Genomic DNA, 72,089 nt, shown 5'->3' on the forward strand with positions numbered 1-72,089 from the left:
ATTATGAATCTTCAAGCATATTGGAATCATCACTAGTTGTTTCCTTTGAATGTAACCTTCCATTTTGCTAGATTCCCAAAATTTGAATTTTCTACTTGGTTAGTATACTTGTTTGGAATCCTTCAATTTCTTATTGGATATGCTATCTCTTGTTTAATCTAGTATGATATCTCGTGTTCTCTTCAAAAGGATTTATTCATTGTATACATTCTTGGACTATTGATGCCTTAAGACCACATCTTATTTGGGTCATTATATACCTCAATCCACACATGCTTTTTCTCATTCATCACTTTGCATCTCTTGTGTTTGCTTGGTGATTTCCATCACCATAATCCTTCATATCCATGTATTTTCATTTAGCCAGTTTAGGTATCCGAGTTTAATGATTTGTAAAATATCAGCTTAGATCACATTTCCTAAAAATTTTCTGCCATATGTTGTTATAGTATTCATCTCTTTGATTTCATTTTTACTATCTGTCTCGACTTGATACTCCTTATACTTTGACTTCTTATTTTACTTCTTGTACTTATCTCTCTTTTTTAAAATTTCAGGATGCCACCAAGAAGAGGCAAGGAATCCGTTGAGCCATCAAGGAAGAGAAAGACTTCCAAGGCTAGGAAGAGAGAGGTGGGGTCTAGTTCATAAGCCCTATCACCATCTAGGGAATGGGAGGACTCATCTGATTATGATGAGATGGTCTTCTACAATGAGAGAGCTGCATCATTATGGAGTACCTTCCGTTCACTACCTGTGATATTGGAGAAACAGGTGAATGTGGGGCACTTTTTTCACATTCACCTCTTGGAGAGGTTTTCTGCCCTGGGTTGGGAGTCCATTCTCAACATTGACCGGCCATACTACAAGGATTTGGTGAGGAGGTTCTACTACAACCTGGAGGCCACAGAAGAGGAGGGGGAGTTCGCCATAGTCAGTATGGTAAAGGGTGTAGAGATCATCCTTACCATGGATAGACTTGTAGAAATTATGGGCATCTCCTCAGAGGGCATACACTACTATAGTCCTCCCAGGACTAAAGGCATAGGCCCACTGATGAGCCAGGACATGCAGGAGCACATCTATGAGGTGATTAGTGGTTCACCAGCGAGGCCTACATCCGAGTTGGACTTTTCTCCTGAGGGTAGGGTATTTGCTAGGTTAGTGCAGTTCAACCTAGCTCCTAGGAGTGGTCACGGGAATCAAGTAGGCTTCATGCCCACCTACCTAGCTGCTTGTCTGCTATCTGCCCTTGAGGGCAATGTACCTAGACTATGCCTCCCCTATTTCATGCTGAGGTCCATGCATCACCATACATTACATCCTGAGGATGCCAGCCTAACATATGGCAGAGCCCTTACTCTAGTCTTCAAGCACTTCACAGTCGACCTTTCTAAGGAGGAGGTATCGGTCCCCAAGGGACAAGTTCTCTACCAAGAATTTAAGGCAGATGAACCTGCGTGCCTTGATGGTAGAGCCTTAGGCAGCTGAGGAGTGGGAGGAGGAGGATGTGGAGCAAGAGGAGGGTGTGCCCATGGAGGAGGATGAGCGTATCAAAGACGACGGGAGTCACTTCCCATACTAGGAGGAGATCAAAGAGGAGGAGGTTTTGGAGGAGGTGCCCTTGGACGCTAGGTAGGAAGATCCTACTTTCCATAGAGCTGGCGGTTCCAGATCAGCTAGAGCTAGTGGCCCAGATATGGCTAGTGCTTCTGGTACATAGACTTTAGTTCCACCACCTCCTGGAGAGGCACCTATCCTACAGGATATCCTATCAAAGTTGAGGTCCCTGAGAGAGAGTTAGGTTGAGCTTAGATGTTAGCTTGGAGAGAGTGCAACCAAGGAGCAGGAGCTTCTCAGAAGGGTGGAGGAGAACACTAGTAGAGAGCTCCAGATGTGGAGGCAGTTTGGAGAGATGAAGTCCAGGTTTCGGTAACTTTCTTGGGATATGTACCACTGTTCTAGGGTAATCTCCACAGATGTCTGTTGTGTACAGAGGAGAGTTGTGTGCCTCCATGATCGATTCACTCATTGGGACAGGTATCTCGGCATCGACTCTCGGGTCCACTTAGGAGAGCCTTTCGATGTCTCTAGCTCTGACTCTGACTTTGACTAGTGCTCTAGACTGATGTCCTATTATCTTCTCTTGACCTTTTACTTGTCATTCCTATTTGACTTTTTAGCTTTATTTGATAGTCTTACCTATTCTGGGTTTCATAGCTGACTTTTCTACTTTACTTACGTGATCGAATTGGAATAACTTTAAGAGATGATAGCATCTGTCACTCATTTTGTAATTTATTTCTTCTTGTGTACTTAAAGTTTGAATTGTGATCTTGATAGAAATTGTGAAATCATGAATAGTTTACTTATATTAACTGCGTGGTTTAATGGTCGCTGACACGGCCTCCATATGTTGTTATTTTATATTCTTGTTGTCTATCAGGTTTTTATGTTTGAAAATTTTTGGTTTTCTCATTTTACATCATTATACTGCCGAAATTTTGTTAAAATTTCACCACCAAGTGAATTCCATTATGATAATTCCAAAACTAGCTAACCAAGATTCATATTAACAATACATGCATGCCATGAATGCAATGGTTACAAATCTTTACATTTAAATTTAAGACTTTTTCACTTTTCATAAGGTTTTTTATCTTCGCCACCCCAGACCTATTATAGTCTCTATGGGGTCTAAGTAGTATGTTGTAGGCAGGCAAAGCATCTTAGCTCTGATATCACCATTGTCACACCCCACTCGCGCAAAGCCGAGCAGGTGACCGAGTTAACACCGGTTAACTCATAAACCTGCCAAGATCAACAATGCAGTGATTGCAATACAACATACATCTACTAAACTAAGATAAGACCTGTATTTTCAGCGGAAGACCTGTTCATAATAATACCTATAATTGTTTCCCAAATATTTGATACCCAAATTGAATTATAAATGTTACGTACATTTGGGCCCGAAGGCATGATATATATACAAAAATATAATAATTTAAGCATCAAGTAACAAAAAGGAGTACATAAAAAAAAGAATCAAAAGAATCAATCAGGAGTCACAGCTGTCATACAACATAATCCTCACACGTTCAATCGGCACCGTGCTCGAACTCATCAGAGACCCACCAGTCCTCAGATGGAAACTCCACAGTGGGGCTCGGCTCTTGATTACCAGGCGGGTAACCTGTAAAATCACCTAAAAAGAGTTGTGCAAGTGAGATGAGCTCACTAGCCTAGTAAGTGGAAAGAAAGACCACACAAGGAAAGCCACATAAACAGTCACTACACAAATGCACCTATATGCAATTTATTTTAAACCTGTTAGCCTAACAACATTACTAGGTCATAGGTTTTTGTACTACTTACGACCACAGTGTGCTTATGCCCCGGTACGAGCCGCGAACCCCATCTTGTGATACGCCCATAGGGTTATCGAGAAGAGCCACCGTTGGTACCAGAATTTAAAATGCAAGCCGACTCCTAAAAAATTTAAATAACAGAAAGTAAATGGGTGACTTCACTTAAAATAAAAGCAGTACGATCGGCCCTCTGAATATATCATCGGGGTTACCGACTGTCCTAGCGATCAGCCGTGCGTACTTCTAATTGCTACAGGAGTTCGACAATCGTAACCCGATGCTTCTCCCCAATGATCCCCAACACGTAAACCCCTGTTGGGAAGAGTCATAGCACAAGGGTAAATCACATCCTAGCCACATGCCCCTACATGAGCATAGTACGATTACACAATGACGCCGCATCCCATACCACATGTCACCATGCACTCGTTTCCAAGCTATCTACGGCATATAGAATCTAGCATGCATATCATGTCCAAATGAAATTCCTTCATCACATACATCAAGTCAAAATGAATATTCCATCACAATACAATGCATAGTATATCATGTAAATGCACATTCAAATGCATGATATGGCATATGTGATGTCTAGTATACACACAAGTGACATGATGACATGGCTAGAATAACATATGTTAAATGATGCTTAACATTCTGAAATTAAATCAGAGTCCACTCCCCACTTACCTGTATATGTAGAAGGTGTTTATACCTAGTACAAAAAAGATCCGATGTGTGGATACGCGTATATTGAGTGTAACCTATCATAAACATAATGGTTTATCATTTCACTAATTTGGGGTCAAAATCATCAGGTTTGAATGTTAGAATCGGGTTTAGAATTATAAATTGGGGTTACCCATCAAATTTGGGCCAATTTTGAGAATTTTGGAAAGACCAGTGGGCTAGAGCCAAAGACCGGTGGGCTATGTAGCCCGTCGGTTTCAGCCCGACAGTTACTCCAAAACTTGAAAACTAAGTTCTGAAAACTCAGGTGGGCTAAAATCAGAAGACCATGGGTTATGTAACCTATCGGTTTCAGCCCGCCGATTACTCTAGAGTCTAAAAACTGAGTTCTGGGAATGCAGGTGGGCTAAACCCAGAAGACATGTGGGGTAAAAATACCCCCCAGTCTTTGAACGAAAATTTTTCAACATCATTCTCGACTTTCCTCTGGCTTAGGGAACCTGTTTGAGGATGATCCGGTGACTCAAATCACTTGTTTAAGGTCCAATCACGTACCCTCAACCTAGATCTAAGATCAAATCAAAAGAAAAGAAAGATTCTTACCTCTTTTTCAAGAACACCAATAAAACCCTAAATTTCACTTCTTTTGCTCAAGAACCTCGAAATACTTTAGATCTTTACCAACACTCCTTCCAGATCCTTCAAAATCATTATTCACACCTTCCATTAGACCTAAGTGAGTTCTTTCCCAAAAATCAAAAAGAGGGTTTAAGGATGAGGTTTTCCTAGGAATCCTTAGAATGTGTGCAATACCTACCTCAAATCGAAGACCTCAGTGAGTTGATCATAAATCCAGGCTCGAAATACCAAGACCTAGTTCCGGTGAAGCTCTATGGTCAACTTCCCCCTCTTCTTCTTTCTTCTTCTTCTTCCTCTTTTCCTTTCTTCTTCTTTCTCTCTCTTCTTTACTCTCCCACAGACCAACTAACATTAATGAGGGAAAAGACAATTAATGTCTCTCCCCCTTTTTATACCTGGGCCCCCAAAATTCTTCTAAATCTCAGGTGGGTTAAATCTCAGGTGGGCTAACTCAGGTGGGATAAATCTCAGGTGGGCTAAATCTCAGTGGGCTATCTCAGGTGGGCTATATCTCAGGTGGGTATATTAAGGTGGGCTAAATCTCAAGTGGACTTCAATGGGAATAAATTCTCACATAATATTAGATTACGTTGACACCCACAAATACAAGTATGTACCTTTACTTTTTTTATATGGCCTCGTGGTACGTGCAAGTGTAAGGCTTGGGTGAACGAATTACACTTGGTACCCGCTCGATCTTGTCAGGCCAACCCGTGTTCAAGGTCACCCTTGCTACCATATTCCATATGGTACCTGTGTTGGTTCTCTCTGGTTCAGCTCCTATATGATCAAACCAAGTCAATGCGGTTAATTAGACCGGGTTTAGAAAGTAGGATATCATATAGGTAGTATTAAAGGGAGTGGGGCTGGGTCAGGCTAGAACCAATTCGTAGCGGGGCATATAAACGTGTCGGTTTGGTCAGGTGCCTGATGGCTAACTACCTACACTGTGATTGCTCGTTTAATAAACATGTCAGACTCAAGCCAGTCCAAATTGGACCATAAACGTGTTGGGCTTGGTCGAGCCTACCGGTGCAGGCTCATAATTGACACCCTAGTTCTCACTCTTCCCTCTTTGACCATATGAACCCCTTGTATATGCACCATAAGATACCCTTTCTTTGCGCGTATCAGCTTGATGAGAGATGCCTTTACATATGAGTGGCGTGTGGATTCCCCTGCCATTAATTAATATAACAAATATTTTTCTCTTTTTTTTCCCCCAGTTGAAGAAGTCCTCTGCCTAATAGTAGCAAATGCTGAAGAAGACTTGCCTTCGAACAAATCCATGGCTTGAGTCCTAGGCCTATTGGGCCGGCCCATAGAGACGTTGGTTCCCTGGCTACCCCTCATCACTTCTTCACTTCATGACATTTCTTTATGTTTGCCCTCCATCATCGCTACACTCCAAGAGGATCGTATAACATTAGGAGAATGTTGTCTCACATTTTAATATTAATCCTATAAATAATGGCCATAGAGGAATGAATGGAATGGTAAACAGTTTTTAGGGGGGGAATATAAAAGGCAACGTGGCTCCTATGCTCAGACATAAAATGTGGTAAAATGACCACCACAACTCTCATGAAAGATAGAAATCTCATCATTATTGATGCTTCCACATGTGCTTCCATTAGCCCCAATGCTAGTACAAGGGCTAAGCTGCCTTTTAAGGAACCCTCTCTCAATCTCTCTAATTTTTATTTTCGTTGTTTTGTGTGCATCATTATGCACATTGCACATTGCACATAGATTTTATTTTCAAGATGGTTATATATATATACACTAGTAAAAAAAAAAAAGATATATATGTATATACACTAGTAAAAATATACATGCAAATGCACGTGGTGGTAGTCTCCTAGCTAAATATTTTCTTAAGACAAGACTATTGGGTCAATCCATTTGAAGCAAGTTCTGCAAAACTTAGTCACCAGATTTTTCAAAGTTTGTGTTTTCTAAAAACAAAATTAATCATAATTATTCTGAATACAATAGAGAAAATCCATAGATTAAGCAATACAATTCCCATAATAGAAAGGAGATGGGAACATGAAACATAAGAAACATATACCATGTCTTCCTCTACGAAGGTCCTGAGAATGACGTCCATCTCACAAATAAAATCACAAAACCAAAATCAAAACCAACATTTACACAAAACCAAAGACTGATTGATGAACAATCAGATTTTGCATAAGTACAAAATTTAATTTTTATGCTTGGTGAAAATAAATGGTCTGCACTATCAATTCTATTGGACTTTCAACAACCAATGTTCACTTAAAACAAAAATAAAGTTAAGTTTGGCAAACGTATCTTGTGGATGTGGAGTATCTGAAATTGATAAATACAGTGCTAGTGATCCAAGAGCAAAGGAAGCTGAAGTTGAGAAATTTTATGATATTGTAGTTGAAAAGAAATCTAAAATTGAGATATTCTGAGCTATTGTAGTAGAAGAGAAATCTGAAATTAAGAAATTCTGGGATATTGTAATTGTTTTTTGTCTTCTCTGTGGTATATATAAGGAAGGATAGTGTATTATAGAGATAATTTAAGAGAAATATGGTGTTATTAGTGAAGGATTCTATACAGTAAAAACTTTTAAAATCGATAAAAGATGATTGAGGGAAACCTTTTTCATGTAGTAAATCTCTCCATAGTTATTCACTCTCTCTCTCTCTCTCTCTCTCTCTCCTCCCCCCATATTTGTCTTTGTAAATCTCTCTATTTTTTATCCCCCACGATTAGTGAAAGGAAAACCAAGCCTATTGTGGGTTATTATGTGCCTTTTTTTTTAATCTCTTTTAATACTTAATAATTATAATTAATGATCCCACCGTTCTCCTCCACGTTTAAAGAGAGAGAGAAAGAGAGAGAGAGAGAGAGAGAGAGAATTTTTAGAGAGTTTATTATTATTATTATTTGCATCTTCCATTTTGAGGGGTGAGAGGATGAGTGAGAATTTTTTTTTTTTTAAATAATTATAGAGATTTAAATATGGAGAGAGAGAGAGAGATAATTATTTTTTTTTTCATCTTCCATTTTGAGGGGTTTTTTAGTCATTTGAAACTAAAGAGATAGAGATTTAAGGAAGAGTAATAGAAAGAATTACTTCCCCTTTCTCCTTCACGTGTAGAGAGAGAGAGAGAGAGAGAGAGAGAGAGTATGACGACCCAAGAATAGAGCAAGTACTGGACCTGTAATACCCTGCTTCTTAAACCCGGTCTGATTTCGCGGTTGAACCGATTTAACCATGCAGGAACCGAACCAGAGGGAGTTAGAGCGGGTTCCTTATGGGCTATGATGGCACGGGTGACCTTAAACACCGGCTGGCCCGACAAGTCCGAGCCAGTGCCAGAAGAGACGGGAGTGCCCAAGCCGTGTACATGCACCTACCATGAGGCCATGTATGGATAAAGCAGGTATTATAGCCGTATTTTAAGATATATACGTATGCTACACCGTATGCCAGGGGTGGGGTTCGTGCCGAGGCCCGAACTCAGTCAAAATCCCAAGTTTTGGCTCTCAGGTGGGTGGACAGGTGGTGCACCCACCCACCTGAGTGACCCATCCATGTGCACTATTCACTTAATTAGGAATTATATATATATCTTTATGTTTTTCTTTCTTTCCATTTATGTCACTCGTACGTTGGTGAGAATAGTAAAGAGGAGAGAGAAAAGAAAGGGAAGAAGAAGGGAAGAGAAGGAAGAGGAAGAAGGGAAGGATTTCAGCGGCGCCGAAGCTTGATCTTCCCATTCCGGCACCGGGAGAGTGATCTTCAACTCTAGATCTACAGTTAGAGGTAAGCAAAGTTGGATTTTGTGAACATTCCCATATCCAAGCTTTAAACCCTTGATTCGAGTATGGATTCTTGAGATCTTGTAGATCCCCTTTGAAAAGATGAATCTAAGGTTTAATAGATGATTTATGTGTTGATCTTGAAGGATTTGAAGAGATATTGACAAGGTGGAAGAAGCATTGTGGGTTTGAAGTGATTTGTAGGGTTTGAGGTGGTTCTTGAGCAAAGAAGGTAAGATGGGTTCCCATCACTTGAATCTAACCTAGATCTAGGTTAGAACTATCCTATAAGACCTTGAAGGTGTGAAGAATGGATGGGAAAAACCCCCATTTGATTCCCGAAAGAATGGAGAAAATGAGAAAGAAACAGGGTGTTTCCCGCCAAGACCGGTGGGTGCAACCGGTGGGCCCCTACCCACCTGTGGGCACCCACCTAAGAAGGCAGGGGGGCCATCGGGCACAACCGGCGGGCCCAACCGGCGGGCCAACTGGCGGGTGGAACCGGTGGGCCATACCGGTGGGCCCCTACCCGCCGGTCACAATCGGTGGGTAGGACCGGTGGGCCAGACTGCCCACCTGTCTGACCCACCCGCGTGGCCCCGAGGGTGATCCTTATGTCCGATTGAACCCAAATCGGATGTGTGACCTTCTTTTTACGTTCTAAACATGATTTTATCATCGGATTTCATTAATTTTGATCCTAAAATGGTGAAGTACTAACCCCTCTTAATTATGTTAGGTTCACCAAATCCTACCCGATTCACACTGGATCTCACCCGTACCGAACGGGAATCCTTGTACGCTACAGGTAAGTGGGGAGAGGACGTTTGGCCTTGTTCCAAGGCATTGTTTGGCATTCATTTAAATATATCTAGTCTAGTCATGCCATCATGAATATGCTATGTAGTCTAGTCATCCCACACATTGATGTGCATATGTGCTATGTTTACTTTCTAAATTCCAATTGAATGAGATGTTTATATGTTGAATGTGGGCATCATTGTGCATGTTGCATTGATAGACTAGATGCCGTAGTCGGCTTGAAGACGAGTGCATTGGTGGCCCGTGGAATGGGACACGGAGGCACTATGCAAGCGTACTATTGTCATATAGGAGTATGCAGTATTAGGATTTTCACCATCCCGTGCTACGACCCTTCCCAACAAGGGTTAAGGTGTTGGGTTATCATTTGGGGGGAAGCAGTGGTCGCGGTCGTCGGGTCACTGTGGCGGTTAGATATAACGCCCGATGGGTCATATAGGACAGTCGACAACCCCGGTGGTACATTCAAGAGGGCCAATCGTACTGCTTTTAAATTGCTGGAGTTAGCACCTTTATTTTCAGTAATTTACATTTCTGTTGAGAGCCGGTGGATGGCATTGTCTTTACTTTTCTGAGTACTCATGGTGGGCCTTCTCCGACAGCCCTATGGGCGTATCGCAGGAGGGATTTCGCGGCTCGTACCTAGAGTATACGCGCACTGTGGTTGTAGTAGCACTAAAACCGAGGACTTAGTAATGTTGCTTAGGTGGATGTGATTTAAAATGTATAGCATGGCATGTAGTGCTTATGATGTGTTGTGATGTGTGGACTGCTGTGTGGTCCATCTTTCTACTTACTGAGCTAGTGAGCTCATCCCACGTATACGCCCCTTTTTAGATGATTTTGCAATTCATACATCTGAGGAGCATAGGGTGGGTCCCACAGTCGAGTTTCCTGAAGAAGACTGGTGGACCCCTGAGGAGTTAGAGCACGGTACTGACTGCTCATGGGAGAGTTGTGCTGCGGGACAGCAGTTCTGAGGCCAAGTTGAGCTCCACCTTTGAGGCCGTGTTGAGCTCCATTTCTGAGGCCGAGCTGAGCTCTTCTATGTGATGCCGGGCTGGGCTCAACCCTTGATGCCGAGCTGAGCTCTAGCCTTGATATTGAGCCGAGCTGTGTACACTGATTGTTTTGGTGGATTTCCTTATGTACTTGATATTTGAATTTTATTCTTTTTGTGTAAATATCATGCCTTCGGGCCCAAATGTATATAATTATTATATCACTATCCGGGTGTCAAGTATTATGGGATTATTCACAGGTAAAACTTAGTCTTCTGCTGATCTGAGGATTTTATATTAGTTGTGCGTATGTTGTGGCGGAATACAGTATCTGATGATCCTGACAGGTTTGGGTTAACCGGTGTTAACTCGGTCACTGGCCCGATTCAGTGTGAACGGGGTGTGACAAACGGTGGTATCAGAGCGTGATGCTCTGCTCCACTCAAGCATACCATTAGAATCCCGTAGACTCTATAATAGGGAAATGGGGTTGTTTAAAGAGTAAAAGCCAAAGAATGGAGTATTAAAAAGGGTTGCATTATATGTTGCATTCATGGCATGCGTGAGTTAGATAAAAGGTAATTAGGTTGGTGATATAACCTATAAGTACTATTTGACGAAATTTGCAGCATAACGGCGTAAAATGGGATTTCCAAAAATTTACACAAAACCTATAAACAACAGATAATATGAAATAACAATGATCAAGTAGCAAATACACAATAAACTACAAGTTTCACATTTGATTCACCACAAAATCTTCCATAAATGAAACCAGTTACAGCGTAAATACAAGGAATGATAAGAAATGAAATATACAACAAGGTCTATGAAAAGGGAAAACAGGTAAACAGCTGGTGTGGCGAGCCAAGCCCTCTGTCTAAGTCCTGACCCAGCCAGAGGAAGGAATCCTCCAAGGTGGCCTGCCTCTCCAGGATGCGTTCCTCCCTGGAGGCACTCTCGTCCAGCCGTCTCAGTAGCTGAACCTGGCCATCCTGCAAGGCCCGTATGGAGGACACCATGCCCTCGAAGTCGTAGGCACCACTCCCAGGTGGTGAGGCTGCAGCTCTGGAAGAACTAGGGCCAGGACCTCTCGACTCCTGAGGCGCCTCCTCAGGGATGCCGCCACCCATCAGATCCTCCTCCTCGTCCTGAGGAACGTAGTCCTCATCCTCCTCACTGGACTCCTCCTCCATGTGGACATCCTCCATAGGGGCAGCCCTCCTAGCCCTACCTCTCTGAGCTCCTGATCTCGGAGGTGAATCCATGAGGGTCTGGAGACCCATCCTCAGGAGGTTACTCCGGTCAAACCTATCAGCCGGAGCCTTCCCCTCCTCGCCCCTCAAGTCCACCCCGAAGAACTCGAAGATCCTACCATAGGGGAATCCTCCATCCTCAGGGTGGAAAGTGTGGTGCTCCATCGTCCTGAGAATGATGTAGGGGAGGCACAAGTGCTGCCGCCTCCCTCTGCGGCCGTGAAGATGCAGAAAGCGATGAAAGCCGCCATGAAACCCACCTGGTTCCGATGACCTCCTCTGGGGAGCAGGTTGAACTGGACCAATCGGGCAAATAAGCGAACCTCAGGGTAGAAAGACGTCTCGGACTCCGGACGGGTGCTGCTACCGCAGATAGTCTCGTAGATGAAGTCCGGCGTCGCCAGACTCATGAACGGTCCCAGAGGCTTACTCCTCGGAGGACTGTAGTATCGGTGTCCAGCCACTGATATACCCAGGATGCTGGCCAAGGTGCCCACCGTCAACTGGATGTCCACCCCCTTCACCAAGCTGCTAATGGTGAACTCCCCGTACGGATACGACACCTCCAGGTTGCAATAGAACCGACGGACGAGCTGCTCGTAGCAGGGTCGGTCTACGTGAAGAATAGAGTCCCAGCCCAATGCTAAGAACCTCTCCTGAAGCCAGCCTTGTGGAAGTCCTCGACTACCACGGTCTTCTCCATCATCACTGACCCTTCAGGAAGTTAGGCCAGTTGGTGATGCCTCTGCACTAAGGAAGTGCTCCTCATCATAGTCTGAGGGTCAGACGGGCAGGTCGGTCTCCCTGTGCGAGGGGCTGAAGAGCTGGTCTCCGCACTCTTCCCTTAGAAGCGGTGGTCTTGCGTCGTACCAAGGATGATGGTCCTTTACCGGTGCGAGATGACATCCTGGCAAGAAGAAAAGAAAATAGGGTGAGTACAGCAAGGAAAATGACAGCAGCATTAAAAAAGGGGAAATCCAAAACCAAATTCATGCAAAATGGAAACGGCGACAAGCTAGGAATTATAGGGAACCTATGGACATGATGCACGGTAGGTGACAATGCAGAGAAACATGCCAAAACAGTAAAATGACAGCAAAAGCAAAGAGCATAAATAAAACGAGGGAATTCAAGTCCAATGCGCAAATTCGAAATGACATAGTAGTGGGGTCACGAAAGTGCAAGAACATACCCAAATAGACTATGGAGTTCCATGAATACAAGTATGGGATGAAAATCAAGGAAACCAATACCAAAAAGAGGGATTTTCATGGAAATACATGGGGATTCCAAGCATAATGGATGATTCATGAAATCTAAAGCATATCTAGGACAAATCAAATGGAATGCATCACAAAGGAGTTATCAATTGGAGAAAAGGAGAAAAAAATTTAAGAAACCCCAAATTTGGAAACCTAGGGCACGAATTGGGGTTTTCTCCAAATGAAGAGATAAAATTCCTATAAACTACAAATGACCACAGTAGAAGCATCATAGTCACATGGAAATACTATTCTATGGTGAAAAATATGAAAAGGAAACCTAAAAAGTAAACCTTATGCATGCATTCTACCCCAAATGGAAATTCTGAGAAAAGAAGAAGGAGGAACTTACTTGAAGGAGGGTGAGTTGACTCTTCTCTAAAGCGCCGAGTGGATGAGTAGACTCGCGAGTAGAAGCACCGAGGAGACCCCCAAGATCGCCCAAGTAAGAAAGGAAGAAAGAGAAAGGAGATGGGGAAAGAGACAAACAGAACAGGGTCTATAGGGCCATGTTCGTGTTTTTACACGGGCAAGACCGGCGGGTATAACCGGCGGGCCCCTACCCGCCAGTGCCACCCGTCGGTGTGAGGCACTAGGACCGGCGGGCCCCTACCCGCCGGTGTAGCCCACCGATTGTGAAAATTTAGAAATTTTGAAAAAAAAAATTTCCTTCTCTCCTCCTAGCATGATTACATTGATCCTCATTATTGATTATTATTCCTATGATTAATGTGCTATGGTCAAGTGGGACCATTGACATATCTGTTGGGGCCTTTGCCCTGTATCTTGGAATTAAGCTGCGGTTATTTACAGGCTATCATACAGTACCACACCTTATGTGATGGCATATGATTGTGTGCCGGAATCAATTCTACGGTGTTTAACCAATATGGTGTGTGATATGTTCCAGGTACAGGGATACGATGGTACGTACTAGATCCGGTAGTAATGCCCGAGGTACCTCGCGGGGTCCTCATCCGGTCGGTCGACCACAAAATCCCAGGAGGTCCCGCTCTCTGGGGCATACCTCATCTCCACTATCTCCCGAGACCCTTGGTCAGGTTGGGGCACATGGGGACCCACCTATGACTACACTCCCGGACCCTCCACCGGTCATTACACCGGGAGATGTTGCTACAATAATTCAGCAGTCCCAACAAGCTTTTCAGCAACAAATGCTTCAGCAACAGCAAGCATTTATGACTGCCATCCAGCAACAGTTGGACTTTTCTCAACCGGGTCAACCTCCCCGGGTACTCACTCCACAGGACCCACCTGTAGGGTTGGGAACGGGACCACAAGTGGGAGTTACACCCCCAATCCCACCATTCGGTGTTCCTCAATATGGGATGCCTCCTCCATACTCCTACTATCCTGCCTATGCTCCTAACTTCCCGACGACGAGTAATACGTCAAGGGTAGTGGAGTCATTCAAGAGGAACTTACCCCTGCTCAAGAAAGAGGAAAATTCTTGGTGGCAAGCCTCCAAGCCTATATTGTTGGCTGCTCATCCAGAACCCACTTGGGAGTAGTTCAAGGAGTTGTTCTTGGACAACCATTATCCGCGCAGTTTCAGGGACCGAAAGGAGACGTAGTTCATGGCCTTAACTCAAGGAGGTAAGACTGTCCTTGAGTACCAACAACAATTCGAGATTTTGTTCCATTTTACCCTAAGGCATATGAGGACAGCTGAAAAGAAGGCAGCAAGGTTCCTAAAAGGCCTAAAAGCCTCTATTGGGTCAGTACTTGAGGTCTTAGATTTGACCGAATATGGCCAGGTTGTGCAGAAGGCCAAGACCATGGAAGATAAGCAAAAGGGTGAACAGTCCCTCACCCCTGGACTGTGGAAGAGAACAAATCCATTCCCGGATATGGGAAATTCCTCCAAGGCATACCGCGGATCATACAGTTCTGGGCCTATGTATAGGCAGCCCTATAGGCCATCTAGCTACCCTCCTAGGCCAGCTGGTGGTTCGGGTTCCACCTCTTTTCGCCCGAACACTAGTGTTGCTGTCACACCCCGTTCCCACTGAACCGGAGCGGTGACCGGGTTAACACCGGTTAACCCATACCTGCCAGGATCATCAGATACTGTATTCCACCACAGCATACACACACTAACATCAACTCATCAAATCAGTGGAAGACTAAGTTTTACCTGTAATAATTCCCATATACCTGATACCCAAATGGCGATACCATAATTATATACATTTGGGCCCGAAGGCATGATATATACACAAAAAGAATAAAGTTCGAATATCAAATATATACAGGAAATCATCAAAATCATCAGAGTACATAGCTCGGCTCGGTATCAAGGCTGGAGCTCAGCTCGGCCTCAGAACCGCTGTCCCGCAGCACAGCTCTCACACGGGCAGTCTACGCCGTGCTCAAACTCCTCAGGGGTCTACCAGTCCTCCTTAGGAAACTCGACTGTGGGACCCACCCCATGCTCCTCAGATGCATGACCTGCAAAATCATCTAAAAAGGGGTGTACACGTGGAATGAGCTCACTAGCTCAGTAAGTAGAGAGGTGGACCACACACAACAGTCCACACATCACAACACATCATATGCACTACATGCCATGCAAATCATTTTAATCACATACACCTAATCAACATTACTAAGTCTTTGGTTTTAGTGCTACTACAACATGATGACATGACTAAATTAGATATAGTTATATGAATGCCAAACAAATGCCTTGAAATAGGCCAAACGTCCTCTCTCTCCACTTACCTGTAGCGTACAAGGATTCCCGTTCGGTACGGGCGAGATCCGGAGCGATTCGGGTAGGATTTGGTGAACCTAACATCGGTTTGGCCAGAACCCCTCTGGTCCTCTCAGGTGGGTGACACAGGTGGGTGGTCTACCCACCGGTCCTACCCGCCGGTTTTGGCAGAAAAACTCCAGTTTCTTCTCAACTTCCCCCATTCCTTGGGGACCCAAATAGGGCTTTTCTCAACCCAATCCTCGCACCTTTAAAGTCCCATAGGAGGGTTCTAGCTTAGATCCAAGTTAGATTCGAGTGAGGGGAACCATCTTACCTGCTTTGCTCAAGATGCTTCAAACCCTCCAAATCACTTCCAACTCACAATGCTCCTTCTACCTTGTCAATATCTCTTCAAATCCTTCAAGATCAACACATAAATCATCTATTAACCTTAGATCCATTTCAAAGGTGTTTACAAGATCTTAGAAACATACCGAATCAAGGGTTTAAGCTGGGTATGGAATGTCATAAAACCCAACCTCCAACTGTAGATCTCGAGTTGAAGATTACTCTCCGGCACCGGAATCAGGTGGGTGGGGTACCCACCTGTCATACCCACCCGATGACCGGGCTCGGACCTCGGCTCAAACCCCACCCCAGGCATACATTGTAGCCAACGTATATATCTTAAAATATAGATATAATACCTGTTTTATCCGTACATAGCCTTATGGTAGGTGCACGTACACGGTTTGGGCACTCCCGTCTCTTCTGGCACTGGCTCGGACTTGTCAGGCCAGCCGGTGTTTAAGGTCACCCGTGCCATCATAACCCATAAGGAACCCGCTCTAACATCCTCTGGCTCGGTTCCTGCATGGTTAAACCGGTTCAACCGCGAAATCAGACCGGGTTTAAGAAGCGGGATATTACATCAACCCTTACCCACCCTGACCCTGAATCAAGGTCAGAAATTTTAGGGCCGGGTTAGCCCTTAGGGCCAAAATTTTTGGGTCAGTACTTGTTTGGGATCAGGGTGGGCCAAGGACGGGCCTGGGCCGTCAGGGCAAAACTTGCACTCCTAGGTGTTAGGCACCCAATCTGCCCAGTTCAACCGATCTTCTTACTAGATGCTTGAGAACGAACATTTTCCACAATTATTACTATTCCACATGTATGGCTAAGTTATCACATATATATATATACATTAATTGACAAGTTGGTTGAGAAATTATACCTGAATTTAACCCCTATTTCAAGTCAAGAGGGGTGGGCCCCTGATTAGTATCAGCTCGGACTGTCTTTCGGATTCTCCTGGCTTAGGGGAAGATGGTCTTGACCTCCAACTTCCTTTCTTGAGAGATGTTGATTGTGATGGTATGTGGACAGGGTTTCGACTAGGAATGGTTACTTTCGTATTGGGATTGGGACAGAACTTCAGCTAGGGAAGGCTATTTTCAGATTTGGATTCGGATAGAGCTTCGCCTAGGGAAGACTATTTTCGGGCTTACGATGAAATGGCACTCCGGCAGAGCTTCGGCTAGGGAAGGCTATTTCTGGATTTAGGATGAGGTGGCACTCCAGTAGAGCTTTCGTTGGGGATAGGCTAAGTGAGGGCAAGGCTGAGGTGGCACTTCGGTAGAGCTTTCCCTAGGAATGGCTGTTTCTGGAAAGATTCCAAGGACACTCGGATAGGGGTTCAGCTAGGAATGACTATTTCTGAAAAGAAATGGGCTGACCTAAAAAAATATTGAAGAACTCCAAAGTCCCGAAGAACACTTTGAAGATCCGAACAGAGTTTCAAATCTTAACAAAGATCTCTTCGTAGACCCGAAGAACCTCAAAAGGGTGGGTTTCTATTTCAAGAACTCTCAAGAATGCTCAAGAACACTCAAGAACACTCAAGAATACTCAAGGGAGGTGGCTCAAGAACATGCTATTTTTGACTAAAAATTGGATCTAACTAATAATTTGGATTGAAGATTTTCAAGATCCTGGAGAACACTTTGAAGATCCAAATGAGTTTTCGGATCATGACGAAGATCGCTCCGAAGATCAAAAGAAAGTCAAGCGGGGGAAAGGAGGAAAATTTCACTACGAAATAGTAAAGGGGGATTCTGATGTGTTGGTCTGCTTTTTTTAAGGGAGGGGGTACTTATAGTTTTTTCCGGCCAAATAGGAGAGAGGGAATCCCTTTATCCAGTGGATGAAAGGGGAGCTCTTGCCTAAATTGAGGGAATAAGATTTTTGTCCAATGGGTAAAAGGGGGGAGTTGAAGGCAAAAATGGGTGGGGAGGACTTTTGTTCAGTGGGTAAAAGGGGGTTTTCAAAAAAAATGGAGGGGAGAGAAATTTTAGCATAAAAAGGTGGTTTTTGAAAAAGTAGGAGGAGAGAGAGATTTTAGCCAAAAAAAGGCGATTTTCAAAAAAGCAGGGGAAGAGAGAAATTTTAGCCGAAAAAAGGTAATTTTTAGAAAAGCAGGAGGAGAGAGAAATTTTAGCCAAAAAAGGTGATTTTTAAAAAAGCAAGAGGAGAGAGAAATACCAATCCCAGCCACTGACGGTGGTGCATGGGACCAGGCCAAAGTGCCCGAGGTATAGTTAGTTTAGGCAGGTAGTACGGGTGATGTCATGGGTGTGCGGGCAACATGTGCATGGTGCAGGCAAGGTGTGCGTGGCCATCTAGCAAGGGAACATATAGCATGCTATGGGGGCGAGCAGGCTGTGTGGTGGGGGTGCGTAGGCTATGCGGTGGGGGCACGCAACATGCTGTAAGGGCATACAGGCCAGGCTAGGCTGGCTTACTGGTTGGCTTGGTTGGGTTGGCTGGCTGGCTTAGCTTGCTGGCTGGCTAGTTGGTCGGTGTGCACGACATACATGTGGAAAAAAATAGATTTTCTAGGGAAGATTATGGGCAATTCGACTGTCTAATTTTGGCATACCATATATCATCAGAATCGTATTTTCGAGCACTATCCATCTGTATGGTCATCTTGACCGGATTCTTTTGTATATAAAAAGCAAAAATTGGACCCCCTTCTCTCCCACGTGAGGATTTCTAGGGTTTTAGGCCCGGGAGTATTTCCATCAGCATCTCTGTTGGTCGGAAGCTAGAAGTCGCATCCAAGATCTATATTTCGTCATAGCTCGGGAAGGGTGACAAAATTGGGTGTCTACAAAATGCCCCTCTTTGGCCGAGGCCTATGCCAACGGCCGAAAGGGAAAAGAAATGAACGACCACATTTTGTCACCCGGAGCATGTACTGCCGTCATCTTGCTCGGTTATGACTGAATTGAAAAATGCAACAGATAATATCTCCTAACTGCTTTGAAGTTAAGGACTTACCTGGGGCTGCCAATTGTGGAAAGGAATTCTCTACTCTTCCAATCCTACAAAAAAGGTTAGTACTTTGATCTTTGATTTTCCTTAGCTGGGCTTCACATGTGCCAGTTCATGGAATTTTGGTCTCCAGGCTGGGTCCTTTGACCCAATCTGGACTATCTGGGACTGAAGGTTATAAGAGAGGAATTCGCTACTTTTCCAATCCTGTAATAGGTAAAACACTTGATTCTTTGATTTTCCTTAGCTGGGCTTCACATGTGCTAGTTCAGGGAATTTTTGTCTCTAGGCTGGTTCTTTTGAACCAATCTGGACCATATGGTCTTCCAGGTGGGTTTTCTCGAACCGGGTTGGGCTATCTGGTTTTCCAGGTGGGTTCTTTTGAACCGGGCTGGGCTATCTGGCCTTGTCAATTACATGAAAGAAACTCACTGCTCTTTCCACCCTGTAAAAGATAATAACAATTGATTTGGATTTCTGATTTGAATTTTGAATTTTGATGCTTAATTTGGAATCTTTTAATTCCTGCTTTTGATTTGGAATTTTGTTCATTGATTTGGTTTGAATTTTGATGCTTGATTTGGAATCTTTTAATTCTTTGGTTCTTCTTTGAATTGAATTTGGACTTCTGAATTGGAATCCCAAAATAATTTTTTTTAATAAAATGGGCCCTCTCCCCTGTTCATTCTTTATTTTAGCTTTTCTGAGTGAAGTGAGTTCCTAGAACTCTCTGGTTTTTCTTGGAATTTTCCTTCCTGTTTTTTGAGTTTTTCACCTTGTTCTTGAAGTTCTTGAAGATCTTCATCTTGTTCTTGAAGGAGGATTTAATTTGATATTCTTGTGGGCTTTTATGCAAATTGAGAAACTTTCTAGGGCTTCTTGTAATTTAGGAAAGTTTTTGGGGCTTTTGCAATTTTGAAAAATTTTTGGGGCTTTTATAGTTTCTAAAAATATAACTGAAAGGAGGAAGAGGAAGACTCTGGGAGAGGTCTAGCCTGAGAGTTGAAGCAGTCCTTCTCACAAGGATGAGGGCTTGGCCGACTGGTATTCCGGGCAGACTCTTCACAACAGCCGGAATCACATCTGCAACTCCATATGGGGTTCCTGGGTAAGTTTTTACATTTCGTTGATTATTTTGATCATCTTTTATTCCTGTTTTGTTGTTCTCTCTTTTTTTTTTTTATTTATTTATCGTATTGTTTTTGCTTTTTGCTGCTTTTTTTTTATTTCCATTAGCATAAGGGGAAGGAACCACCTACCTTGGCCTCCTATGGCCATCCGAATATGGTTTAGCCCTGGCATAGGATGCTCCCTCGTAGGGTGAAGGAGATGGTTGATGATACCTATCTGTGCAGGCTGGCCCTTATAGAGACCCAAAAGTTTAATCCGGCATTGGTGGGGGCCCTGATGGAATGGTGGGGGCCTTGATGGAGCGATAGTGGCCGAGTACTCACACTTTCCATCTTCCTGTTGGAAAGATCACCATTACGTCTATGTGCTTCTATGCCTTGACAGACATTCCATTTGGGGGTCGATCCATGACCCTGCCATGGAGTTTACAGATTTGACCAGTATCCCCACTCAAGCTGGCCAGACATGCATCCGCCTTGGGGAGATAGTGCCTGATGGTGGAAAGTCTGCCTGGGGGAGAATCTAGGCAACATGTCTCAGATAGCACGTTCCTTTCTGCTATTTTCCTTGGGTCAGTGCCTCTTCAGTGACCTTAGAGGGGGAGTAGATATCCGCCAGGTGTACTTCCTCAAAAATCTTCGCACAGTAGATTCCTGGGACTGGGGCGGAGCTGCCTATGCATATCTCATATGGTCCCTGGTCCTACTGTCCTACAGAGATAGGGGCCTTAAGGGGGCAGGCTACATTATCCAGGTAACTTTCCTTCTCATATCTATTTTCTTTCAGTCATTTGGTCTGCACTTTCTTACTTTGATTTCTTAAAACAACCTTGGTGTTTTGAGCACCTGGGAACTACAACCCCTAAACTGAGGGATCCTGAGACATTCTTCTTCCCCCTGGCCACAAAGTGGGGAGATAACCAGGTGGTCCGGGTCGGATGCCATCCTCCGGGGACCACTACTCATTCGCTTTTGAACGATCTCACTGAGGTATGCTATGTTTGACGCTAAAATTCTATTTTCCTGATGCTGTACTTACCCTTCCTTGGTTGTGCAGGTTACTTGGAGACCATTCCATGACCTTGTGTTTTCGGATTCCGAGAGAGTCACCTTGGCTCATCAATTGTCTGAGAATCGAGTTCTTTTCCAGGGCATATGGGGCCATGCCTAGTACTTAGGAGAGAGAATAGTACCCCAGTGGTTAGACATCGATCCACGCCCTTCTCCCGGTCTTCCTCCACCCACTATTCGTTGTCCAGAGATTGTCCCTGTAGACGAGATGAAGTGCTTGGCTAACGGAGTATGGGAGGACTCCTTTCTTGATCCGGATAGGGACTATGGAGCCTTCTTGGAGGAGGAGATAGTGTGCACCTGATGAGCACATTTATGTGTGAAATCTAGGGTAGTAGAACATGCATTTTACATATTTAGAATGGAGCTACCTTGGGTTTTACTCTCTTTTTGCAGGTTTTATATTTTCAAGGCCTTAAGGACTATCGGGCGCTATATCTTCAATTTTACACGTAAAGAGGTCCTATTTCTTTTCATGGTTACGAAGAGGATGAAATTCTGAGCAAGATGGACGTGTTCAATTAAAAGTACACATTCATTTGGTCACCCGTACAAATGATTATTCTTTTCGGGTCAGAAAAAGAATAATGGATCAGAACTGAACCGAGATGCAGAACCAGCCCGTTTGCAATTGTCCCAGAGGTACAAGGAATACTCCAAATACCAACAAGGATTGATGGACCACATCCTTAAGTGATTAAAGATTTGTTTTTGGTAACAACAACTACCTAGCGTAGTTGGTGAGCTATGGTGTACAAAATTCCCTTGCTCACCAAGAGGTCTCAAGTTCGAATCTCATGGTTGTTTTTTTTAGAGAATTTTGTTGAAGATTTTCTGCTTTTCACTCACTTAAAGCACTAAGGGCATGGAGGGGATTTCCACATCAAATTAGAAGCAAGCAAAATCGTGGAAGGGTTCCTGCGCAAGAAGAGAAGAGAAAAAAAGGAAAGAAAAAAAAAGAGGGAAGAAAATTGTCCCTTGGAGGGAGAAAAAGAAGAAAAATAAATTAAAAAAAAAAGGAAAGAAAATAAGCAAACAAATTATAGGAAAATTCTCAAAGTTTATTTTTCTCTTCTCTCTCCTCCACCTTAGCACTTTTGGTCTCAAAAGATCTTACAATCAATTGTGGGTTTCTCTCTTTTAGGAAAGAGAAAATTGTTACCCTACCTCTCCATTCCCTATAAATACAACTCATGTAAGAGGAGGGGAGACAATTCATTCTTCTTCTAGTTTTTTTTAGTTGCTCTCTCTTTCTCTTACTCTTTCTTTAGTTTTAGTTCTTCTTTATCTTTTCTTTAATCACTTTTGTAATAGTTTTTTTTTTTATTTCAATTAATTCAAGGACTCTTTTATTTTTATTCAGCCCTTTTTGTTTATGATTTATGCAATTGAGTTGTAATTTTTTTAAGTTATAGTTCTAGGCATAGATCTAGGTGACAAGATCACGAGTCGTGGAGCAATTGTTTTTCAAGTTCAAGCATTGATTCAAGCAAGTAGGCTCCTTCAGTAGTCTTCTCTCCCCCCTCTCATTCCCTCTTCTGACTACCTTTTCTTTCTTAATTTAGGATTTTTATTTTCAGTCGTTACATTATTGCTATCCCTTTTCCCCAAGGTTCATGGCTAGTGTATGTGTTGGCTTTGCCCCTCCTAGCCATAGAACCATCAATTTATTGTTTTTATTTTAATTGTCTCCCTTTCCCTAAAGCCAAGTAGAGTAACCCTTGTAAGAGTGTCTCTCTGGTCAAGTAGGGAAGCTCATATTATGATGCATCCCTCGGGCTAAGTAGAGAAACCTACGTGTGAGTCTCTCTCTAGCTTTATCCCCTTTCTTTTACTTTATTTTTATTTTAGTATTTTTTCCTTTATTTATTTATTTATTTATTTTTAATTGAGTGGGTTGTTTATTTTCAATTATTTATTTATTTAATTTTAATTGCGTGGCTTGCATCTTTAAATACTTAGATGACGAATGGTTAGGACGTTATTTTAGATACATATGTTTAGGACGGTAATTAGAATTAGATCACAACCATTAATTAGTTCACTTTCGCATTATTAAAAGAAATAAAAAATAAAGTGGCTGCTCTCCCTGTGTTCGACCCGTAGCTATATTGATCCGTACGCTTGCGGTTACATTTTAAATCTCAAACAAGTTTTTGGCGCCGTTGCCGGGGAGACAGTTTCATGTTATTTTCCACTTTCTTTTGGTAAATCGGAGTGCTTTGTTTTATATTTTTCCTTTTCTTTTATTGAATTCCTGAGAAGAACAACTTGCAATAATAGTTGTATCAGTGGAGGTCGCCATGCCTCACAGTATGATAAAGACAGGTTTCGCCCTGTAGCAGTACCTCAGGAATTGACCTGAGCAACCCCGGATCCCTACCGGTAAGCTCCCAAAAAGCCAAAAAAAAAATTCAAAAAAATCAAAAAAATCATTAAAAAATTTTTGCTATCCATTCTTTTGTGCTTGTCTTACTTTAGTTGTGGGTAGTTTTCTATTGCATGAGTGTTAGGTGGGTACATAATATTAAGAATCGGTTAGAAAGAAGAGATCCAACAAGTAGTGACCCTATACGTTTGCTCTCTTTAAAACCCTTCAATATGGGAGACCAACAGCAAAACCCTTCACCTAAATCTCTGAAAGATAGGTTCTACCCTACTAGAACAGCCCAACCTTCCTGTATAGTTCTACCACAAGCCCAGGGCAATAATTTTGAACTCAAATCTCAATACATCACTATGTTGCCCCACTTCCATGGGTTGACCTCTGAGGATGCATACCTATTTCTAAGGGAATTTGAAGAGGTATGTGTTCTAATTAAGATCCAACAAATTTCTGATGATGCTGTTAAGCTTAGGTTTATCATTTTTGCATTGAAAGACCAAGCTAAGAAGTGGTTGTATGGGTTACCCACAAATTCCATAACCTCATGGGAATAGTTCACAGTTGTCTTCCTTAAGAAGTTTTTCCCAACTCACAAGACCAATAAGCTTAGAAGTGATATCCTTCAGTTTAGGCAAAAGCCTAGTGAGTCATTTTCCAAACTTATAGAGAGATTCAAGGATCTACTCCAAGAATGCCCTCACCATGGCCTAGACCTATGGCATTTATGTTAAATAATTTATGAGGGTATTGATTACCCAACTAAACAAATGATAGAGTCTATGTGCCTTGAGGGATTCACATCCTTTACAGATGAAGGAAAGGCATGGGAATTCTTACTTGACTTAGCTGCAAAACCCGTGAGTGGGAATCAACCCAAGAGAGTGAAAGAACCATAGGAGGAAAAGATATTTTGTGGATGGGATAGTAGCAAGGAAGCCCATTTGGATAGCCTAATCAAGAGGATTGAGGCTATTGTTCCTAGAGAGCCATCATCAGTCAATTTGGTTAAGATTTGTGCTTGGTGCCAGTCCCCTGGACATGTCATAGAAGAATGCCCCAACACCTCTGGGGGCACTTCTAATGATAGTGTTAATGCCTTATACCAGAATAATCCATATAGTAACACCTACAATCCAGGATGGAGAAATCACCCAAATTTCTCTTGGAATCAGGGCAACCAAGCAGGACCTTCCAATTTCTATAATCAAGGTCAACCTGGACCCCAAAGGCCTCCCTTTGCACAACAATCTTTTAACCAAAATACTTTTCCTAAGTCAAATGTAAGACCTCAGGCGAGCTTTCCTAGGGCCCCTCTCCTATCATCTTATCAGCAACCCCCTGGGTTTACCAACACTGGAGAGGCAAGTAGAATAAGTGACTTGGAAAAAAATATGGCCCTCCTCATCACAAGCCATCAAAATCTTACGAGAGAACTTACCCAAGTTGTCACAATTATGCGTGAGAGGGAGAAAGGAACTTTACCCAGTCAACCAGAGCCTAACCCTAAGCATCATCAGCCTGTTAGTTCACAAGGACCAACTAATGCACCACTGAATATAGTACAAGGTCAGACCCAACAAGGGCCCTCTAACCAATGTAATGTTGTTTATGCCCTTAGGAGTGGTAGAGAGTACCAACAGAGTGTTTCTAAATCTTCCCCATCTATTACTCCTATTAACTCTTCTTCAGTGTAGGACACAAATGTGCCTCTTGTTCCAGGTTCGTCTGATGAACCTAAATATTTTTCTGAAACTAAAGATGATTTGGTTGAGGAAACAAAAAATGATTCTTCTGAACAGGGGCAAATCCCTAATAGTCCTTATGTTCATCCTGTCCCATTTCCTAATCGCTCGGTAAACAAAAAGAAGACTGCTTCCATGGACAAAATTTTAGAAGTCTTCAAAAAGGTAGAAGTGAACATCCCTCTTTTGGGTGCCATATCCCAGATCCTCGCCTATGCAAAGGTACTGAAAGATTTGTGTACTCACAAACGTATCACTAGTGTGCCCAAAAAGGCGTTCTTGGCAGGTAACATTAGTTCCATAATTACTCAGCCTATAGCAGCCAAGTATAAGGATCCAGGGAGCCCTACCATATCTTGTGTCATAGGCAACACCTATATTGAGCATGCCTTACTTGACCTTGGCGCAAGTGTGAATCTTTTACCTTACCATGTGTACAAGCAACTAGGATTAGGAGAATTGAAAGCCACTAGAACTACGCTTCAGTTGGCTGATAGGTCTGTTAAGATTCCTAAAGGGATGGTTGAAGATGTCTTACTAAAGGTGGGGGAATTTATTTTCCCTGTTGATTTCATTGTGTTAGATACTAGACCCTTCTCAACCAAGGATGAGATCCCAATAATTCTAGGAAGACCATTCTTGGCTACAAGTAACGCATTAATCAATTGTCAGAATGGTTTCCTAAGATTATCTTTTGGTAACCAAACTGTTGAGTTTAATATGTTTAGGATTGGCAAGCAACCACATATGGAAGAAGAGATCAATATGCTTGAGGATTTTTTGGATTTTTCTGATGATTTAGTTACCAACTTTGATATTGATTTTGATTCAGAATTCCAAGAGTGTATGGATGAGTAGGATGATGATAGTAAAAATTTCTTTTCTGAAGTCTTGAGTCTTCACACACTCATGGAGCCCTTAGGACCCCTTTCCAATTCCATTCCCAAACCTTCCATAGTTGAGCCCCCTAAGCTAGATCTTAAGCAGTTGCCATCTAATTTGAGGTATGCTTTCCTAGGTCCTGACCAGACTCTTCCTGTAATAATTTCTTCAAATTTGACTTCTAGCCAGGAAGAGGAGTTACTTAAAGTGTTAAAAGATAATAAGGAAGCCCTAGGTTGGACCATAGCTGATATCAAGGGTATAAGCCCTTCTATTGTGCAACATCATATGCATCTTATGGAGGATTCCAAACCATCCACGGAACCCCAAAGAAGAGCTAACCCAGTGATGATGGAAGCCATTAAGAAAGAGATCCTAAAGTGCTTGGATCATGGAATAATTTATCCTATTTCTGACAGCCAATGGGTAAGCCCAGTTCACGTAGTGCCTAAGAAGTCTGGTGTGACTGTAGTTCCTAATGCCAACAATGAGTTGATCCCTACCCGTGTCCAAATAGGATGGCGAGTGTGCATAGACTATAAGGAAGTTAAATGCGGCAACTTGGAAGGACCACTTCCCATTGCCATTCATTGATCAGATGTTAGAGAGGTTAGCTGGACATGAATACTATTGTTTTCTTGATGGATATTATGGCTATAACCAAATCCCAATTGCTTTAAAGGACCAGCATAAGACTACTTTTACTTGTCCATATGGAACATTTGCTTACAGGCGTATGCCCTTTGGGCTTTGCAATGCCCCTGCTACGTTCCAAAGATGCATGATGAGCATTTTTTCTGATATAGTCGAAAAATTCTTAGAAGTATTTATGGATGACTTTTCAATTTATGGGAATTCCTATTCTGAATGTCTTCATCATCTTTCCCTTGTTTTGAAAAGGTGCATATCTAAGAATTTGGTTTTGAATTGGGAGAAATGCCATTTTATGGTTAAATCTGGTATTGTTTTAGGCCATGTAATATCCAAGGAGGGAATTAAGGTAGATAGAGCCAAAGTGGATTTAATTGATAATTTACCACCTCCTCAATCTGTTAAGGATGTCCGGTCTTTTCTAGGGCATGCAGGCTTTTAAAGAAGGTTTATTAAGAACTTTAGTCAGTTAGCCCGACCTCTCACTTTATTACTTGTCAAAGATCAGACTTTTGAGTTTTCCAAAGAGTGCCTAGAATCATTCAAGCAACTTAGGAAGGAGTTGACCAATGCACCCATTGTTCAGCCACCTGTTTGGACTGAACCTTTTGAACTGATGTGTGATGCTTCAGATTTTGCCATAGGAGCAGTTTTGGGTCAAAGGATTAATAAGTTGCCTATTGTCATTTACTATGCTAGTAGGACCTTAAATGATGCACAACTCAATTATACAACCACTGAAAAAGAATTTTTAGCGGTTGTGTTTGCATTAGAAAAGTTTCGGTCTTACTTAGTTGGTTCACATGTGGTGGTGTATAATGATCATTCTGCCCTCAAATACCTAGTTCAGAAGAAGGATGCCAAAGCCCGTCTCATTAGGTGGGTTTTACTTTTGCAAGAGTTTGATTTAGAAATTAGGGATAAGAAAGGAGTTGAAAACCTAGTTGCAGACCATTTATCCCGGCTTTCCAATTCCTTGACTGTTGATTCTCCAGTCAACGAGAACTTTTCAGATGAACAATTATTTGCAATGTCTAGTGAACCATGGTTTGCTGACATTGTCAACTTCTTAGTTTTAGGTGTGACTCCGGATCACTGGTCCACTCAAGATAAGTATAGGTTTCATTCCCAAGTTAAGCACTTTTTCTGGGATGATCCTTATTTGTTTAAGATATGTCCGGATTAGATTATCCAACGATGTGTTCCTGATCATGAGCAACATTCCATTCTCTCTTTTTGTATTGATCATGCATGTGGTGGACACTTTGGACCTAAGAAGACTGCCGCAAAGGTTCTCCAATGCGGTTTTTATTGGCCCACTATTTTTAGAGATGCTTTTGATTTTTGCAAGGCTTGCCCCGCCTGTCAGTCTTTTGGCCGTATCAATAAGAGGAACATGATGCCCCTCAACCCTATTTTGGTAGTTGAGATCTTTGATGTTTGGGGCATCGATTTTATGGGACCATTCCCTAATTCCTTTGGGAATTTGTACATATTTTTTGCCATTGATTATGTTTCTAAATGGATAGAGGCCATACCTTGTAAATCTAATGACCACAAAGTGGTGGTCCAGTTTCTCAAAGAGAACATTTTTTTTCGCTTTGGTGCACCACGTGCAATAATTAGTGATAGGGGTACTTATTTTTGTAATCGGCCTTTTGAGGCCCTAATGAAAAAGTATGGGATCACCCATAAGTTATCTACCCCTTATCATCCCCAACCTAGTGGCCATGTGGAGGTGTCTAATAGGCAGATCAAACAAATCTTGGAAAAAACTGTTAATCCCAACCGTAAGGATTGGTCCCTTAGGCTTATTGATGCCTTGTGGGCCCATCGGACTGCATTTAAGACTAACCTTGGCCAGTCTCCCTACCGTTTGGTGTATGGGAAAGCTTGTCACTTACCAGTTGAGTTGGAGCATAAGGCCTTTTGGGCCATCAAGAAGCTTAACTTTGATTTGTCTTATGCGGGAATTCATCGTAGGCTCCAACTATCTGAGTTGGAGGAACTTAGGAATGATGCCTATGAAAGTTCTAGGATTTACAAGGAAAAGACCAAAGCTTTCCATGATAAGCACATTCTGCGCAAATCTTTTGCAATTAGTGATAAAGTCTTATTGTACAACTCTCGATTGCATCTTTTCCCTGGTAAGTTTAGATCCCGATGGGATGGCCCGTTTATTGTCCATAATGTATATCCCCATGGGGCTGTGGAGATTTTGAATCCAGGAACATGGGTAATTTCGAAGGTTAATGGTCAGCGTTTGAAACCGTTCCTCGAGTTTCCTACTACTAGTAGTGAAGAGGTCATGGATCTCCATGAACCTTTTTACACTGATGACTAACTTTTAATCAGGTATGACCCCCTTGCATTATCTTTGTTTTTAATTCTTTCCATGCATTGAGGACATTGCATGACTTAAGTGTGGGGGAGGGAAACCAGTTTTTTTTTTTTTTTCACTTTGTTTTGTTTGTTTTTCTTTTTATTTTTGAGCTTGCTAAGGATGAAGTCCTACTTTGGCTTTTGGCTAATGATCATACCATTCGGTTGCTTGATGTATGAAAATAAAAGTTTTGACTAAGTTACCCATTTTGAACGTATAAAACCCTATTGAGAAGAAAGAAACAAGCATGTGCCTGAGATGGGACTTTCTTTTGAAAATAAGAGACCCTTGTTTTATGGTGATGGACCATATGTAAGTCTGTGGGTTCCTTGTACTTTTGATTTGGAGTTGAGACCTTCTTTTTAATTTGGCATGGGTTGACAAATGCACAATTTTAAATGATATGTGAAATGTGGTATAAAGAAGAATAAGAGTTGATTCCCTTGGAACTAGACAGGGCATTGCGCCTCAGGACGCGTGGTGTCTTGATCGAAATTCCTTGGGAGGAAACTTCTGAAGTAACTCTAGCATCACTGCCTTTGTGGACATATGCAAAAAGTGAAGCTACATAGTAACTTGGGTGTCTGGTGTTTGCTCCACCATGTCATTTAGGCCAAAAGTAGTAGAGTAGAATAGAGTTTATTAAGCAGAAAAAAAAGAGAAAAAAAATGTGCAAATGTCATCATTGCTTGATAACATGTTTGGTCAAAAACACTCCAATGCCTTAGTCATTGGTTCCCTATTTCTTCACAAGTGGTTTTGCCTTAAGATAAGGATGTTTTGGAAGAGACAAGGTGAGTTCCAAATTAAGAAATATGCTAGTGCCTGGAATTGATAAAGGGTAATAAAAGTTCAAGTGTGGGGGTCCCTTGTAAGAGAAATTATCTTTGCTCCGGATCGGTATGAGCCTTACCTTTAGCAGTTGGGATTTTTTATTCTGAATTTTGGGTGTATATTCACTGCAAACACCCATGAGACACAACTCGTCCACTAGGGGTGACCTAGGGGTTTAAAGGCTTGTTGCACATGCTAAGTGCAACCGTGATTCCTACGAAAGTGAGTTAGGTTTTTTTGTCTTTATTCTTTTTCTTTTTGTCTTGCTCAAGGACTAGCAAAGTCTAAGTGTGGGGGAATTCTGATGAGCACATTTATGTGTGAAATCTAGGGTAGTAAAACATGCATTTTACATATTTAGAATGGAGCTACCTTGGGTTTTACTCTCTTTTTGCAGGTTTTATATTTTCAAGGCCTAACTATATCTTCAATTTTACACTAAAGAGGTCCTATTTCTTTTCATGGTTACGAAGAGGATGAAATTCTGAGCAAGATGGATGTGTTCAATTAAAAGTACACATTCGTTTGGTCACCCATACAAATGATTATTCTTTTCGGGTCAGAAAAAGAATAATGGATCAGAATTGAACCGAGATGCAGAACCAGCCCATTTGCAATTGTCCCAGAGGTACAAGGAATACTCCAAATACCAACAAGGATCGATGGACCACATCCTTAAGTGATTAAAGATTTATTTTTGGTAACAACAACTACCTAGCGTAGTTGGTGAGCTATGGTGTACAAAATTCCCTTGCTCATCAAGAGGTCTCAAGTTCGAATCTCATGGTTGTTTTTTTTTGAGAATTTTGTTGAAGATTTTCTGCTTTTCACTCACTTAAAGCACTAAGGGCATGGAGGGGATTTCCACATCAAATTAGAAGCACGCAAAATCGTGGAAGGGTTCCTGCGCAAGAAGAGACGGGAAAAAAAAGGAAAGAAAACAAAAGAGGAGAAATAAAGATTGTCCAAATCTTCTCTCTCCTCCACATCATCACCCACCAAAAGATTGTCCAAATCACATAAATCAAGAAGAAAATCGTCCCTTGGAGGGAGAAAAAGAAGAAAAATAAATTAGAAAAAAAAAGGAAAGAAAATAAGCAAACAAATTGTAGGAAAATTCTCAAAGTTTATTTTTCTCTTCTCTCTCCTCCACCTTAGCACTTTTGGTCTCAAAAGATCTCACAATCAATTGTGGGTTTCTCTCTTTTAGGAAAGAGAAAATTGTTACCCTACCTCCCCATTCCCTATAAATACAACTCATGTAAGAGGAGGGGAGACAATTCATTCTTCTTCTAGTTTTTTTTAGTTGCTCTCTCTTTCTCTTACTCTCTCTTTAGTTTTAGTTCTTCTTTATCTTTTTTGTAATCACTTTTGTAATAGTTTTTTTTTATTTCAATTAATGCAAGGACTCTTTTATTTTTATTCAGCCCTTTTTGTTTATGATTTATGCAATTGAGTTGTAATTTTTTTAAGTTATAGTTCTAGGCATAGATCTAGGTGACAAGATCACGAGCCGTGGAGCAATTGTTTTTCAAGTTCAAGCATTGATTCAAGTAAGTAGGCTCCTTCAGTAGTCTTCTCTCCCCCCTCTCATTCCCTCTTCTGACTACCTTTCTTTCTTAATTTAGGATTTTTATTTCAGTCGTTACATTATTGTTGTCTCCCTTTCCCTAAAGCCAAGTAGAGAAGCCCTTGTAAGAGTGACTCTCTGGTCAAGTAGGGAAGCTCATATTATGATGCATCCCTCGGGCTAAGTAGAGAAACCTACTTGTGAGTCTCTCTCTAGCTTTATCCGCTTTCTTTTACTTTATTTTTATTTCAGTATTTTTTTCCTTTATTTATTTATTTATTTTTTTAATTGCGTGGGTTGTTTATTTTCAGTTATTTATTTATTTAATTTTAATTGCGTGGCTTGCGTCTTTAAATTCTTAGATGACGAATGGTTAGGACGTTATTTTAGATACATATGTTTAGGACGGTAATTAGAATTAGATCACAACCATTAATCAGTTCACTTTTGCATTATTAAAAGAAATAAAAAATAAAGTGGCTGCTCTCCCTGTGTTCAACCCATAGCTACACTGATCCGTACGCTTGCGGTTTCATTTTAAATCTGAAACAGCACCCCTCTTGGTCCCAATGGTCTAGTGGTATGTTACCCTTTTTTGAGTATTTCCTACAGATTCTTCCTTGTTTTGGTCTTGACTAATGTTCTTTCAGGGGAGAGTGAGACGTGTAGATCCTTCTGCTATTCGATTACATGCTAGTGCTACTGATCCTTCACAAACAAGGCCACCAGTGCCGGTGGGTCTCTTAGGGTTTCTAACGTCCCCTTTCATGGCTTCCCTACCTAGACCTATCCCAATGCGGCCAACCCCAGTCGCCCTCATCTTCTGGAGCAGTACACAGATGTAGATGCTTCCCTTGGGCTGCCTATTCCTTATGATTATATGAGTATCTAATCATTTTCCAATTAACTCTTGACTTCTTTTGGCTGATATGCTCTTTCTCAGGTGTCCCTGAAGGTCTATGCTGAGATTAGGAGGATGCACTATGGCCTGTGTGAGGTGATCGTTGCCAAGGATCGGGAGATTTCTCGATAGGGTTCACTGATTGAGGACCTGAACCAGAGGCTAGAGGAGGTTGGAGTAGCATCTGTGGATTCCTCGATGCTTCATGAGGATGGTTCAGAGTACGGTTCAGATGATGGCTTCTGACCCATAGGGATTTGTTCCTGTATTTCCTGCAAACACAAACACATGGATATTTTCTTTCTTTTTTCTTTTTCCCTCCCCTTGTTTGTTCATTATTTTATTTTAGCATCTCTATGAAAACCTACTTTTAGCACAAAGAAAATATTTATTCCCCTTTTTTTTTTTTTTTTGCTTGCAATGCTTAGGCGCAATCAATTCCATAACTCAAGTAATAATTAGAATAATTGGAATAACACGAAAATTCAAATACTTCCTCATTCCATTACCAAGTGAATTTCATGAAAAGGGGGACAACTTTCCTACCACAGACGGGATAGGTAAATAACAAGGTGGGGAGACAACTCTTGGGGTAGGTGGAAGTTCACTAACTCCTCTGGGTCCATTGCCTCAATCCCATATTGTCGGCTGATGTACGTAGGCAAATAAAAAGATATGTGAGTCAATCCCATCAATCTAACATAGTTGTGGCCAGGGGTATTCATCAAAAAATCTTCTTATGGCTTCCCTGGGAACCTCCATGCGATATCTTGCACAGTTCTTTCCTACAGGTACTTTTCCCAATCGGTGATAAGGTTGAATTCCAGAACTTCTCTCTTATCCCAATAATAAAAAACTCCTAGTGGGCTTCCCCTTAATGGCGTGGTGAGCATCAGTTTCTCGAGGAGCCAAATTTGAAAAATAGCAGGACTCCCTTGATAATGATCTAGTTCAAATCTATGGCCATAGCTCATGTCATCAAATCCCTTGAATGTTTCTGCAAGAACTGTAGGGTCGATGACACCTCCCTTCTTCAACTGTTTTACTACCTCAATCAGAACAGATGGTGCACCATGCCCTGGAGTGTAGAGAACATAATGAGCTATCATACAAAGTAAATAAGCATCCAGGGATCGCTGCTGATGGATTCCTCCCATTGGTAGATATTGGATGAAGATCTGAGCCACCTTCAGAATGTCGATCTTCCCATACCTGACAAACTACTTTACTTTTTCTTCTTTCCATCCAAAGAAATCCTAAATTTCCTCTAAGCAATAATTCTTCAATGAGGGTTGGAACAAACTGCCTTTGGTTGGAGATAGCATATAAACCCGAAATTCTTCAAGAGTTGGGCAAATCTCTGCTAATCCAAACCGAAATACATGCAGGTTGGCATCCCAGTGTTGAGGCACCTGTTAGAGTAGTTGGTGATGTAGCTTCACACATCCAACTTGGCCAAGAAATGACACATTCATGGATTCCAGCAATCCTGGTGCCCTCATATTTATGTCTAAGGTCCATTTCCTTAATGTCTTATCCAATAAGCCCACGAATTTTCTTGAAACCAATACAAACAACGAGATATGATGATTTATCAAAGCATTACTCATTAGCTAAGGATTCAAACAAGTCTTTACTGCTGTTGCATCAAGTTCTTCTTTTTTTCTTTTGACTTTGACTGATCAAGGGTGGAGAATAAACTAGCCTTGATAAACTGGTGCCAGGTGGCAATTTTCTTTTAGGGGATAGAATACTGGATAAGAATGGACATACCATAGGTGAATGATAGATACCTAATGGCCTTACATGCCAAATGGTGATTCTTGGGGGATAGAATCCTGGATAAGAAGTGACGGACCAATGGGTGGATGACATATATCTAATGGCCTTTCATGCCAAATGGCGATTCTTGGGGGACACAAACTATGATGATCTTTTAAGATACCTTAATTATTAATTTAGGAACCAATTTATTGCCTTGAGATGGTTGCGACCCCACTTGCACATGTCAAGTTTCCTATGTATCCCTTAAAAGAAATTAGGTCTGACGTAGTTTAGGCTATTCACCCATTCAGACATAATATTTCTTAAGTTGATCCATGTTGACCAATCCGGGTATTTCTTCGCCGTTGTGGTCTATGAGCTTCATAGTCTTGCTTGGTAGAATTTCTTTGACAGTGAATGGGCCACTCTAGTTGGGCCTGAATATTGCTCTTGGGTCATGAATTGGGGCTCTTTGTTCCCAAAGAACAAGTTCACCCACCTCTATGTGATGGGGCTTCACATTCTTAGCTAAAAGTTGAGCTCATCATGTCTGAACTTCACCCATTCGCCTTCAGGTAGCTGATTATCAAGGAGTATCCTTAGGGATGGTACCAGGATTTCCATGGATAGAACTGCCTCAACCCCATATACCAAAACAACCCCATCAAGGATCGTACAGAAGTCCAGTATGCCCATAAGGCAATGTGTAACTTATCAGCCCAATCGGTATATGTTTTCACCATTTTCTGTAGGATGACTTTGATATTCTTGTTGGTTACCTCTACTGCCTCATTGGTCTACGACCTATAAGTGGTAGATCGATGCCTTTTGATACCGAACTTTGTGCAGATTTTGTCGGTCTTGCCCCAAAAATGGGATCCCTGATTTGATATCAATTCTTGAGGTACTCAATTTCACACAATGATATTTTCTTGGATGAATTTGGCCACCTTAGCAGATGTGAGGACTGCATAGGCCTGAGCTTCTACCCACTTGGTGAAATAATCAATGGCTACCAGGATGAACTTATGGCCATTGGATGCTTTAGGGTTGACTTTTCCAATGATATCGATGCCCCAAGTGGAGAATGGCCAAGGTGAACTAAGCGAATGCAGCTCGGTTGGCGGGATATGTATGATGTTATCAAATATCCGACACTTATGGCATTTTTTGACAAAGTCCACACAATCTGCTTCCATTGTGTTCCAATAATATCCCAGCTTGAGGATCTTCTTAGATAACTTATTGGCATTCATGTGGGGTCCACAAAGATCTTAATGAATTTCTTCCATGATAGTTGTAGCTTGTTCCTCATCTACACACAACAACTGTATTTTCTCATAGGATCTCTTGTATAACAAATCCTCTTGGAGAATAAACTGGGTGGCATATCTCCTAAAAAACTTCTTCTCTCTGTTAGTTGCTTCAATTGGGTACTTCCTTTCCCTGATGAAATCCACTATGTGAGTAAACCAAGACTCACCATCCACAATGAGAGGGTTTACAGAATTCTGATAAATGGGCCTACTTCTTTGTTTTACCAAAAATGGTTGGACTTTAGCCATAGGGTTGCACTCTACTGTAGAAGCCAAGGTTGCAAGGGCATCAACAAACCTATTGTTATCCCTCTAGAAGTATTCGTATGAGATCTTCTCAAAGTGTTCAATCACCTTTTCCAGATGTTCTTGATATGGCTTCAACTTTTCATCTCCAGTTTTCCACTTTCTTTGCGTCTGACAAATGACAATGGATGAATCTCTGTAAACCTTGATCCTTTTCACCCCAATGGTTAAAGCAGTTTTTAGCCCCAAAGCACAGGCTTCATATTCTGCAATATTGTTGGTACAGGGGAAGTCGAGGTGAAATGATGAAGGAAAATAAAGGCCATCAGGAGTGACTAGCATTATTCCTATGCCACATCCCTTTTGATTGGCTACTCCATCAAGGAATAACTGCCATTCATTAACTGTATCTTCTTCCTCCATTGCTGCGATTCCTTTATCGAAAAAGGCATCATCTAAGGATCTTCCATCTTCTGTGGGGTGAGCAGCGAAATGATCAGCTATGGCCTGGCCCTTGATAGATTTCTGAGTAATATATGTGATGTCAAACTTTGATAGCAAAAGTAACCAACGGGCCATCCTTCCTGTTAAGGCTGGTTTCTCGAAGAGATATTTGATGGGATCCATCTTTGAGATCAAGTGCACCAGATAGGAAACCATGTAGTGTCGCAACCTTTTAGCTGCCCAAATCAACGCAACACAAGTTCTTTCCAAAGATGTGTACCGGGTCTCATATTACAGAAACTTCTTGCTGAGGTAATATATGGCAGGCTTTGCTTCCTTTTCTGTTTCCTTCTGTGCTACCAAAGAGCCCATGGAATATTCTCCCATGGATGGATACAACAGAAGTGGTTCTCCTTCCACTGGTGGTGTCAATACTGGTGGGTTTATAAGGTACTCCTTGATCTTATCAAATGCTTATTGGCATTGGTCATTCCATTCCGTGGGCTTATCCTTCTTCAGTAGCTTGAAAATTGGTTCACAGATTGTGGTCAACTGAGCTATGAATCTGCTAATATATTGGATGTGACAAAGAAATCCTCGTATTTTCTTCTCAGTCCGAGGTGTGGGTATTTCCTGAATTGCCTTGATTTTGATAGGGTCGACTTCAATGCCTCTTTCACTCACCAAGAAGCCTAACAACTTTTCCGTCGTTGCCACGAACACAAACTTCAGCTGATACTTCTTGATTCTTTTGAAGAATCGCCTTAGTACGGGAATATGCCCTTGCCGATCTTTTGACTTTACTATCATGTCGTCCACATAGACTTCCACATCTTTGTTCATCATGTCATGCAATATGGCCGTGGTAGCTCTTTGATAAATTGTCCTGGCATTTTTCAGTCCAAAAGGCATCATGTTGTAACAATAGGTTCCCCACGGAGTGGTGAAGACTATTTTTTCACAATCCTTTGGCTGCATACTTATTTGGTTGTATCCCGAGAATCCATCCATGAATGATAACAAAGCATGCCCCGCCGCATTATCTACCAACACTTCAATGTGGGGTAATGGGAAGTCATCTTTAGGGCTCACTTTGTTAAGATCTCGGAAGTCCACGCACATCTGTACCTATCCATATTTCTTTGGTACTGGTACAATATTGACCAACCAATGTGTTGGGAAACATGTCCACACTCCTTGCTATGTTTTGGTGTTAACAAATAAACATACGTCTTTAACTTGGTTTGATAAAATGTGATTAGCTTGAAGAAAGTGTAATTAGTTTGAAGAAACACTTAGAAGGTCGAATTAAGACATCAAGGTTTGAACTCATGCAGACATGACCTTGAAGCTTAAAGACATTCAAGACCCAAGATAATAAAGACATTCAAGACCGAAGATGAAGACATCAAGACCCATAATGATGAAGATATCAAGACCCAAGATGAAGACCATATGATAGAGAATATATTTTGTAATTTGTACACACATTGCATATGCACGCACCTCATGCATTATACTAGAATGACCTTAGGTGGTAGAGTGCAATATGCTCTAGTTAAACTATGAAAACAGATTAACCTGACTCAAGGGAATTTTGGGCAATCTTAAAGTCGGTATTAGGAGATGAAACCTTCGTAGAAGTTGTAGGAAATTGAGTCGCGATTCCAAAGTAACTAATCCCAGGTCAATCTGAGGTCAGACCAAAAAGTTATGGTCAAAACACTGATGATGATAGCATTCTGTCAAAATAGTCTGTCATGTTGGTGGTCGACCGGAACTATCATCCCTTCTCTAGTGATATCAAAATGACCATCAATGCATCATCCATCTTTTACTTTGGCTCTTTAAGCCAATAGAATCAAGCATATATTGGTCCCCAAAATCTTAAGGGTCCATCCATGTTACAATCAAAATATCCCTTCGGATTCCAAACCCTTTTGGGTGTGTGAGGTTTAAATGGTGTGTATGCCCTTTGTGAATCATATATTTCATAATGTGCAGGTGGCCTGTAAGATTTAAAATCTCTTTGAGTCTTATATGGTCTATAAAGTGGATAAAACCTTTGATGTGTTTGTGGCCAATAGGGAGTATGTGGTCTAAAATCTCTTTGAGATTTGAAATTCCTTTGAGGTCTATCATGCCTCTTGGAGGGAGTGTAATAATACACACAATGGATGTTATTCCTTTTTGGAACTTGCCTTTGGTCATAATGGAGGTTTCTTCCCATTGGAGAAACTACATTTTCTTTTTCTTTCCCTTGAGGTGAGATTCCACCATCATAGCCAAGTCCTTCTTTGTCTTGAGGACTTTTGCATTGGGATCCTAATAATGTATCCAAAGTCTTTTGACCTTTAGTAAATGTATGAAATATGGTAGTTAACTTTGAGTTATCCTCCTCAAGTTCATACATTTTAGATGTCAATGATTCTATCCTCTTGTTAAGGGAAAGAACCTCCTTTTCCAAATTGGACTTTTCAGTTTCAAGTTTCAAACTTTCTTCATATAAAGCTTCAAAAGCTTGTTGAAGATCGTCATCATTAGATTCATTATTTGAAGTATCTAAATAATGAGATTGAGAACTTATCTCTAGTTTTTTGTTTCCATAAACCATTAAGGTGAGGTCTGTGACTTCTTCATCAGAGTCACTTTCATCTTCATCCGATGAGACTTCCTCATCATTCTCTTCTTCACTTTCTTCATCCAATTCTTTGGATGCTTTGAAAGCAATGAATTTGGGATATACTTTCTTGAATTCTTCATAGAGATTCTTTTCATGGGTAAGAAGTGAGCCCATTAATTCATATAGACTTATCTCGTTCAAGTCTCGGGCTTCATTGATAGCAGTTGTCTTTGGTTTCCACTTGGTAGGTAGTGACCTAAGAATTTTCCTGGCCATCTCAGAGTTGGTGTAAGTCTTACCAAGTCATTTCAAGGAATTTACAATATTAGTAAATCTAGTAAACATGTCAGAAATATTTTCATATTCATGCATTTGAAATAATTCATATTCTTGTATAAGCATGTCTACTTTTCTTTCTCTTACCTCTATAGTACCTTCATGTGTTACTACAAGTGTGTCCCAAATTTCTTTTGTATTTTCACACATACTTACTCTGTTGAATTCTTCCTCATTTAAAGCACATTGGAGGTAGGTGAGAGCCCTGAAATTGTATTGAAGAAGTACTAGATCATCGGCTGTCAATTCTGATTCATCCTTTGGCACCATCTTTCCATTAACAATTTTGGTGATGACATATGGTCCTCTTTCTTTAGTTCTCCAAACAAGAAAATTATATCCACAAATAAAATTCTTAAATCTACATTTCCAGAAGGAGAAGTTTTCTCCATTGAAGTATGGAGGCCTAGATGCATCCATTCCTTCAGGTGGTCGATTAAATGTAATCATGGTCTTTGACTCACTTTAAGACAACTTAATCTTATATATTGAGCTCCTACTCTGATACCAATTGAAATAACTTAGAGGGGGGGGTAAATAGGTTATACTAGTGGAAATTAACTCTTTTCAATGTATAGGTCCCAAGTGTGATTGCAAGTTAAAAACGATGCGAATAAATAAAATAGGCACAATCACACAACACAAGATTTATAGTGGTTCGACTCAATCTGAGTCTAGTCCACTCCCTACAAGAATCCTCTTGTAAGGTATTCTACTAGTTCTCCCTTTCAATACGATAGGTAGGGAAGAAAACCTTTACAATCTTTTTCACGGATAAGAGTATCCTTACAAATCCCCTTTACAGGCAGAGAGGCACCTTTACAATCTCCTTTGCAGGTAGAGAGGCACCTTACAATCTCCTTTAAGGTAGAGAGGCACCTTACACTCTTTTAAGGATAAGAGAATCCTTACAATCTCTTAAGGATGAGAGAGTCCTTACACAAGTCTAAGTACAGTCTAGACTTAATGTAAAATAGAAAATTGAGAAGTGGAATAAAAGAGGATTACCTCCGGTGTGGTTCAAATGAAATATGCAATGATGATAGAATGAATGCACCTTTTGAAATCTTCTTGATGCTTGTAATGTAAATGCCAAGATGTAGATGAAGACTTGTAGATGGTCTTGAGTTCCTCTTGAATGTAAAATAAAGAACTTGAACTCAAGAAATGGTGTAGACAAATTCTCACTTCTAATGCTCAAATAATGCTTCTCTAAAGTTGGGATTGATTATTAATTAATGAGTAGCATTAGAGGTATTTATAGGTGAGATTAGTGAAGCATTTTAGGTAGGAAATCAGGCTCTAACGGTCGTATTCTGGGACCACCGATCGACTGCCATCTGTAGTCGGTCGACCGAAAAGAGCCGTTGAGGCAAAATATAGTCGTTGGGGCACTTCCAGGCAGTCACCGATCAACCAAGACTTTCTACCGGTCAACTGGCTATGGTCTCGGACAGTTCCGGTGGACCAGGGCTTTCAGCCGGTCGACCGCCAATATGATAGACTGTTTTGACAAAATGCTATCATACTGACTAGTCGTTAGTGTTTTGACCATAACGTTTCGGTCTGACCTCAGATTGACCTGAGATTAGTTGCGTTGGAATCACAACTCAACTTCCTACAACTTTTATGAAGGTTTCATCTCCTGATACTAAATTTAAGATTACCTAAAATACCCTTGAGTCAGGTTAATGTGGTTTTCACAGAATTTCACTAGAACACATTTTTCCTAATATGTTCCTCACCACTTAGAGACTTTTCATACTTGGTCAAGGTATGCTCTATGGTCATTCTAGTATGATGCAATGCACATGCATGTGGTGAGTGCATATATATATATATATGTGGAAGTTACAAATTACATTAAAAATGTCCAATCTATCCTAGTGGTCTTCTTCTTCACTTGAACCTTCCACTCTTTGGCACTTTATCTTCTTTTCTTCTTGTTTGCAATTCCATGTCTTTAAGCTTCATGTCTTGACATCTTGAAGCTTAAATTCTTATGATATCTTCTTCAAGCATTGATGCCAACTTGTTGATACTCTTCATTTTATGACTTCAATCTTCATTTCTTCATTTCATTCACCAAATACGATCTTTGATATGAAGTCTCTACAAAACAATACTTAAAGGAAAATTGTGACATACCTTTATATATTTGTTATCATCAAAACCAACTATAGGAGTGTGGGCATATCCCTAACAGGTGCTATAGGTGGGTCTAGGTACCCATCGGTCCTACCTGCCAGTAGGCTCCAAGGCCCAGGAAATACTGACAAGTCTCAGTGGTGGGTCTGGGTACCCGCAAGTGCCATGCACCAGTGTCTAGTGGGTTCTGCTGTCCTACTTCCCTTCTTCATCCCCACCTTTTGGGGAACCGAGGGGGTCATTTCCTTCGCATTTTTGACCCATTTATGACTTCATCCACTTGAATACAACACAGATCTAGGTTCAAATCAAGATTTTATACCTTCCAGTTCAAGGAAACCCCAAAACCTTTGATCCTTCCTCCAGCTCAAGATATCACTTAAATGCCTTCAAATTTTGGTTGTTCCTCTTTTAAAACCATTAAAGACTTCACATAGACTCTCTCTTAACTCTTTGATTTGACCACACAAGAAGATTTCACAAGATTCAATGGATTTTAGCACTTACCTACCTCAAATTGTAGATCTCAAGGTTCCAATCACTTTTCCGGTGCCGAAATGGTGAGGTACGGCTTCGGCAACAAGGGGGAAACTCTTTCCCCCACACTTCCTTCCCTTCTCTTCCTTCTTCTTCTCCCTCTTCTTTACTCCTCTCGACCAACTCTTGCTAAAATAATAAATGGGAGAAGAGTAAATGCTATTTATAGTTGGGTCATAAATATCTACTAAGGGTGCATTTGATTTTGACACCTTATGACCTAAACCACATTAAACCGCAATATCGAGTGAAGTAGTCGGGAATTTCAGGAACACATGACTCTACCACGATGGGGAACTTGACACACATGTGATCACCCAAGTTGGGCTTGCTGGGGCACACATTTCCCCTACAGGTGGGTCACACTGGAGGGTGGTACCCACCTATGACCACCCACCTGTTGGCCAAAACATGGCCAACCTTGCTGGATTACGGTGGGAATGAGTTATCAATGCGTATTTTACTTTCGCAACTTGTTGTGAACCAAATTCTCATCATCTAATATAATAACATACCTTTTCTACTTATACATAGCCTTATGATATGTGCAAGGGCTTGGCTTAGGCATATGAACCACATCGACACTAGCTCAAACTTGTTTAACCACCCGCATTCGAAGTCACCTTTGTATCATATACCATAAGGCACCCGCATCAACCCTTACCGGTTCGGAATCTGCATGACCAAACTGAACCAAGCAAAAAATAAATCGGGTTTAGAGAGCAGTGTAGTACTTTTCCCCCCCTATTTTAAAAATTTCATCATCGAAATTGAAGTTACCTGGTAGTCCGAATAGATGAGAGTATTTAGCTTGGATTTCATCTTCTTTCTCCCAAGATGCCTCCTCAAGTGAGTGGTTAGCCCATCGCACCTTTACAAAAGCAATCGAGTCAGGGCCCACTGACAAGTTCCCGATAGGGGGCTAGTGGGTTCCGAAAAGTTTTGGGCAAGGTGCCTAGTGCACGTGCGAGGGCTGCATTGCAGGGCAACAATAGCGACTTTCGACCATCACCTTTTTTATTCTTTTGATGTATTCCCCTTTTTGTGCTCTACATATTTAAACTGTTATTTCTTATGTAATTATCATGCCTATGGTCCCAAATGTACATATATATACTATGTATAACAATTTGGGTATCAAGAGTAAGTGGGGAAGATTTACAGATATATGAGATAAGACTCCCGCTGAATTAACTAATTATATTTTCATATCCTATGTTGCATGCTGTGTTGTGGTTTTACTGCATCAGATGACCCTGGTGATTTTTTTTAGGTTACCCCCGGATCACTAGTCTGGTTCTATGTGAACGGGGCGTGACAACGTTGGTATCAGAGCGTGATGCTCTAAACACTCACATTTTACAAGTTCGAAACTTGTAGAATCTATAATAGGATTTGGGGTTGGGTAAATATAAAAGATTTTCACATAAAAGTTGTGATGAGATAAAAGTTAAAACGTACATCATGTTGCATGTACAAAAAGAATGAGTACAAAAGTTCAAAAAAAAAAAAAAAAAAAAAAGATGTTCCCTAGACAAGTTCACAAACAACCGTCCTGATTCACTGCACTTTCAATCATCTTCTAAATCAATGACTTCTGCCTCCCTAGATCTAGAGTTTATGTTGAGGCGACGATCATAGTTGTCGAAGCATCGGTTCACTAGCTTCACCTTTTCTTGTAGCTGTGCAAGGTTCACTGGTACCTCCACGGAGATTGAGTCCATGGCCTTGGATAGATCCCTAAGATCTATCTTCATCTTTACTTGGGTCCACCGGAGTGTTGTCCTGTCACGTGTGGCTCCCTCTTTTTGATTCTTCATGATCTGTTCTTGCCCTACCCGAAGTGCCTCTAATCGGTCCATCATACCTTGATAGTCAAAAGCCCCACTAGAGGAGATGGTGCTACATAAGAAGGATCCTAAGTCTCCATTGCTTCCTCCTCATCCACTACGGGAACATATTCCTCATCCTCCTCCTCATCATCCTCTAGAGCCATTTCCTCCTCATTAGCTTCCACAACATCATACAAATCCATCTTGTGTAATTTTCCTCGGGAAAACATGTCCAATGGGAACTTTCCCTCCTCACCTCTTAAATCAACATGAAAATGTTGAAATACGCTTATGAGAGACCGGGCATAAGGAAAGTTACCATCTGAGGGATGTGCAGTGTGGTATTCCATGGTCTTCATCATGATGAAGGGAAGACATAGGCGGGAAGCATCCTCCAAGGCCATGTAAATGCAGTAAACCATGTATGTCACCATGAAGTTCACCCAGTTCCTATGATTGGCTCTGGGGAGTAAGTTAAAGTATACCAGGTGGCTAAAAACATAAACATTTGGAATATATGCAGTCTTGAACTTGGGGCATACCTCGCTGCCACTGATGGTGTAGTAGATATGGCTCTATAACTCCTGGTCCATAAATGGACCCAAGGTCTTGCCCCTAGGAGGATAAAAATACTAGTTACCCTCCATTGATATGCCAAGAATCACCGTAAACAACTCTATGGGTAGTCTGATGTCCCGTCCCTTCACTCAGCTGGTGAGGGAGTATACCCTACCATCATAAGAAGCTTCGAGATTGTAGTAAAACATCCGAACAAGGTTGGGGTAGTAGGGTAAGTCGATGGAAAGCATGGACTGCCAGCCCAAAGCCATGAACTTCTCTAGTAGTCGAACCCTTGAGAAGTCCTCTACTATCATGAACTTTTCCATAAGCATAGGATTTGAGGAGAATGTGGACCATGACACGGCTGCCTCTAGACTTTGGAAAACATGCTCATCATACTCCTTAGGGTCTACGGTGCATTTCTCCTCGGGTGAGCCCTTATTGCAAAAGAGCTCGAAGCCGCACTTTTCCCCTTCTGATTTGGAGCTTTTTTGCTCCTTGATGGGGCAGCAGCTTCCTTACCCTTGCGAGATGACATCCTGCAAAGCTCACATGAAAGACATAAGAACTCGAGAAAATTCCAAGAGGAAGTAAATTAAGCAATGGATAAGAGAAGAGTTAATACAAATAGGACCATAAGAAGTGGAAAGTAGTGTGAATGACAACAATCCAACATGGCACTCATATTAAGTACATTGTAGGGGGGTAATGTGTCTTGAATGATGAACAAGGAGAGAAAACTAATATGGTGCTAATACCATTGTCATAATGTGCTCATATAGAAATGATAAGTTGACAAGGAAAAGAGTTGGCATGTACAATGTAGTGACCAAGTGAACATCAAGGTGTCATGATTTTTGAATGCACATTTCAGAATTTGAAGCCAATGAATGAGAGCATTTTATGTAGAGCATAGATCATGCAAATGCTCAAACTAACAACCCAAAGCATTAGGAAAATTTCAAGAGAAAAAAAAAAGGAGAGAAATTCCCTAGGGAAGAGCATAATCCATGAACATCCATAGCATTGAGAGGAATTCGACAATAGTGTGTAAAAGAAGGTTCAAATGTATACAATTACACATATCTCAGCTTTATGGAAGTCAAAACAATGAAAACCCCCAATTTTCTCATGAACCCTAACCTAAAAATATTGAAATTTCTTGCCAAGGAGTGATGGGAAGGTATGCATGCAATGTATCATTCTCATCACTACAATACAACCAAATGTGAGTGAATAACCCTATTTAGGTCATACATTGGGCAAGGAAAGGGGGAAGGAACATGAAAACCCTAAAATAGCAAAAATTTGGGAAAAAAAGGTTTAAGCAACTCATGAAATTGATAAATGTGGTGGATTAAAGAAGACAATCATGGACAAATGTCATATTCTCATACTACATTCCTACTAGTTGGGAAGGATCAGGAGAAAAAGAAATTTCAAAGGATATAAATCAAGCGTAAACGAAATTCCATAGGTCAAAAGAGAAAATAAGGAGAAGAACACTTGAAGATTGGAAGTTTGTGGTTGAAGGCTTTTATCCAAGATGGAGGAGAGAAGTCAAGGGTAGAGTGCTTCGTAGGAGCTCCCCAACCCTTTCCTTGTTGCCTTAAACGAACTTGAGAGGAGCAAAGAGTGAAAGGAATGAGAGCAAGAATGACCTCTTAACATAACCACGGCCGTGACCGGTGGGCCCTGAATCCTGCATACCCGATGGTATGGGATTTTGGGTCTAGGATACCCCAAAATTGGGCATTTCGTTTCCCATGCTTAGTAGACCCCAAAATTGCATGAATTATAAGCGGTTCACACTAGGAATTTGGGTGCATTGTCATGTGTGGTGATTATATAGTAGCGGTTAATGTTGTGGATGCGTACTATGATGATGGAATGTAGTGTGATAATGTGACCTATGGCATGATGTGCATTTGATTTTGTGCATACACGTGATAATTATGGTGCCTAACTTTGATGTAATTCAGGTACAAGACATCATAGTACGCACTAGATCCGGAGGTAATGTACGAGGAGCCCCTCATGGTCCCCGCCCTGTCAGACAACCACCAAATCCTCGAGGGCCTCGATCGGTGGGACGATCACCGCACCCACGACCTCGGGTGAGCCCTAGGCAGGAAGAGAATTTAGAGGACCTACCTATGAATGAAATCCTGGATCCTCCCCCCATTATCACTCCAAACGATGTTGCGGCTCTTATCCAATAGTCGCAGCAAGCATTCCAGCAGTAGCTACTCTAAAAATAGCAAACTTTCATGAATGTGGTGCATCAACAATTGAACCCTATGCAGCCAGGTCAGCATCCCCGTGGGCTGACTTTTCCACAAGATCTACCAGTTGTGCCAGGTGCCAGAGCTCAACTGAGGGGTACATCTCATAGGGCACCACCCCTAGATGCATTGGGGGGGTACACCTCCTAGGGTACCACCACTAGACCCACTAGGGGTCCACCTACCGTGGTGACACCACGGTTTTTTCCGTTCGGCACTCCTCCATATATGATGGCTCCACCATATCCATTCTATCCACTGTAGCCGCCCTACTTCCAGCCGGCAACTACTATAGCAAAGGTGATTGAATCTTTTAAGAAGCACTTGCCACCTATCTTCACTAAAGTGAGATGAAGAAAATATTTGAAGTTGTGGAATGCATAGAGGCTCAGAAACTTATCTATACTAGCTTACAATTGAAGAATAAAGTAAACTCATGGTGGAGAGCTTCCAAGCTCACCTTGACGGCAACCCATGTGGAACCAACTTGGGAACAATTCAAGGAGTTATTTTTATCAAATTACTATCCCAATAGCTTCAGAGACTGCAAAGAAGCAGAGTTCATGGCATTGACTCAGGGAAACAAGTTTGTCCTTGAGTACAAAAAATAATTCGAGGATTTATTTTATTTTGCTCCTCCACACATGAAAGTAGCTGAGGAGAAAGCTAGGAGATTTTTAAAGGGATTGAAGGTGTCTATCGGTTCGGTATTAGGGGATATGGATATGACAGATTATGCCCAAATTGTGCAGAAGGCTAAGACCATGGAGGACAAGCAAAAGGGAGAGTCTTCCAATACACCGGGGCTCTAAAAGAGGTCATACCCATATGTGGATTCGGGTAACCCGAATAAGAGTTTTCGTGGACCATATAATTATGGTTCATCGTATTAGCAGCAGTGCAGGTTATGGGTTATATGGCCCAATCAACTGGTGGATCGGGTGCCACATCTTTCCGCCCAAATACTAGTACTATGCCTACAGCCTTGAGGCCGCCTCGTCCTATAACTGCACTAGGTCAGATACTTAGAGCCCCAGTACCAATGCAAGCATCTCAAAACTGTTGTTATGTTTGTCATGCAGTTAGACACTTTGCCAATGATTGCCTATACAAATCAACCATTTTATAGAATCAGCCCCTTGTTTATAGACCCGCATTGGCTCTTGGGGGCCAACCTCAAGGAAGGATGTATGCATTATAAGCCAAGGAGGTTAAAGCCAACCATGATGTGGTAGGTATACCAGCTTATGTATTATTTGACTCTGGAGCATCGCATTCATTTGTATCTAAAAGGTTTACTAGGAAGATTGATATGTCACCCAAGGTTCTAGAGGGCAAGTTGATTGTTATTACACCTACAGGTAAAGTAGCACAATTAAATGAAGTGTATGGACCATGCTCAGTAGAAATTGGTGGGAAGAAGCTGGATGCCCAACTTATCAAATTCAACATACAAAATTTTGATGTCATACTGGGCATGGACTGGTTGTCAACTCACCGAGCAAACATGATGTGCACCAAGAAACAAATTAAGGTGGTGAGTGATGAAAGAGAGGAGCTATTGTATCAAGCAAATAAGGCAAAGTGACCTAGAGAGGTTCTCATCTCTGCCCTGCAGGTGGTGAAATTACTGGAAGGCAGATGTCAGGTCTACCTAGCGTTAGTACAAAATGTGGAAGCGAAGGTCACATCATTATAGGAATTGAAAGTAGTTAGGGAGTTTCCCGATGTCTTTCCGAATGATCTAACCCGGCTGCTGCCTGAAAGAGAATTTGAGTTTGCTATTGATTTGGTTCCTAGAGCGGCCCTAGTGTCTAAAGCTTACGCGTTGATGAACTATTTGATCAAATACAAGGTGCTAAGGTATTCTCAAAGATTGATCTTAGATCAAGATAAAATGCAGCAACATACCTAAGACAACCTTTGGGACCCGGTATGATCACTATGAGTTCTTAGTGTTGTCTTTCGGGTTAACCAATGCACCAATTGCTTTTATGAATCTAATGAACTAAGTATTTCATGATGCTCTTGATAAGTGGGTCATTGTTTTTATTAATGAGATTTTGATCTACTCGAAGAGTGAAGAGGAGCATGCGTTACACTTGAGGATGGTACTTCAAAGGTTGAGAGAACAACAATTATACACAAAATTCAGAAAGTGTGAGTTTCGGCTCAGGAAAATTGGATCCGTAGGACATATAGTGTCTGAGAATGGAATTGAAGTAGACCCGAGTAAAATGAAATCAGTATTGGAGTGGGAACCACCCAAGACTGCATCAGAGATTAGAAGCTTCTTGGGGTTAGCGGGCTACTACCGGTGCTTCATCGAAAACTTCTCTCGAATCGCTGCTCCAATGACCAATTTGACGAAAAAGAACATGAAGTTTCAATGGTCTAGGGAGTGAGAATAGGATTGAAGAGTCGATTGGTGTCAGCCCCAGTATTGACAATTCCAGAAAGCACCGGTGGAATGACGGTCTACACTGATGCTTTCAAGATTGGGTTGTTTTGTGTTGTCATGCAACATGGTAAGGTGGTGGCATATGCATCTAGGAAACTGAAGGAGTATTAGAAGAACTACCCCACCCATGATTTGGAGCTGGTGGCAATCATCTTTGCCTTGAAGATCTGGCACCATTATTTGTACAGGGAGAAGTGCGAGATATTCAGTGATCACAAAAGTCTCAAGTACTTCTTCACCCAAAGAGATTTGAACATGAGGCATAGGAGATGGCTGCAGCTTATGAAAGATTATGACTATGACATCCAGTACCACCCAGGTAAAGTTAACATGGTGGCGGATGCATTGAGTCAGAAATCTTAGGCTGTATCACTTGCATGCTTGGCCACCAACCTACAACTTAAGCAAGAAGCAATATTGATGGATGAAGTCCTTTTATCTAAGGGAGCAACCTTGGAGCTTGATCATTAGTCGGATAGTATTAAGCAGCTAACTCTATCTCTGGCGGCTTTGTAGGTACAACCATCTATCTAGCAGGAGGTAATCATGAAATAATCCTTGGATCCTGAGTTGCAGAAGATCAGAATTAGGATTCAAGAGAAAATGGTGGATGATCTTGAATTCACAATAGCCAGTGATGGAGCAGTATTGTTTAGAGGCAGGTTGTCTGTGCCCAATGACTTGGAGATATAGGACAAGATAGTAAAGGAAGCACACAGCTCAGAGTATATACTTCACCTTGGAAGCACCAAGATGTACAAGGATCTTAAACAAAGTTACTGGTGGCCAGGGATGAAGATTACTGTGGCCCTATATGTGGTGCAGTGTCTCACATGTCAGAAGGTCAAGGCAGAGTGGCATTGACCATATAGCACTCTTCAGCCCCTCCCGGTATTGGAGTGGAAGTGGGATATGATTACTATGGACGTCATTACTAGACTACCTCATACACCTAAAGGGATGGATGGAATCTAGGTGATAGTTGACAGGCTTACCATGACCGCTCATTTCCTTCCAATTAAGACTACCTATTCCATGGACAAGTTGGCAAAACTTTACATGGATAATGTAGTTCACTTGCATGGGGTGCCGGTGAGTATTGTATCAGATAGAGACCCAAGATTCACATCCAAATTCTGGAAGATCCTCCAGCATGCCATGGGAACACAGGTGAACCTAAGTACTGCTTTCCACCCACAGACTCACGAGCATTCTGATGAGCACATTTATGTGTGAAATCTAGTGTAGTAAAACATGCATTTTACATATTTAGAATGGAGCTACCTTGGGTTTTACTCTCTTTTTGCAGGTTTTATATTTTCAAGGCCTTAACGACTATCGGGCGCTATATCTCCAATTTTACACATAAAGAGGTCCTATTTCTTTTCATGGTTGCGAAGAGGACAAAATTCTGAGCAAGATGGACATATTCAATTAAAAGTACACATTCGTTTGGTCACCCGTACAAGTGATTATTCTTTTCAGACCAGAAAAAGAATAATGGATCAGAACTGAACCAAGATGCAGAACCAGCCCATCTGCAGTTGTCCCAAAGGTATAAGGAATATTCCAAATACCAACAAGGATCGATGGACCACATCCTTAAGTGATTGAAGATTCATTTTTGGTAATAACAACTACCTAGCGTAGTTGGTGAGTTGTGGTGTGTAAAATCCCTTGCTTATTAGGAGGTCTCAAGTTCGAACCTCTTAGCTACCATTTTGTTGAGGTTTTTTTTAGAAGATTTTCTCTCTCCTACTCATCACTTAAAGGAGGTCGGCCAAGATAGTTGTATGCAAGTTTGAAGAAGAGAGAAAAAATAAAGAGAAAAAATAGGAAAGAAGAGAAAAAGAAAAGAAAAGACAAGGGCATGGATGGAATTTTCCATTAAAATAGAATATTGTCCAAATCCAAGCAAGAAAAATCGGCCGTTTTCTCTCTTCTCTCTCCTCCACTTCATCAACAAGATAATTTTTTTTTTTTTTTTAGAAGCTGAAATCTTTAGCTTCCCTCCCCCATTCTCTATATAATAGAATTAACACAAGGGTAGGAGGCACTTCATTCTTCTTTTAGGGTTTTTTTTTTTTTTTTTTAAGTTTCTCTATCTCTTTCTCTAGTTTTCTCTTTCTCTTTCTCTAGTTCTAAGTTTATGCTTTAAACACTTTTGTAAGTTCTTTTTATTCAATTAATGCAAGCACTTCTATTTTTGATTCAATCTTTTATGTTTATGATTTATGCAATTGAGTTATAATTTTTAAAGTTATAGTTCTAGGCTTAGATCTAGGTGACAAGATCACGAGCCATGGAGCATCTCTTTTTTTTTTTAAGATTTGTTTTCTTCAGGCCTAGAAATTTCAGATTTGATTCATTCCAGATCTGATTTTTAGGGTTGGAAGTATCTCAAATCGCTCAAGCTTTCAAGTTCAAGCATTGATTCAAGTAGGTAGACTTCTTCAATAGTCTTCTCTTCCCCCTTTCATTCCCTCTTTTGACTACCCTTTATTTCTTAATTTAGGATTTTAATTTCAGTTGTTATATTTTTTCTTTCCCTTTCCCCCAAGATTCATGGCTAGTGTATATGTTGGCTTTGCCCCTCCTAGCCATGGAACCATTATTTTATTGTTTTTATTTTAATTGCCTCTCTTTCCCTAAAGCCAAGTAGAGTAACCCTTGTAAGAGTGACTCTCTGGTCAAGTAGGGAAGCTTTTATTATGATGAATCTCTTGGGCTAAGTAGAAAAACCTACTTGTGAGTCTCTCTCTAGCGTTATTCCCTTTCTTTTACTTTATTTTTATTTCAGCATTTTTTTCCTTTATTGTTTTTTTAATTGCATGGGTTGTTTATTTTTAGTTATTTATTTATTTAATTTTAATTGCATAGCTTGCATCTTTAAATTCTTAGATGACGAATGGTTAGGACGTTATTTTAGATACATATGTTTAGGATGGTAATTAGAATTAGATCACAATCATTAATCGGTCACTTTCGCATTATTAAAAGAAGCAAAAAAAATAAAGTGGCTACTCTCCCTGTGTTCGACCCGTAGCTATACTAATCCGTACACTTGCAGTTACATTTTAAAATCTCAAACAAGTTTTTGGCGCCGTTGCCGGGGAGATAGTTCCATGTTATTTTTCGCTTTCTTTTGGTAAATCGGAGTGCTTTATTTACTTTGTTTTGTTTTTCCTTTTCTTTTATTAAATTCTTGAGAAGAACAACTTGCAATAATAGTTGTATTAGTGGAGGTCGCCATGCCTCACAGTATGATAAAGACAGGTTTTACCCTGTAGCAGTACCTCCAGAATTGACATGAGCAACCTCGGATCTCTCCCGATAAGCTCCCAAAAAGCCAAAAAAAATAAAAAAAAACTCAAAAAAATATTAAAAAAATAGTTTTGCTATCTATTCTTTTGTGCTCATCTTACTCTAGTTGTGGGTAGTTTTCTGTTGCATGAGTGTTAGGTGGGTACGTAATACTAAGAATCGGTTAGAAAGAAGAGATCCAACAAGTAGTGACCCTATACATTTGCTCTCTTTAAAACCCTTCAATATGGGAGACCAACAGCAAAACCCTCCACCTAAATCTTTGAAAGATAGGTTCTAGCCCGCTAGAATAACCCAACCTTCCTGCATAGTTCTACCACAAGCCCAGGGTAATAATTTTGAACTCAAATCTTAATACATCACTATGTTGCCCCACTTCCATGGGTTGACCTCTGAGGATGCATACCTATTTCTAATGGAATTTGAAGAGGTATGTGTTCTAATTAAGATCCAACAGCTTTCTGATGATGCTGTTAGGCTTAGGTTTATCACTTTTGTATTGAAAGACCAAGCTAAGAAGTGGTTGTATGAGTTACCCACAAATTCCATAACCTCATGGGAATAGTTCACAGTTGTCTTCCTTAAGAAGTTTTTCCCAACTCATAAGACCAATAAGCGTAGAAGTGATATCCTTCAGTTTAGGCAAAATCCTAGTGAGTCCTTTTCCAAACTTATGGAGAGATTCAAGGATCTACTCCAAGAATGCCCTCACCATGGCCTAGACTTATTGCATTTATGTCAAATAATTTATGAGGGTATTGATTACCCAACTAAACAAATGATAGAGTCTATGTGCCTTGAGGGATTCACATCCTTTACAGATGAAGGAAAGGCATGGGAATTCTTACTTGACTTAGCTGACAAAACGTATGAGTGGGAATGAAAAAACCATAGGAGGAAAAGAATATTTTGTGGATGGGATAGTAGCCAAGGAAGCCCATTTGGATAGCCTAATCAAGAGGATTGAGGCTATTGTTCCTAAAGAGCCATCATCAGTCAATTTGGTTAAGATTCGTGCTTGGTTCCAGTCCCCTGGACATGTCATAGAAGAATGCCCCAACACCTTTGGGGGCACTTCTAATGATAGTGTTAATGCCTTATACCAAAATAATCCATATAGTAACACCTACAATATAGGATGGAGAAATCACCCAAATTTCTCTTGGAATCAGGGCAACCAAGCAGGGCCTTCCAATTTTCATAATCAAAGTCAACCAGGACCCCAAAGGCCTCCCTTTGCATAACAATATTTTTCCCAAAATACTTTTCTTAGGTTAAATGTAGGACCTCAAGCTAGTTTTCCTAGGGCCCCTCTCCTATCATCTTATCAACAACCCCCTGGGTTTACCAACACTGGAGAGGCAAGTAGAATAAGTGACTTGAAAAAAAATATGGCCCTCCTCATGACAAGCCATCAAAATCTTACGAGAGAACTCGCCCAAGTTGTCTTAATTATGCGTGAGAGGGAGAAAGGAACTTTACCCTGTCAACCAGAGCCTAACCCTAAGCATCATCAGCCTGTTAGTTCACAAACACCAACTAATGCACCACTGAATATAGTACATGGTCAGACCCAACAAAGGCCCTCTAACCAATGTAATGTTGTTTATGCCCTTAGGAGTGGTAAAGAGTACCAACAGAGCGTTCCTAAATTTTCCCCATCTATTACTCCTGTTAACTCTCCTTCAGTTGAGGTCACAAGTGTGCCTCTTGTTCTAGGTTCGTCTAATGAACCTAAAGATTCTTTTGAAATTAAAGATGATTTGGTTGAGGAAACCAAAAATGATTCTTCTGAAAAGGCCAAATCCCTAAAAGTCCTTATGTTCCTCTTGTCCCATTTCCTAATCGCTTGGTAAACAAAAAGAAGATTGCTTCCATGGATAAAATTTTAGAAGTCTTCAAAAAGGTAGAAGTGAACATCCCTCTTTTGGATGCCATATCCCTGATCCCCGCCTATGCAAAGGTACTGAAAGATTTGTGTACTCACAACTGTATCACTAGTGTGCCTAAAAAAACGTTCTTAGCAGGTAACATTAGTTCCATAATTACTCAGCCTATAGCAGCCAAGTACAAGGATCCAGGGAGCCCTACCATATCTTGTGTCATAGGCAACACCTACATTGAGCTTGCCTTACTTGACCTTGGCGCAAGTGTGAATCTTTTACCTTACCATGTGTACAAGTAACTAGGATTGGGAGAATTAAAAGCCACTGGAGCTACTCTTCAGTTGGCAAATAGGTCTGTTAAGACTCCTAAAGGGATGGTTGAGGATGTCTTACTAAAGGTGGGGGAATTTATTTTCCCTGTTGATTTTATTGTGTTAGATACCAAGCCCTTCTCAACCAAGGATGATGTCCCAATAATTCTAGGAAGATCATTCTTGGCTACCAGTAATGTATTAACCAACTGCCGGAATGGTTTCCTAAGGTTATCTTTTGGTAACCAAACTGTTGAGTTTAACATGTTTAGGATAGGCAAGCAACCACATATGGAAGAAGAGATCAATATGCTTGAGGATTTTTTGGATTTTTCTGATGATTTAGTTACCAATTTTGATATTGATTTTTATTTATAATTTCAAGAGTGTATGGATGAATTGGATGATGATAGTGAACATTTCTTTTCTGAAGTCTTAAGTCTTCACACACCTATGGAGCCCTTAGGACTCCTTTCCAATTCCATTCCCAAACCTTCCATAGTTGAGCCCCCTAAACTAGATCTTAGGGAGTTGTCATCTAATTTGAGGTATGCTTTCCTAGGGCCTGACCAGACTCTTCCTATAATAATTTCTTTAAACTTGACTTCTAGGCAGGAAGAGGAGTTACTTAAAGTGTTAAAACATAATAAGGAAGCCCTAGGTTAGACCATAGCTGATATCAAGGGTATAAGTCCTTCTATTGTGCAACATCATATACATCTTATGGAGGATTCCAAACCATCCACGGAACCCCAAAGAAGAGCTAATCTAGTGATGATAGAGGCTATTAAGAAAGAGATCCTAAAGTGCTTGGATCATGGAATAATTTATCCTATTTTTGATAGCCAATGGGTAAGACCAGTTCACATAGTGCCTAAGAAGTCTGGGGTGACTGTAGTTCCTAATGCCAATAATGAACTAATTCCAACCCATGTCCAATTTGGGTCGAGAGTGTGCATAGACTATATGAAACTTAATGTGGCAACCTGGAAGGACCACTTCCTATTGCCATTCATTGACCAGATGTTAGAGAGGTTAGCTGGACATGAATACTATTGTTTTCTTGATGGATATTCCTGTTATAACTAGATCCCAATTGCTTTAGAGGACCAACATAAGACCACTTTTACATGCCCATATGGAACATTTGCTTACAGATATATGCTCTTTGGGCTTTGCAATGCCCCTACTACGTTCCAACGATGCATGATGAGCATCTTTTCTGACATGGTCAAAAAATTCTTAGAAGTATTTGTGGATGGCTTTTCAATTCATGGGAATTCCTATTCTGAATGTCTTCATCATCATTCTCTAATTTTAAAAAGGTGCATATCTAAGAATTTGGTTTTGAATTGGGAGAAATTCCATTTCGTGGTTAAATCTGGTATTGTTTTAGGCCATGTAATATCCAAGGAGGGAATTAGAGTAGATAGAGCCAAAGTGAATTTAATTGATAATTTACCACCTCCTTAATCTGTTAAGGACGTCCGGTCTTTTCTAGGGCATTCAGGCTTCTACAGAAGGTTTATTAAGTACTTTATTCAGTTAGCCCGACCTCTCACTTTATTATTTGACAAAGATCAAACTTTTGACTTTTCTAAAGAGTGCTTAGAATCCTTTAAACAACTTAAGAAGGAGTTGACCAATGCACCCATTGTTTAACCACCTATTTGGACTGAACCTTTTGAACTGATGTGTGATGCTTCGAATTTTACCATAGGAGCGGTTTTAGGTCAAATGGTTAATAAGTTGCCCACTGTCATTTACTATGCTAGTAGGGCCTTAAATGATGCACAACTCAATTATACAACCACTGAAAAAGAATTTTTAGCTGTTGTGCTTGCATTAGAAAAGTTTCGATCTTACTTAGTTGGTTCACATGTGGTGGTGTATACTAATCATTCTGCTCTTAGATACCTAGTACAGAGAAGGATGCTAAAGTTCGTCTCATTTGGTGGGTTTTACTTTTACAAGGGTTTGATTTAGAAATTAGGGATAAGAAAGGAGTTGAAAACCTAGTTGCAGACCATTTATATCAGCTTTCCAATTCCTTGATTGTCGATTCTCCAGTTAACGAGAACTTTCCAAATGAACAATTATTTGCAATGTCCAGTGAACCATGGTTTGCTGGACATTGTCAACTTCTTAGTTTCAGGTGTGACTCCGGATCATTGGTCCACCCAAGATAAGTATAGGTTTCATTCCCAAGTTAAGCACTTTTTTTGGGATGATCCTTATTTGTTTAAGATATTTCTGAATCAGATTATCCGACGATATGTTCCTGATCATGAGCAACATTCTATTCTCTTTTTTCCATGATCATATATGTGGTGGATACTTTGGGCTTAAGAAAACTGCTGCAAAGGTTCTCCAATGCGGATTTTTTTGTCCCACTCTTTTTAAAGAAGCTTTTGATTTTTACAAGGCTTGTCCCGCCTACCAGTATTTTGGTCGTATCAATAAGAGGAACATGATGCCCCTCAACCCTATTTTGGTAGTTGAGATCTTTAATGTATGGGGTATCGATTTTGTGGGACCATTCCGTAATTCCTTTGGAAATTTGTACATACTTTTGGCCGTTGATTATGTTTCTAAATGGATGGAGGCCATACCTTGTAAATCTAATGACGACAAAGTGGTGGTCTAGTTTCTCAAAGAGAACATTTTTTTTCGCTTTGGTGCACCACGTGCAATAATTAGTGATATGGGTACTCATTTTTGTAATCAACCTTTTGAGGCCGTAATGAAAAAGTATGGGATCACCCATAAGTTATCTACCCCTTATCACCCCCAAACCGATGGCCAAGTGGAGGTGTCTAATAGGCAAATTAAACAAATCTTGGAGAAAACTATTAATCTCAACCGTAAGGATTGGTCCCTTAAGCTCATTGATGCCTTGTGGGCCCATCGGACTGCATTTAAGATCGACCTTGGTCAGTCTCCCTACCATTTGGTGTCTGGGAAAGCTTGTAACTTACTAGTTGAGTTGGAGCATAAGGCCTTTAGGCCATCAAGAAGCTCAACTTTATTTGTCTGATACGGGAATTCATCGTAGGCTCCAACTACCTGAGTTGGAGGAACTTGGGAATGATGCCTATGAAAGTTCTAGGATTTATAAGAAAAAGACCAAAGCTTTCCATGATTAGCACATTCTGTGCAAATCTTTTGCAATTGGTGATAAGGTCTTATTGTACAACTCTCGATTGCATCTTTTCTCTGGTAAGCTTAGAACCCGGTGGGATGGCCCATTTATTGTCCATAATGTATATCCCCATGGGGCTGTGGAGATTTTGAATCCAGGAACAGGGGTAATTTTGAAGTTAATGGTCATGGTTTGAAACCGCTCCTCGAGTTTCCTAATATTGGTAGTGAAGAGGTCATAGATCTCCATGAACCTCTTTACACTGATGACTAACTTTTAATCAGGTATGACCCCCTTGCATTGTCTTCACTTTTAATTCCTTTCATGCATTGAGGACATTGCATGACTTAAGTGTGGGGGAGGGAAATTAGTTTGTGTTTTTTCCACTTTGTTTTGTTTTTTTTTTCATTCTATTTTTTTTTTGAGCTTGCTAAGGATGAAGTCCTACTTTGGCTTTTGGTTAATGATCATACCATTCGACTGCTTGATGTATGAAAATAGAAGTTTTGATTAAGGTACCTATTTTGAATGTATAAAAACCCTGTTGAGAAGAAAGAAACAAGCCTGTGTCTTGAGATGGGACTTTCTTTTGAAAAATAAGAGACCCCTGTTTTATGGTGTTGGACCATATGTAAGTCTGTGGGTTCCTTGTACTTTTGATTTGGAGTTGAGACCTTCTTATTAATTTGGCATGGGTTGACAAATGCACAATTTTAAATGAAATGTGAAATGTGGTATAAAGATGAATAAGAGTTGATTCCCTTGGAACTAGATAGGGCATTGCGCCTCAGGAAGCGTGGTGTCTTGATCGAAATTCTTAGGGAGGAAACTTTTGAAAGAACTCTAGCATCGCTGTCTTTATGGGCATATGCAAAAAGCGAAGCTACATAGTAACTTGGGTGTCTATTAAGAGAAAAAAGAAAAAAAAATGTGCAAATGTCATTAATGCAAGGTAACATGTTTGGTAAAAAACACTCCAACGCCTTAGTCATTGGTTCCCAATTTCTTCACAAGTGATTTTACCTTAAGATAAGGATGTTTTGGAAGAGACGAAGTGAGTTCCAAATTAAGAAATATGCTAGTGCCTGGAATTCATAAAGGGTAATAAAAGTTCAAGTGTGGGGGTCCCTTATAAGAGGAATTATCTTTGCTCCGGATTGGTATGGGCCTTACCTTTAGCCAAGGTTGGGATTTGTTTATTCTGAATTTTGGGTGTATATTCGTAGCAAACACTCACGAGACACAACTCGTCCACTAGGGGTGACCTAGGGGTTTAAAGACTTGTTGCACATGCTAAGTGCAACCGTGATTCCTACGAAAGTGAGTTAGGTTTTTTGTTTTTATTATTTTTCTTTTTGTTTTGCTCGAGGACTAGTAAAGTCTAAGTGTGGGGGAATTCTGATGAGCACATTTATGTGTGAAATCTAGTGTAGTAAAACATACATTTTACATATTTAGAATGGAACTACTTTGGGTTTTACTCTCTTTTTGCAGGTTTTATATTTTCAAGGCCTTAAGGATTATCGAGTACTATATCTCCAATTTTACATATAAAGATGTCCTATTTATTTTCATGGTTGCGAAGAGGATAAAATTCTGAGCAAGATGGACATGTTCAATTAAAAGTACACATTCATTTGGTCACCCGTACAAGTGATTATTCTTTTCAGGACAAAAAGAATAATGGATCATAACTGAACCGAGATGCAAAACCAGCCCATCTGTAGTTGTCCCAAGGGTGTAAGAAATATTTTAAATGCCAACAAGGATCGATGGACCATATCCTTAAGTGATTGAAGATTCATTTTTGGTAACAACAATTACCTAGCGTAGTTGGTGAGTTGTGGTGTGCAAAATTCCTTGCTTATAGAAAATCCCAACCTCAAAGAGAATACTCTATTGAGAGGCCCCAAAGAGAATTCCAAGTGTATAAGAACTATCCTAGGGAGACCTATAGACCACAAGGGAAATACCAAAACCAAGGACTCTATAGATTTCAAAGATACTATACTCCTCAAAGATCAAATGGATCTTATGAAAAGCAGAGGACTCAAAGAAACCTAAAGCCATTCCAAAGGCAGAACCAAAGACCTAAAAAAGTACAAAACCATTTGGGTTCCAGTCAGAAAGTTTGACACTAACAATGATGGACCCATGAGATTATGGGGACCAATGTACGATTAAATTTCTGTTATAGGTTTGCTTGAAGAATAAGGTGGAAGCTGAATGGGTCATCGACAGTGGATGCTCCGAACACATGACATCCAACAAGAACCTATTCTCAAGCTTACGGGACTACGATGGAGGATGGGTCTCCTTTGGAGATGACAGCAAAAGAAAAATTGCTAGTATTGGAAAAATAAAACCTGGAGGTATTTCAATCTCAAACGTTTACTTTGTGAAAAATTTGAATTATAATCTCCTAAGTGTAAGTCAATTATGTAGCATTGGATATAAAGTAGAATTCAATGTCTCCCATTGTTGCATCAAAGATGCAAATGATAATCTAATACTAGGAAAAACAATATTTATGTTTATATGCTTGATGAAGCAAGTTCCTTGAATGCATGCTTGGTTTCTAACCATAGTGAGTCTTCATTATGGCATAGAAGGCTTAGACATAGTCAAGTTGATTCAAACCATTGCATCCAAGGATCTTGTGAGGAACCTCCCTAAAATCAAGTATGAAATAGACAATTTTTGTGATACTTGTCAAAAAGGCAAACAAACCAAGGTCTCCCACAAGTCGAAGAATATTGTCTCTTCCTCTAGACCATTGGAACTACTTCATTTAGACTTATTTGGACCTATCAATATATCTAGTATGACTGGTAAAAATTATACTTTAGTAATCGTTGATGACTACTCTAGATACACTTGGACTGTTTTTCTGAAAAATAAAAATGATGCCTTCGATGAATTTGTAACTCTATGTAACAGACTGCAAAATCAGAAAGGGGATACTGTAACCTCTGTGAGGAGTGTCCATGGAGGAGAATTTGACAATATAAGTCAATTTGACTTATACTGCAACAAGCATGGTATTGACCATAACTTCTCCGCTCCTAGAACGCCTCAATCTAATGGGATAGTTGAAAGGAAAAACAGGTCATTACAAGAGACAGCAAGGACTATGCTTAATGGGTATTCTTTGCCTAAGTATTTTTGGGCTGAAGCTGTAAATACAGCATGTTATGTACTAAATAGGATAATTCTTAGACCTTTACTTTCTAAAACACCTTATGAACTGTACTTTGGTAAAATACCAAAATTAGACTACTTTAGAGTCTTTGGATGTAAATGTTTCATCTTAAACACCAAAAATTATCTTGGAAAATTTGATGCAAAATCTGATGAAGGAATATTCTTAGGATACTCACTCAACAGTAGGGCATATAGAGTTTTTAATAAAAAATCATTAATGGTTGAAGAATCTATGAATGTACGATTTGATGAATCTTTACCTAATGACTTAAACAAATCTCTTGTTGATGATGATGATATCCTAATTGATGAACTTAAGAACAAAGCTAATGATATTTCTCTTGATGATACAAATGATGTTACCATAGAAAAATTAGAAACACTACCTAAGGAAGTCATTCCGCATAGGAATCATGCCTTAGAAAACATCATAGGGATCTAGATGGAGAAATCCAGACTAGATCTAAAACCCGAGAGGTATGCAATCACACTGCATTTATCTCAAGGATCGAACCCAAGAACATAGAAGAAGCACTAAAAGACAATGATTGGATTATAGCTATGCAAGAGGAGCTTCACCAGTTTGAAAGAAGCAAGGTATGGGAACTTATCCCAAGACCTGACCACCACACCATCATTGGTGCTAAGTGGGTCTTTCGCAATAAACTGGATGAAGATGGGAACATAGTGAGAAACAAAGCAAGACTAGTTGCCAAAGGGTATAATCAGTAAGAAGGAATAGACTATGATGAAACCTATGCACCAGTAGCATGGTTAGAATCCATTAGAATGCTACTAGCTTTTGCATGCCATAAGGACTTTAAATTATATCAAATGTCAAAAGTGCCTTCTTGAATGGATACATTCAAGAAGAGGTATATGTAGCTCAACCTCCTGGTTTTGAAGACCTTAAGTTTCCACATCATGTCTATAAACTTGAGAAAGCTCTGTATGGCCTCAAACAAGCCCCTAGAGCTTGGTATGAGAGATTAAGTACTTTCTTTATAGAAAGTGGCTTCTCAAGGGGGAGGATTGACACAACCCTGTTCGTGAAGAACTTGAAGAATGACATACTCATTGTTTAAATCTATGTAGATGATATCATCTTTGGCTCAACCAACGAGAGAATGTGTACTGATTTCAGTAACAAAATGAGCAATGAATTTGAAATGAGTATGATGGGAGAGTTAAATTTCTTCCTTGGACTTCAAATAAAACAAAATGATAATGGAATTTTCATAAATCAAAGCAAGTTCACCAAGGAGCTGCTAAAGAAATTTGACATTAACAGTCAAAAATCTTCAGACACTCTGATGAGCTCATCCTTGAAACTAACCAAGGATGAGGATGCAACTTCTGATGATGTAACTAGATATAGAGGCATGATTGGGAGCCTTCTATATCTAACAGCAAGTAGATCTGACATCATGTACAGTGTATGTGCATATGCTCGGTTTCAAGCTAATCCTAAGAAATCTCACCTCACTGCTATAAAAAGAATTTTTAAATATCTGAAAAGCATATGTGATGTTGGGTTATGGTACCCCAAAAACCAACCGTTTGACTTGGTCAGCTTTCAGATGCTGACTTCGCAGGTTGCCATATTGACAGAAAAAGTACCAGTGGTACTTGTCACTTTCTCGGCTCTTGCCTTGTCTCTTGGTTTAGCAAGAAACAAAACTCCATTGCTCTATCTACCACAGAAGCTGAATATGTTGCAGCTGGTAGATGTTGTGCTCAAATCCTTTGGATGAAGCAAAATCTCCAAGACCTTGGAGTGAGTTTCAAATCTTGCCCAATTATGTGTGATCACACCAGTGCCATAAACTTGAGTAAAAATCCCATTTTACACTCAAGGGAAAAGCACATTGATATTCGACACCACTTTCTACGAGACACCATTCAAAATGGCGATGTCTCTCTAGAATACATTGAAACTGAGAAACGACTCGCAGATTTATTCACTAAACCACTTGGTGAAGAGCGTTTTAGTTTCCTAAGGAAGGAGCTTGGCATTTGCAACCCGTTTGGCTGAATGAATATACATTCCTTCTTGAATATTCTTTTCCAAAAGCCTAGACTTGAAAAATCCTTTCCACATCCATAATTTTCTAGGTTCTCGAGCTTTTTGAACTCTACCCGTCGACCACCCCAATATACCGGTCGATTGGCACTGACCGAATAGATTACCGGTTGACCGCCTAAAACTTCTGGTCGACTGCCTCTAATCGAAAGGGTTACCGATCGACCGCCACAATATAATCGGTCGACCGACGCCATCAAAAATTCGATTCCAAACTCTTTTAAATCGATTTTTTTGAACCATTTTTTCCACCTTTAAAACCCTGTTTGGCCTAAAACCCCATTTCGACTCTTCTTCTCCCAAAACCCTAGCTTAGAACTTCTTTCTAACCTAGATCTCTCAAGATCCCTTCCTATCCGTCTCCTAAAACCCTTGGATCTCTTCCCCTCTTACGCCTCCAATCATCATGGACTCTCACTGCCCACACAGAGGCAAGAAAATGGTAGCTCAGAAGGGAAAAAGGAAGGCCTCTGACAAAGATATATGGTTCTCCTCCTCCATTGCTCAAGAATCATGGGATCTCTACATCTCTCAAAATATAGAGCAAGGTAGGACCATCAATTCCAACTCTTTGTCCAGGTATGACATCAAAGACTTGTTTGATGCTTTGGGATGAAACAACATTCTCAAACTTGACTCTCACTGTTATCCCCACCTTGTCAAAATGTTCTTTTGTAACCTTACTTTCTCTGGTGAAGGTGACAACCTTCTAGTCCATTTCTATGTTAAGGGAGTTCCTATAGATATAGACATCATGATTTTAGGAGAAATCCTAGACATTTCTGTGGCAGGGGAACTAAAATACTACCAACCCAACACCTACATAGAACAATTCATGGATGTTAACTGTGTGTATTCTAGCATCATGAAGGAATATGCTAATACTCACAAAATTAAGGCTAAGGAACTCACCGATATAGGGAGGATTGTAAATCTCATCATCTCCTACAACATCCTCCCAAAGAGTGGTTATAGAGATGAAGTCTCCCCATTTCATGCTTATCTCACTTACTGTGTTTGCAAGACTGTAACCATCAACCTTCCTTACATTCTGCTCAAAACCATGATTATCCATGGTGATAGACTTCAAAAGGGAAATCTTCCCTATGGAAGGATGATTTGCCAAATCATGGACCACTTTCATGTAGATTTTTCTGGTGAATCATTTGACCCGTTTCCTCAATAGATCAATCTTTCCACTATTCGCAAGATGCAACTTCTTCCCCAACAACCCACAAACTCCAAAAAGACTGTTGTTGGACCCAGCCAGCCACAACAACCAGGAAGTGATGAGACATCAGCCTATGCGACCGTTGCTGATCTTTAGAAAGTTGAAAACATCATCCTTGCCCAATTGGAAAAAATGGAAAGAAAGCAGAATGAGATTCTCAAGCTCCTACTCAATGATGAGGAAGATGAAGATGACGAAGAAGAAGACAAAGAGGAGGACACGGAGGATAAGGATGCAGCGGATTAGGAGTCATTTTTTAGAACTTCGTGTTTGTTTCAGTCGTTTATGTTTTTTTTTTATACTCTACGATACGAAGTTGAACTTATGATACTTTTCTATGTGTTATATTTTTTTTTTTTGGCACATACTCAGGGGGAGTATTTTAATTTCTTGTGTCGTTTTGATTCCCTTTTTGCTGTTAACAAAAGGGGGAGAACATCTATTACTCTACTACTCTTCCTGAAAATGACAATATGACAGTATATGGAAATGACAGTATGACAGTATCTATCTTTAATTGTTTACTCTTATGGAAATGACAATATCTATCCTTATTTACTATCCTTGTTTATTTTCTGGTACTGAATTAAATTATATTATTGACCTTTACACAGTGTTACTGTCATTTCTTGTATTTGGTTTTATTTCCTGTGTTTGTTTGTCATCACCAAAAAGGGGAAGATTGTTGGGAAACATGTCCACACTCCTTGCTATGTTTTGGTGTTAACAAACAAACATACATCTTTAACTTGGTTTGATAAAATGTGATTAGCTTGAAGAAAGTGTAATTAGCTTGAAGAAACACTTAGAAGGTCGAATCAAGACATGAAGCTTAAAGACATGGAATTGCAAACAAGAAGAAAAGAAGATAAAGTGCCAAAGAGTGGAAGGTTCAAGTAAAGAAAAAGACCACTAGGATAGATTGGTCATTTTTAATGTAATTTGTAACTTCCACATATATATATGCACTCATCACATGCATGTGCATTGCATCATACTAGAATGAGCATAGAGCATACCTTGACCAAGTATGGAAAGTCTCTAAGTGGTGAGGAACATATTAGGAAAAATGTGTTCTAGTGAAATTCTGTGAAAACCACATTAACCTGATTGAAGGGTATTTTAGGGAATCTTAAAATTAGTATCAGGAGATGAAACCTTCATAAGAGTTGTAAGAAATTGATTTTTGATTCCAACCAACTGATCTCAGATCAATCTGAGGTCGGACCAAAAATTTATGGTCAAAACACTGACAATTGGTCAGTATGACAGCATTCTGTCAAAACAGAGTATGTCATATTGGCGGTCGACCGGCTGGAAGCCCCGGTCGACCAAAACTGTCCGAGACCATAGCCGATCAACCGGTAGATAGTCCTAGTTGATCGGTGACTGCCTGAAAGTACCCCAATGGCTATATTTTGCCTCAACGGCTCTTGGCAGTCGATCGGCTACCAATGGCGATCGACCGGTGGTCCCAGAATACATCCGTTAGAGCCTGATTTCCTGCCTAAAATGCTTCACTAAGTTCACCTATAAATACCCAAACCGCTCTTAATTAAATAATGGTTAAGAAAGAGCTTTAAGAGCAGTATTGCAAGCATTCAAGAGTTATTAAGATTAGTATATTCTACTTGAGTTATTCGATTACACCAATCCCAACAAAAAGCTCAAGTCTTAATCAAATTCCTCTACTCTCTCCTGTGCAAGTCAAAGCCATAAGAGAGGACTTTACAAAAGGTGCATCATTCATCTCTCATTCTCATTATTTACACCACACTTGAGGTATTCCTCCTATTCTACTATTTCCTATTTATTTATGTTTTTTTTTTTCAATTCTAGACTGTACTTAGGATTGTAAGGATTCTCTTATCCTAAAAAGAGAAAGGTGTCTCTCTAACTCCAAAAGAGTTGTAAAGGTGCCTCTCTGCCTGTAAAGGGGATTTACAAGGATACTCTTATCCGTGAAAAAGATTGTAAAGGTTTTCTTCCCTACCTACCGTACTGAAAGGGAGAACTAGTGGAATACCTTACAAGAGGATTCTTGTAGGGAGTGGACTAGACTAGGATTGAGTCGAACCACTATAAATCTTGTGTTTTGTGGTTGTACTTGTTCTATTTACTCTGCATTGTTTTAACTTACAGTCACACTTGTGACCTATTCATCGAAAAGAGTTAAATTCCACTAGTATAACCTATTCACCCCCCTCTAGGTTATTTCAAACTCATGCCAAATTAAAAAGAAGGTCTCAACTCCAAATCAAATGTACAAGGAACCCACAAACTTAAATATGGTCCAACACCATAAAACAGGGGTCTCTTTTTTTTCAAAAGAAAGTCCCATCTCAAGACACAGGCTTGTTTCTTTCTTCTCAACAGGGTTTTTATACGTTCAAAATGGGTACCTTAATCAAAACTTTTATTTTCATACATCAAGCAATCGAATGGTATGATCATTAACCAAAAGCCAAAGTAGGACTTCATCCTTAGCAAGCTAAAAAAAAGAAAAAAAAAAAGAAAAATGAAAAACAAACAAAACAAAGTGGAAAAAACACAAACTAGTTTCCCTCCCCCACACTTAAGTCATGCAATGTCTTCAATGCATGGAAAGAATTAAAAGCGAAGACAATGCAAGGGGGTCATACCTGATTAAAAGTTAGTCATCAGTGTAAAGAGTTTCATGGAAATCCATGACCTCTTCACTACCAGTAGTAGGAAACTCAAGGAATGGTTTCAAACACTAACCATTAACCTTCAAAATTACCCCTGTTCCTGGATTTAGAATCTCCACAGCCCCATGGGGATACACATTATGGACAATAAATGGTCCATCCCATCAGGATCTAAGCTTACCAAGGAAAAGATGCAATCGAGAGTTGTACAATAAGACCTTATCACCAATTATAAAAGATTTACGTAAAATATGCTTATCATGGAAAGCTTTGGTCTTTTTCTTGTAAATCCTAGAACTTTCATAGGCATCATTTCTAAGTTCCTCTAACTCAAATAGTTAGGCCTATGATGAATTCCCGCATCAAACAAATCAAAGATGAGCTTCTTGATGGCCCAAAAGGCCTTATGCTCCAACTCAACTGGTAAATGATAAACTTTTTCATACACCAAATGGTAGGGAGACTGACTAAGGTCGGTCTTGAATGTAGTCCGATGGGCCCACAAGGCATCAATGAGCCTAAGGGACCAATCCTTACGGTTGGGATTAACAGTTTTCTCTAAGATTTGTTTGATCTGCCTATTAGACACCTCCACTTGGCCACTAGTTTAGGGGTGATAAGGGATAGATAACTTATGGGTGATCCCATACTTTTTCATTAAGGCCTCAAAAGGTTGATTGTAAAAATGAGTACCCCTATCACTAATTATTGCACGTGGTGCACCAAAGCGGAAAAAATGTTCTCTTTGAGAAACTGGACCACCACTTTGTGGTCATTAGATTTACAAGGTATGGCTTCTATCCATTTAGAAATGTAATCAACGGCCAAAAGTATGTACAAATTCCCAAAGGAATTAGGGAATGGTCCTATGAAATCGATGCCCCCTATATCAAAGATCTCAACTACCAAAATAGGATTGAGGGGCATCATGTTCATTTTATTGATACGGCCAAAAGACTGACAGGCGGGATAAGCCTTGAAAAAATCAAAAGCATCTCTAAAAAGAGTGGGCCAATAAAATCCACATTGGAGAGCCTTTGCGGCAGTCTTCTTAGGTCCAAAGTATCCACCACATGCATAATCATGGCAAAAAGAGGGAATAGAATGTTGCTCATAATCAGGAACATATCGTCGGATAATCTGATCCGGACATATCTTAAAGAAATAAGGATCATCCAAGAAGAAGTGCTTAACGTGAGAATGAAACCTATACTTATCTTGGGTGGACCAGTGATCCGGAGTCACACCTGAAACTAAGAAGTTGACAATGTCAGCAAACCATGGTTCATTGGACACTGCAAATAATTGTTCATCTAGAAAGTTCTCGTTGACTGGAGAATCGACAGTCAAGGAACTGGGAGGCCAGGATAAATGGTCTATAACTAGGTTTTCAACTCCTTTCTTATCCCTAATTTCTAAATCAAATTCTTGCAAAAGTAAAACCCACCTAATGAGATGGGCTTTGGCATCCTTCTTCTGAACTAGGTATCTAAGAGCAGAATGATCAGTACACACTACCACATGTGAACTAACTAAGTAAGATCGAAACTTTTCTAATGCAAACACAATAGCTAAAAATTCTTTTTCAGTGGTTATATAATTGATTTGTACATCATTTAAGGACCTACTAGCATAGTAAATGACAGTGGGCAACTTATTAATCCTTTGACCCAAAACTGCTCCTATGGCAAAATCCGAAGCATCACACATCAGTTCAAAAGGTTCAGTCAAACAGGTGGTTGAACAATGGGTGCATTGGTTAACTCCTTCTTAAGTTGTTTAAAGGATTCTAGGTACTCTTTAGAAAACTCAAAAGTTTGATCTTTGGCAAGTAATGAAGTAAGAGGTCAGGCTAACTGACTAAAATTCTTAATAAACCTTTTGTAGAAGTCCGCATGCCCTAGAAAAGACCGAACGTCTGTAACAGATGAGGGGGTGGTAAATTATCAATTAAATCCACTTTGGCTTTATCTACCTTAATTCCCTCCTTGGATATTACATGGCCTAAAACAATACCAGATTTAACCATAAAATGACATTTCTCCTAATTTAAAACCAAATTCTTAGATATGCACATTTTCAAAACTAGGGAAAGATGATGAAGACATTCAGAATAGGAATTCCCATGAATTGAAAAGTCATCCATAAATATTTCTAATAATTTTTCGACCATGTCAAAAAGATGCTCATCATGCATCGTTGGAACGTAACAAGGGCATTGCAAAGCCCAAAGGGCATACGCCTATAAGCAAATATTTCATATGAGCATGTAAAAGTGGTCTTATGTTGGTCCTCTAAAGCAATTGGGATCTGGTTATAGCCGGAATATCCATCAAGAAAACAATAGTATTCATGTCCAGCTAACCTCTCTAACATCTGGTCAATGAATGGCAATAAAAAGTGGTCCTTCCAGGTTACCACATTAAGTTTCCTGTAGTCTATGCACACTCTCCACCCTGATTGGACATGGGTTGGAATTAGTTCATTATTGGCACTGGGAACTACAGTCACCTAGACTTCTTAGGCATGATGTGAACTGGGATTACCCATTGGCTGTTAGAAGTAGGATAAATTATTCAATGATCCAAGCACTTTAGGATCTCTTTCTTAATGGCTTCCATCATCACTAGGTTAGCTCTTCTTTGGAGTTCTATGGATAGTTTGGAATCCTCCATAAGATGTATATGATGTTACACAATAAAAGGGCTTATACCCTTGATATCAGCCATGGTCCAACCTAGGGCTTCCTTATTATCTTTTAACACTTTAAGTAACTCCTCTTCCTGGCTAGAAGTCAAATTTGAAGAAATTATTACAGGAAGAGTTTGGTCAGGCCCTAGGAAAGCATACCTCAAATTAGATGGTAACTTCTTAAGATCTAGCTTAGGAGGCTCAACTATGGAAGGTTTGGGAATGGAATTGGAAAGGGGTCCTAAGGGCTCCACAGGTATGTGAAGACTCAAGACTTCAGAAAAGAAATTTTCACTATCATCATCCAACTCATCCATACACTCTTGGAATTCTGAATCAAAATCAATATCAAAGTTGGTAATTAAATCATCAGAAAAATCCAGAAAATCCTCAAGCATATTGATCTCTTGTTTCATATGTGGTTGCTTGCCTATCCTAAACATGTTGAACTCAACAGTTTGGTTGCCAAAAGATAACCTTAGAAAACCATTCCGGCAATTGATTACTGTATTACTGGTAGCCAAGAATGGTCTTCCTAGAATTATTAGGATCTCATCATTGGTTGAGAAGGGCTTGGTATCTAACACTATGAAATCAACAGGGAAAATAAATTTCCCCACCTTTAGTAAGACATCCTCAACCATCCCTTTAGTAATCTTAACAGACCTATCTGCAAACTGAAGAGTACTTCTAATGGCTCTCAATTCTCCCAATCCTAGTTGCTTGTACACATGGTAAGGTAAAAGATTCACACTTGCACCAAGGTCAAGTAAAGCATGCTCAATGTAGGTGTTGCCTATGACACAAGATATGGTAGGGCTCCCTGGATCCTTATACTTAGCTTCTATAGGCTGAGTAATTATGGAACTAATACTACCTGCTAAGAACGCATTTTTGGGCACACTAGTGATACGTTTGTGAGTACACAAATCTTTCAGTACCTTTGTATAGGCGGGGATCTGGGATATGGCATCCGAAAGAGGGATGTTCACTTCTACCTTTTGAAGACTTCTAAAATTTTATCCATGGAAGCAATCTTCTTTTTGTTTACCAATCGATTAGAAAATGGGACAGGAGGAACATAAGGATTGTTAGGGATTTGCCCTTTTTTAGAAGAATCTTTTTTTATTTTCTCAACCAAATCATCTTTAATTTCAAAAGAATCTTTAGGTTCATCAGACGAACCTGGAACAAGAGGCACACTTGTGTCCTCAACTGAAGGAGAGTTAACAGGAGTAATAGATGGGGAGGATTTAGGAATGCTATGCTGGTACTCTCTTCCACTCATAAGGGCATAAACAACATTACATTGGTTAGAGGGCCCTTGTTGGGTCAGACCTTGTACTATATTCAATGGTGCATTAGTTGGTGCTTGTGAACTAACAAGCTGATGATGCCTAGGGTTAGGCTCTGGTTGACTGGGTAAAGTTCCTTTCTCCCTCTCACGCATAATTGAGATAAATTGGGTGAGTTCTCTCGTAAGATTTTGATGGCTTGTCATGAGGAGGACCATATTTTTTTTCAAGTCACTTATTCTACACTCCTCTCCAGTGTTGGTAAACCCAGGGGGTTGCTGATAAGATGATAGGAGAGGGGCCCTAAGAAAACTAGCCTGAGGTCCTACATTTGACTTAGGAAAAGTATTTTGGGAAAAATATTGTTGTGCAAAGGGAGGCCTTTGGGGTCCAGGTTGACCTTGATTATGAAAATTGAAAGCCCTGCTTGGTTGCCTGATTCTAAGAGGAATTTGGGTGATTTCTCCATCCTGGATTGTAGGTGTTACTATATGGATTATTCTGGTATAAGGCATTAACACTATCATTAAAAGTGCCCCCAGAGGTGTTGGGGTATTCTTCTATGACATGGCTAGGGGACTGACACCAAGCACAAATCTTAACCAAATTGGATGATGATGGCTCTCTAGGAACAATATCCTCAATCCTCTTGTTTAGGCTATCCAAATGGGCTTCCTTGGCTACTATCCCATCCACAAAATATCCTTTCCCTCCTATGGTTCTTTCACTCTCTTGGGTTGATTCCCCACTCATGGGTTTTGTCAGCTAAGTCAAGTAAGAATTTCCACACCTTTCCTTTATCTGTAAAGGATGTGAATCCCTCAGGGCACATAGACTCTATCATTTGTTTAGTTGGGTAATCAATATCCTCATAAATTATTTGACAAAAATGCCATAAGTCTAGGCCATGGTGAGGGCATTCTTGGAGTAGATCCTTGAATCTCTCCATAAGTTTGGAAAAGGACTCACTAAGCTTTTACCTAAACTAAAGGATATCACTTCTGAGCTTATTGGTCTTGTGAGTTGAGAAAAAAATCTTAAGGAAGACAACTATGAACTGTTCCCATGAGGATATGAAATTTGTGGGTAACCCATACTACCACTTCTTAGCTTAGTCTTTTATTGCAAAAGTGATAAACCTAAGCTTGACAGCATCATCAGAAAGCTGTTGGATCTTAATTAGAACACACACCTCTTCAAGTTCCCTTAGAAATAGGTATGCATCCTCAGAGGTTAACCTGTGGAAGTGG

General features: G+C 40.5%; 3 non-coding genes across 3 annotated transcripts; 1 reads left to right on the forward strand and 2 right to left on the reverse strand.

The window, feature by feature from the left end:
- Window positions 1-24,089: 24,089 nt before the first annotated feature.
- LOC122060357 lies at window positions 24,090-24,196 on the reverse strand. The gene has a single exon (XR_006134376.1). It is a non-coding gene; the product is annotated as a small nucleolar RNA R71 (small nucleolar RNA).
- Window positions 24,197-52,940: 28,744 nt separating this feature from the next.
- Window positions 52,941-53,047, reverse strand: LOC122060274. Its single transcript, XR_006134303.1, has one exon. It is a non-coding gene; the product is annotated as a small nucleolar RNA R71 (small nucleolar RNA).
- Window positions 53,048-71,741: 18,694 nt separating this feature from the next.
- On the forward strand, window positions 71,742-71,848 carry LOC122060352. The gene has a single exon (XR_006134371.1). It is a non-coding gene; the product is annotated as a small nucleolar RNA R71 (small nucleolar RNA).
- The last annotated feature ends 241 nt before the right edge of the window (window positions 71,849-72,089 follow it).

This window comes from Macadamia integrifolia, chromosome 13 (assembly GCF_013358625.1).
Source record: "Macadamia integrifolia cultivar HAES 741 chromosome 13, SCU_Mint_v3, whole genome shotgun sequence".
NCBI lineage: Eukaryota > Viridiplantae > Streptophyta > Magnoliopsida > Proteales > Proteaceae > Macadamia > Macadamia integrifolia.